Below are 61,452 nucleotides of genomic sequence, written 5' to 3'. Positions count from 1 at the left end.
CTTTTGATAATAAACCAAAGTCTCTCTTTTAAAGCATGGGTCACCCCAGGCATTCACCGGAGAGAGACACCTGGCTGCCTCGAGAACTCAGGCATATTCATCAACTCAGCCGGGCCCATAGTGTCAGGCTATGGATGACAGGATATGGCACACAGATCCCTGGACGATTGCAGCAAGACACAGGTTCTTGGTCAAATGGCTTTTTATTCAGAAATCAGATCATTTCCATATATATATATATGTCCATAGGTTTACTTAGAAGCAAGGAAGCCTCTAAGCAGTACAGCTTCCTTGAAAGGAATAGAGGCTTGAGGAAAGTACAGGTCTAAGTACTCAAACATTTCCCTCCTCCCTAACTCACCAGTTTTGAGCAGGAAGAAGTCTGGGAACTTTTGCTGGAGTTTATACATCAGCTAGACAAGACAGAAAGAGGCATAACATAAATGGTAACATTTCAGACATTACAAGGTCATTTCGGTGAGCTTCAAAGCAAGCTTCAAAGAAAGATTACACAGCTGTGTTCTCAGGCTGGGAGAGAGAGAAACGAAAATGATGCATGTAGCATTTGCAATCTGAAATCAAAACACAGTATTAGCAATTAGCATCCCCTAGAACAATGACATGGATGGATGGGTACAGACATACATGACACACAGACCCATCTCCCATTAGCATCTCCTGCAAAGGAAAGTTTGAACCCTCCAAAGGCAGTTCAGAGTCTGGCCTCTCTCCCAAGGAGGACTTGGATCCAAATATTTCACCCATTGTGGTGCTACCCCATATTCCCAATGAGAAGCCAGATCTTGAAATTTGGCCGAATAGCAGCACCGATCCTAATATTGCACATGTTTCAAGCAATGGCATGGCAATATTTTACCCACCTGCACCCATGAAAATCGAGGTGCATAGAAAGGGTTTCCGAAGCGCCCGGAAGATCGTGCGAAACTCACGCCATAAAAGCGTCTTCCTAGCGCAATTTCTCAGCACTATCCCATTTAATGGCCCTTTTTCTGATGTCATTGGGCCATTAAGGGGGATTGTGCTGGGAGATCATGCTAGGAAGACGCTTCATGCTGTGAGTTTGCACGATCTCCTGGGGTGCATGTGAAAACGGCCATTCAGTGAAAACATATACAATAGGGTATGGGAGCAAAAAAACTGAAAACAATCATAAAGCTCAGCACAGAGATGAAGTCTTTTGAACAAAGCATAATTAATTTATAGGGCATGTTTAGAAAGGTGGAACCTCACTAGTAGATGCATATCTACAGCAGCAGACAGTACCCAACAGCATAGTATATAGTCCCTGTCTCTACCAAGGCATCTCTCTGAGCTACTTCTTACAACACAGCCCTGCATCTGGGTAGAAAGCCCTCCTGAATAATTCAGTTTTGCATAGTTTGCGGAAAGCCAGGAGAGAGGGAGATTTCCTGACCTCCTCAGGCTGGTGAGGGCTACTACAGAGAAAGCACATGCTAGCAACAGTTTGGGGGCATTAGTTTAAAGTAACTACAACTGATCACTTAACGTGAATGGAATATTCATTCTTTATTTACAGTCATTTGACCAATCATATATCACGGTTACCAGGGCTTTTTTTCTGGGGAAAGAGGTGGTGGAACTCAGTGGGTTGCCCTCGGAGAAAATGGTCACATGGCTGGTGGCCCCGTCCCTGATCTCCAGACAGAGGGCAATCTCAACTCCTCTCTGTCTGGAGATCAGGGGGCGGGGCCAGCAGCCATGTGACCATTTTCAAGAGGTTCCAGAACTCCGTTCCACTGCATTCCCGGTGAAAAAAAGCCCTGACAGTTACACTAAAAACAAAAATTCAAGGCATATGATAGAACCAAAGTGAATGGTTTATGGTCTTCTGGAGTACAAACTGCTACTGTCTTGATTATTTGCACCGTTCCGTTTTACTGCCTTACATTGCTACCATTTTACTTTGCTTTGCTACTGTGTCTAATAAAGTAGTTTTTCTAGTTAAGCACCTTCCTCTTTTATCTTCCTTAGGAAGTTTATTTCCACTGAAGCCCAGAGAGTTGGATATACAACAGGCCCAAAAGATCCTCCAGGATCCGTGTTTAGTTCTACATACGCAGGGCGTGTTCATATGTGCATACTTCGAAACGTGGAGTGATTTGGGTAATATGTTTCTTATTAATTTCCCAGTAGATCAGACTTTGCTTTAAAACTGCTTATCCTGGCACATATTAACCTCCTGGGCCTATCCCTCCCCCTCCTTCCGATCCCTGGATGGTCTCCTTCATTCATCTCTCCAAAGTTCTGGATTACATGGTGCCCCCCAAGGTGGTACAGTGGCACTTGCCCATCCCCGATGGGCACGAGAATCACTGCTCTCGTTGCACGGCACTCTCACATGAAGGCAGAGGCAATCGATAACAGCCTGGCACTAGCCTTTGAATGAGAGTTATCAGGTGCCCTTTGTTTTTTGAGTCCATAGTCGAGACTCGAAGGAAAATAAATCTCTGTCTTCCTTGCAAGCACAAAGGATAGATTTATCTTGACAGACAGTGAAGAGCGACCCTGAGGTGCCAGGCCTGGAAAGAGCTATGGAGCCAGCCTTGCAAGCGGCCCTCCTTCTGGGACTCTTCCTTGTCCCCTGCTCCCATGCTCAAGGTACAGTGCGCCATGCCAGGGTGGGGGTGGGAATCAGGAAATGAACAGAAGTTCTTCTGGCAATCGTTTATTTTCCTCAGGGAAGTCGAATATGTCATGATGGAGACACTGTTGTCTATGCAGCTCATTCCTTTCCAGAAAACAGGTTTTTGTAATCCACCTGTTTGACCAAAGAAATCAGTGAGCACATTGCATATTTCCCCCAATGCTCCTGTTGTAAATGTGAGCAGTTTTATAGTGATTTGATATGCTTTATGTCAAATTTTTATCTGTCTAGTGCATTTTCCCTCAGCCATCCTCCAAGGGGATCAGGCCAGCATACCTCATTTTCCCTTCCCCATGTTACCCTCACTACAATTGAATTCATGGCAGAGAATTCAATTATTTGAACTTGGGACTCCCAGACATTATCTCATACTCTTAACTTCTGCACCACGCTGGCTCTTGCAGACTTCCTTGAGGATCTGCTGTGCTGAAAAGTGGGGGCATAAATATGGCTAATATATTAATAGATAAATAAATAAGACTCCCTTCGGCTCAACCCATCAGCTGTTGCAGTCTTTGGTGCTGAAGAGGGACTGTGATTCCACACATTGCAGAACTTGTATGTGCCAGAAATGTGTGCTTCTCTATATGTGCCTTTTTCTCATTACCAAACGTGTAGGGAGGGGCAATGGAGGCAAAACTATTATCTGTATGGACGTATCCATACTACAGACCCAGACTTTTAAATAGTTATTCACTTTTCCAAAGGAACCCTGGGAATTGCAGTTCTGTGAAAGAACATGGTGATGGATTGCTATCAGAGATGGAAAATCTATTTCTTTCAAACACCATGTTTGGACAATATCATTTAGTAGGGACTATACCCAGGGCTTTTTTTCTGGGAAAAGAGGTGGTGGAACTCAGTGGGTTGCCCTCGGAGAAAATGGTCACATGGCAGGTGGCCCCGCCCCCTGATCTCAAGACAGAGGGGAGTTTAGATGGCCCTCGGTGCGGAGGGCAATCGCAGCTCCCCTCTGTCTGGAGATCAGGGGGCGGGGCCACCTGCCATGTGACCATTTTCAAGAGGTGCTGGAACTCTGTTCCACCATGTTCCAGCTGAAAAAAAGCCCTGACTATACCAATGTGGCATTTGCACTTTTCTCAAAGGATCATTGGGGGGGGGGCACCTTGAAGGTTGCAATCTGCCTCAGAATATTGAAGCAAAGGATATGAGAAAAGAATAAGGGCAGAGAAGCAGGGACTTCTTAACCTGTTTCCTGCTGCTGTTTCTTTTTGCTGAACCCCTCCAGACTGTTTTTTCCCCTTGTACGGGATCAGATGAAGGAAACTCACAGCTGTGCAGCAATTCAACAACCTGCTCAGAGCTGGCTCCAGAATTTCTGGGGGGTTCTCCAGCCTCTCCCATTATGCATCTTCTTCCACTCCACTGACTTCCTCCTCGTAACATCCTTCTCTTCCTCTCTTTGTCACTCAACTATCTCTTCTCTCCATCTTGCATCTTGCACCACGGATACAGGGCTTGCCCTGCAATCCATGCCCATCCTTAGACTAGACAGGTAGCTAGGAATCTCTCTCTCCTATCAGGTTATGGAGTTCCTATAATAAAGAACTCTTATTTCATAGAATCATAGAATCGCAGAGTTGGAAGGGGCCATACAGACCATCTAGTCCAACCCCCTGCCCAGTGCAGGATCAGCCTAAAGCATCTCTGACAAGTATTCATCCAGCCTCTTCTTGAAAACTGCCAGTGAAGGGGGAGCTCACCACCTCCCTAGGCAGCTGATTCCACTTTTGAACTACTCTGACCGTGAAAACGTTTTTCCTAATATCCAGCTGGTACCTTTGTGCATGTAATTTAAGCCCATTGCTTTGGGTCCTACCCTCTGCTGCCAACTGGAACAGCTCCTTGCCCTCCTCCAAATGACAGCCTTTCAAATATTTAAAGAGAGCAATCATGTCCCCCCTCAATCTCCTCTTCTCCAAACTAAACATTCCCAAGGCCCTCAGCCTTTCCTCGTAGGGCTCAGTCTCCAGACCCCTGATCATTCTTGTCGCTCTCCTCTGCACCCTCTCGATTTTGTCCACATCCTTTTTGAAGTGAGGCCTCCAGAACTGCACACAATACTCCAGGTGTGGCCTGACCAAGGCAGTATAGAGAGGGGCTATGACCTCCTGCAATTTCGACGCTATGGCCCCTTTGATACAACCCAAGATTGAATTAGCCTTCTTTGCCACCGCATCACACTGACTGCTTATACTTAGTTTACAGTCCACTCTTACCCCAAGATCCCTTTCACATATACTACTACCCAGAAGTGTATCCCCCATCCAGTATTTGTGCTTCCCATTTCTGTGGCCCAGATGTAATACTGTGCAATTGTCTTTGTTGAATTGCATCCTATTCACAGCTGCCCACTTCTCCAGAGTATTCAGGTCTTATTGAATTTTAATTCTATCTTCTTGGGTGTTTGCTACTCCTCCCAATTTGGTATCATCAGCAAATTTAATGAGCAGCCCTTTCACTCCCTCATCCAGATAATTGATAAAAATGTTGAAAAGTACCGGGCCCAAAACCGAGCCCTGCGGCACCCCACTGGACACCTCCCTCCAATCTGATGAAATGCCGTTGACCACCACTCTTTGGGTGCAGTCCTCTAACCAGTTCCCTATCCACCGAACTATCCTATAGTCCAGTCCACAGCCTTCCAGTTTTTCCATCAGAATGTCATGGGGGACCTTATCAAAAGCTTTACTGAAATTCAGATAAATTTCTTTTCTAAATCTAAGTGTAAGTTTATTTCCTCTCTCAACATACCAGCCTGCAAGCTCCAAACACCTATCATGTTTTCTCAGCAGCAGAGCAACTGATGCTACTCTGCTAACCTACTACTTGTTTATGGAGGCCCAGTTCTTTTTTATGATTTAAAGGTCCTGGGCCCCACACTCTAAGAGCACCCCCCATGAGGATGGAGATGCCCTCCAGACATGCTCAGGGGTAGCCGATTATTACTGCATTTCCTGTGTCCCACTGCATTTTGGTTCAAATGAAGCTTTGAGGTGATGCAGGGGCCCCAGAGCTCACCCATAACCCCACTGTCTGATGCTGGCAGGGGCTGTGAGTGGAACTACAGCCGGCTCGAATACTCTGCAGCCATGGCTGGTGGGGCTGACGGCCGTCATGTGCTTCCTGTGTGTGATTTTCATGGCATCCCTCATCAATCGGTTCTTCTGCTCCAAAAAGAAGTAAGTCCTTTCCTTCCCAGTCCTCACTAAGGTGGTGTGAATCTGCTGCTTTCTACTTCTGCCTGTAAACCTTTCTGTGTCACCCATTTTTGTCGCTCCTATTTCTAATTTGTTTGCTTCTTTGAGGCACCTGTTGCAAAAACAGGTGACCATTTTCGAGGGAATACTGGGGTTAAATTTCATTAGAAATTTTGTAAGAAGATTTCATCCTAAGCAGGAAGGGCCCATGTCAGAAGCGGGAGTTTTCAAACCACAAGAGTATGGTGACGAAATTTGTTTGCATGCCCTCTCCCGGCACCATTTCCTTGATTTAAATTCTCATCAGTCTAGAATCTGGATATCAATCTGGATCAATCAAGATATATCAATCCAGATATATGCTTTAATTAAAGGGATGGAGAATGACAGAGCTCCAGCATTTAAAGAGAGTAGAGCGTTACATCTGTAGGCAAGGCTTGAAACGTGTTGTGATCCTGTAAGAGCAGATGTTCCAAATGTATCATTGTGGACTGAAGTGCTGGGAATTCTGGTTTTCATTTTAAAAACAGACCCAAGTTTCTAGTCCTTGAGGCTGTCAATCTTATTCATTTATATGAATATTTCTATCTCATCGCTTAACACGCCTAAAAGACGCTTAACCCGCCTAAAAGACGCAGTGTAGCAAACTAAATAACCTGCTGAAATCTCAGAAGCCAGGGAAAGCATTTCAATAATTTTATTAATTATTTGATTGATATCATATACAGACTTATGATTGAAGGGGAATAGAAATACTAATGTAAACAAATATAATTAAAATAGAAAGAAGAAGAAATAATGACATAGAATAAGAATAGAATAACATATAGAGTATAAGTTAAACTGATTGATTTATATGAATGTATGGTTTACATAGTTTATGATATATAGAAATATTTGAAAGTGAAATAATGAAAAATGGGATAAATTGTTTATCCATTATGGAAAAAGGGACTCATAGGCAGGGTACAGAGTATTAAAAATAGTTAAAGAAGTATTGCTTAGAATAAAGGGAGAATATATATTTGCTAGATAGAGGAATATATAAAGAGTAAGGGAAAAGGGATAAAGGGTTGGAAAACTGTTGGAAGTCAACAAAATGGGGGGGAAAGGGAGGGGGTTAGAAATTGGGAAATGGGAATATTGACTGTAATGTGTAAACATTTGATCCTAACCCAATAAAAAAATTTTCAAAAAAAAAAAATAATTTTATTAATTATTGGGAGATTGTGCCACATTCCTCAGAGACCCGGTTTGGTGTAGTGGTTAAGAGCGCAGGACTCTAATCCAGAGAGCCGGGTTTGATTCCCCACTCCTCCACTTGAAGCCAGCTGGGTGAACCTTGGGTCAGTCACAGCTCTCCAGAGCTCTCTCAGCTCTATCCACCTCACAGGGTGATTGTCATGAGGATAATAATAACACACTTTGTAAACCTCTCTGAGTGGGTGTTTTGTCCTGAAAGGCAGTATATAAATCGAATGTTGTTGTTGTTGTTGTTGTGAGTCCAGGAAGACATTTCAGCTCATGGCTCCAACTGTCTCAATTCATACTACTGATTTCCCCCTCCCTCAAAAAAGTGTGTTGATGATGTATGGGGAGCCAAGAGGAATTGTGGCGAAGAGCCATGCCTCTGTGGCAGAGCATCTGCTTTGCCTGCAGAAGGTCTCAGGTTCAATTCCTGGCGTCTCCAGTTAAGGAATCTGGCAGTAGGCCAGAGCTCTTGATGTCTGAGTAGACAATATTGACTATGCTGGCACGAGGGTCTGATTTAGTATAAGGCTGCTTCGTGTGTATTTGTGTGTGTTCATGTGTGAATGAGGCAAGTACATGTTTGCAAACACATGAATGTGAAGACTCATTGGAAAGCTAGGCTCAGCTGTAGCTCAACATATATCCACGTTTTTTTGCTATGTAATTTGTGAATCCAGATACATAGCAAGCCTGAGACTGCAAGAAATTTATCCAATGAAAAAGGGAGGTAGAACTGGTTATCCTGAAATCATAAGTGTTAGGGCCTGGAATTTAATAAATTTATTTTTTGCTTTTTTAAACAAAGAGTACACACAACCTTGGCTATACATTGTCTTGGAAGGCCTGGTTCTTTAAGGGAGGGATGTGGGCAAAGTAGGTGGAGCTAAAGGACAAAAGGGTGTTGGTATACACACACACACCAGGGCTAGCCTCTGAAGGCTTGGGATATCCAACTCCACTTTCTTCCCAAACAGTGAATAAACCCCTTTTCAAACCAAATATTTAGAGCTAAACTACAAGAGACAAATTACTTGAGGAGGAGCACGTGAAGGAAGTCGCAATGTTAGCTGGGAAGCTGAGTTTGAAAAGAATCGGAAGGTTTTGGCAATTTCCCCTTTCTAGACAGCCAGGCAGATCTCTGCTCAGAGGTTTTGTTTATTTCCTTTTGGCCTCCTAGAAGGGGAGGTGAACCTGACAGAGCCTTCTGGAGGCAAAGAGGAAATTAGTAAACCCTCTGAGCAGGGATCTCCCTGGCTCTGTAGAGAGGGGAAACTGACAAAGCCTCCCGATCTCTTTTAAAACTCAGCTTCCCAGCTAACACTGCAACTTCCTTCACATGCTCCTCCTCGTGCAATTCATCTCTTGTAGCTTGGCTCTCAGGCTTCCAGTCCTCAGGGAAGACCTTGAAACCCTGCAAGGAGGACTAAGGATCTCTTTACATGCTGCACAACCTGTGTGTCTGCCTCATCTTCTGTAACTGGCTGCTTTTGGGCCTGCCTCTGGCTTTCTCCTAAGAACTGATCAGACTTAAGCAATTCCTGTTTGTCTGCGATGAATGTTAATTGCAAAGGGGTAGCTGTGTCAGTCTGTCATAGCAAAATACAACAATAGCCCAGGACTAATAATGAAATAAGACCTTTTTTGCAGGGGCGATTTTTGCTTCATTTGGCTCCATACCTCTTTGGGTTTTCTTCCAAATTCCAAACTATTAACTCCCTCTTCAGATTTCAATGTGGTGTTTCAAGGTTCTTTTCCAAGTTTTCTCTCCATGCACAAAAAGCACAAACAGAAAATTCAGAAACGGCACATTGAAATCTGAAGGAGAAGTTAATCATTTGGAAGAAAACCCAAAGAGGTATGGGTTCAAATCAGGGCTTTTTTTCTGGGAACTCACTGGGTTGCCCTCGGAGAAAATGGTCACATGGCTGGTGGCCCCACCCCCTGATCTCCAGACAGAGGGGAGTTGAGATTGCGGAGGGCAACCTCAACTCCCCTCTGTCTGGAGATTCGGGGGCGGGGCCACCGGCCATGTGACCATTTTCAAGAGGTTCCGGAACTCCATTCCCCCGCGTTCCTGCTGAAAAAAAGCCCTAGTTCAAATGCAGCAAAAATTGCCCCTGCGAAAAGGCCTAAATGATGTTCGTCTTTACGGTGCCACTGAGATTTTGTTTTGCTTCACTTAATGTTAGCCAGTGGATGGTGCCATCATTTTAACTACTGTCTAATTACCAGTGGTTTATATGGTAACTAGAGATGTTGAGGGGAATTGTTTGCTATACCTGCCAGAAGTCTTAATTTTAGGACTCAAAACATTGTCTTCCATAAAAGGAACAGCACTTTAAAAAAGTTTAACTAACTGTATGTGATTTCTCTCTTGCTACATGTCTACATTAGATGCTAAAAATGTAAAACCAGAGTATTATTCTTTCGGCTCTGGTTTGCCAAGCAGTTTCCTTATCAATCAGCGGAAACAATAAAAATCTTTATGCAAGGAGAGGGTGATTTTTCTGTTCTTTCCATCTTAAGGCTAAAGTAGTAGTAGTAATTGTGCTCATATACCACTCTTCTGGATATATTAGTGCCCCACTCGGAGCGGTGAACAAAGTTAGTGTTATCCCCACAACACAGCTGAGGCTAAGAGGAGTGGCTTGCCCAGGGCCACCTGCTGAGCTGATAGCAGTCACGGGAGTCGAACCAGCAGAGTGCTGATTCCCAACCCAAGCACTTAACCACTATGCTACAGGAGCACTCTTATAATAATAAACTATGCTTATATACTGCTCTTCTAGACAGATTAGTGCCCTACTCAGAGCGGTGAAGAAAGTCAGTGTTATCATTATCCACACAATACAGCTGGGGAGCTGGGCTGAGAGGAATGGCTCGCCCAAGAACAGCTGCTGAGCTCATGCAGGAGTTGAACCAGCAGAGAGCTGATTCCCAATCCAACCCCTTAACCACTATGCTACAGCACGTGAGGCGTGCCACTACCATTTTAAGGTAAATTAAAAGTGCTGTAAGTGCCCACTCCTGATTGATCCAGCAGCTTGGCTCTCTTGCCTGCCCCCTGCACCTTTTCAAGTGCTGAAACAGCCATGGAGGGGGCAGCCTTTTCAGCATGATAAGACACTGTGGGGAAGGAGGAAAAGAACACCTCGGCCCACTATTCTGTGGTGATCGCGTCCTTGCTTTGCGGCATTTTTAAATCACCTTAAAATGGTGGCTCCATCTTCTGGCAGCCGTGAGGCTGTAGTCACATCTAGTTTTGCCCTTAGAGGGTGTCATGATCTGGCTGTGCCAGGAAGGCCTAGCAAGGCCTCAGAAGCTTGTTAGCAGTGGGAGTAGGTCTGCCTACAATTCCCAGGAGCATGTAAGCCATTTTGGCGCCCTTTTTGGCCAATCAGAACACAGGGGGCTAGTGCTATATAAGTCTGGGAGGGGTGAGAAGACAGGCCTGGCAGGCAGAGGGACAGGGAGTTCAGTTGCGCTAGGGCCTTCTGTTTATTTTGTTTTTACCCATCTATTGCTGCTAATGCACCTTGCTTCTTGTTTGCTTGTTTGTTTGATATTAACTGACCTTCTTGTAAATAAATCCTTTTGTTTGTTGTTACTCTGCTGGGTCCTCACGCCTGTTTATTGGCCAAGCTACGGTGGTCAGAAGGGGTGGGAGGGTACTCGGGCCTTCCCAAGGGACCCTGAATCCCAGAGTGGTGGCAGCGTAAGGTGGCTCACCTCACCTGAGGCATGATAGAGGGTCATAAAAGAGACACTTGTTGTCAGGAACCTTGTGGATTGTGTAAGGAGACCTGAAATGTTCAAAATGTGTGTGTGTCCAGCCTGGGTTGGATGCTAACCTGTTGGAGGTGGGTGGGCTTGCTCCCTCGTTTTTCTCTATGTCTCTCCTCTTTACTGATCTTATTCTGTTGGCAGGGATACTGAAGAGACACAAGAAAAAAATGTTGATCTGAGGTAAGTATTGTGATTAAAAACTCTCCCAACATTATTCTGCCAGCTACTGTGTGTGGCACCAGTGATTTCCTAATGTCCCTCACCCAACCTGTGGTCTTCTTCACTTGTGAGTGTAGAGACCCCTCTGCTCCCCAAAGGGCCTCAGGAATGACCAGTGTCCTGCAAGGATGGGTGAATTAGTTCCACTTTAATGGTTTTTTAAAAAAAATATTGATTAATTATTTTTGTTTGCTTTTTCGGTCCTCTGCTTTTTTGCTATTGGTTTCGTAGATTAATTTGCACACATTCGGGATGGATGTAACCCATCTATACTTCATTTTTACATAGCATATTGTGCCAACTTAACTGAGGACAAATAAGGTGGGGGAAAGTGTCATATTCTATGGTGGGGTGGAATCCAGGGTAGGGAAAACAGGAAAAGGCACAAGAAGTACATAATTGTGGGTTCCATTTCCTCAAAGAATTTGGTGTCAAAAGAGTAGGGAAGACAACTTCCAAATCACCCCTAGTCTGTCTTTCTTTTCCCAGGACGACTCCAAATATTTATGACAACATTGCCATGGAAGTGGAGGAAGGGACTTTCCAGTCTGCTGAACAGAGAGGAGATGATGATAAACAGACAAACCTGTGAAGGGCATTTTGGGATGGAGAATGAGGGATAGGTAGGCAGCACCTGCTCTGATGTCACTCCATTTGCATGGTGCCACCGTCTCCACTTTGGCCAACCCTGTTCAACCCATTTATGACCCTTGGCCCTTCAAAGAGGGCTCTTTCCCCCCAGCTAATTCCTGGGCCAGATGGGCATGGACACATGGAAGTCTTCCTGTCCTGCCACCAGGGGATAGAAGAGAGAATTTCAGAAGGTCCCTTTTCTCTTCTCTCTGCAGTCTCTTGAAGTGAAAAGTAGATCTGGAGAAATTTCTCCCTAAAAGTCCAGTAGGCATCTTGAGGGCATGTGGCAATCTAGTCCGGCTAATCCAACTCCATTGACTTGCCACTGTGGAAAGGACTACTTTTAAAAACTCAAGTGCCTTGATATCCTTGCTTTTCTTCTTTTCTTTGTCTTGATTGTGGAAAACATTTTTTAAAATCTAGTCTTCTGATTTTGGGAGGGAAGAGTAAAGTGGATTCCTGATGCTTGTCTGTTGGAAAGTTGGGGAACACACTGTTAAATAAAAGCCACATAATCAAATGCCGCTTGATTTTGCTCTGCTTTTCAGCTCTTTATTTCTGTGTGTTGGTAAAGCCATAACACTAGACCTTATACAAAAGAGTCTAATCTAGAATGAGGGGTTTCTAGGTTAAAACTTGAGCTCCTGCTATCTCCATATAAGCTACTCCAGAATTTCTTTCTGGTCCCAAGAACTAGAAATATGCTTGATATATTCAAGAAGTTATATGTTGTCAGTTCCAAATACCACATTCTGTGTGCTTGTTTTATAACATTGGAGAAGCAAGAAACACACAACAAACATAGCTGTGTGGGAAGAAGCAAGCCTATAGCTGTGACTCATATGGAGGCTTTCCTCTTGTACAAAGAAAAACCATACTTATATGAAGTGTCAGTTATTCATGCAGAGATCCTTTCATACATACATGCTCCTTATCTATGTATGAATGACAGTGACTCATACAGAGAAGAATCTTACTATATAAAAGGCAAGCCATATTGGCGATGACTCACTTTTTATCCTTGTGCAGGCGCATTGCCGACGACTCTGGCCTTGAGGCCATTGTGAAGCGCCCGCTCGCTGCTGGCAGGGGTGCGCCATATCAACGGCCTAAGCACTTCTCCACCCACCTCCCATCAGCACCCTCCTGCTCTGGCCGCCAGGCCACTGCGAAGCGCCTGCTTGCCCCTGGGAGAGGGCCTGCCAAATCAGTTTTCTAGAGTCCCTTGTATTTTTCACACAACGAGCCTTCTTGCTGCTTATACATAAATGAGCTCTGTACAGAGACAGAATAAGCCTTCTGTCATATAGAGAAGATTCATACTTACATGAGATAGTCTGTAGGAAGAGCAGTGAATTGTACAGAGACGCAAATGGCTTCTTAGAAGATACATACATACTAGAGTCTTGTACTCATACAGAGATGGAAAGATCTCCTTTGAGGGTTTGTAATCGGCTAAACCTCTACATCAAGAGTGTCTGAATGCTCCAGTCACACCTGATGTGGAGATGAGATAGAATCACTTGCACCCATTGCAGGCTGATTAGAAGGTGGCCAAATCAGAGCGCCGTGACTCGTGAAGAGATATAGCAGGTAGCCTCCATTATAGAGGTTTTTAATGTTTAATATTCTTCGGGAGGTGGCTCCAAAGAGCTACTTCCAGCCTGTTTCTGTGCAGGTTGACACATGAGTATTGCATGCTAGAAGAGTCATCCCAAGACAGATTACAGTAGCCCAGATCCAAGATCTCACCTGCCTCCCCCCATCTCTGAAGTGATGAATATCGGAGAGACGCCAATATCTGAACATCAACAGGAGCCCTAGAAATGGTCGGCTGAAATGTAAAGACAAGAATGGCTTGTAGAGGAAGGAGGGAAGCTGATGGGGACCCTGTCGGGGAACACAAGATGGGAGGAGGGCAGGGAAAATAGAAGGGGGTGTCATGAGCAGGGGCTCTGCCACGGGAGGTTCTATGGCCACAGAACTCTGGTGACACGTTTTTGAGGGGAAATGATTAGTTTTGTTCAGTTGCTGGAGACCAGGCTGGGTTGGGTTTCCTAAATTCTTCAAGGAAGGTGACAGAAATCTTAACAGAGAATAGCTAGGCACAGGGCTTTTTTTCTGGTAAAAGAGGTGGTGGAATTCAGTGGTGGAACTCAGGACGGCACAATGATGTCACTTTGGGTCAGCTGGAACGGAGTTTTTTAAAGTTTAAATCGCCCTCAGCGAAAATGGTCACATGGCCAGTAGCCCCACCCCCTGATCTCCAGACAGAGGGGAGTGAGGGAGACGGTCCTGTAGGTATGCATGACTCTTATTTCCCCTTTTCTCCATTGTAACTTTGCTGAGAAAAGCAGAATTCCCACCAACCCTGACAATTCAGTCAGTTCTGAGCACACGCTGACAATGGCTACCGGTTACCTGCCTACTTAACATGCTTGAAATACTGCTCATTTTCAACTGAGAACCCGCCGTCCGCACATCCATATGGAAGGGGGTCCTGGCTTGGGAGAAACAGCACCACACCATTTCCAAGCACCTTATTGGTGAGGATCGCTACTTAGAAGTATCAAAGGGGTCAGCTCGCCCCCCTGACTCTAGCAGTCCAAGTTTGCTCTGTATTTTGAAGCGCAAGGCTGTCCACGTTTTAAAACTTTGGAAACACACTGTTAGCATGCACAGACCCTTTCCAATGGCACTTATCCTGCTAGTAAGTGCCACAGAATGAGTTGTAAACTCTAGCTGTTTTTCCATGATAAGATCCCTCGTGCAAATAGACATGGAGTTAAACATTAAGTTTCAAGGAAACTGTTCTGGTCCAGTTGCTAAAGCTGGCTCAGACGCCTGCAGCACATGAGGTCCCAGTGGGGAGGAGCACATGAGGAGAGAGTGCGTGGGCATTGTTTAGAAAAAAACAGATGCTAAGAGTTTTCTTGATCGGAAGTTGCAGTCGGGTTCACCCTGTCAGAACTGGCCGTGCTGGGGCTTGCGTACAGCTTTGATCTTCTGGGACTTTGCACTTGGATTTGAATGAAAGGGAAGAACGGCTGGACAGCTTCCCACTTCAGAACCGTTTTTGCCTGGATTTCCCTATCTTTGGGTCTTTCTCTCACAGTGGTGATTTTAGGTTGCCTTCCTCTGTTTCATAAAATACTTACAAACTTAAGGTCATGGCATTTAGGAAAGGAATAGCCAGTGCAAACCGTGCTGATTAACAAAGGCCACAACCACCAACCATCTCCTCTTTATCAGTTTTCACTTCCGGATTGGTCTCTTGAAAACGGTTTTTTCTCACAGCTCCTGCCCAACAAGGCTTTCAAGGCACTTTCCAACAATTCACCACCACATCCAACAAACCAGATGAATCCTCGGTCATGTACAAAGTAAAAAATTATTCTAGAACAATAAATAATAAGCCTAAACTGATGAAAATTTTTTAAATCCGTAAGCGGAGTGAGGAATTAAAGCCTCACACCATAAAGAAAAATCCAAAGAAAGCCGAGCATCCCTTGGGGCCCAAAAGTGTGAGAAACCTCCACCAGCAACCTGGGAGAAAAGCTAAAACCTGAAAAAAATCAAGAGCCAGGTAAAGAGCAGCGCTCCCATAACTGAGGGACTGTGACAGAGAAAGCCTCATTTCTAGTCCCCTGCTCACTTGCTTGTGGGTTGAAACCACACGAGAGCCAGTTTGGTGTAGTGGTTAAGAGCGGCAGGACTCTAATCTGGAGAGCCGGGTTTGATTCCCCCCTCCTCCACTTGAAGCCAGCTGGGTGACCTTGGGTCAGTCACAGCTCTCTCAGAGCTCTCTCAACCCCACCCACCTCACAGGGGGATTGTTGTGAGGATAATAACACACTTCGTAAACCTCTCTGAGTGGGCATTAAATTGTTCTGAAGGAAGATATATAAATTGAATGTTATGAATGAATGTTATTAAAAGCCTTTGAAAAAGTTCAGTTTTTTAAAATCTGGGTTTCAAACTGTTTGGGGCTTCGGCGGTCCTCAGCAACATTCTGAACAATACTGAGCTGCAAAGAAGAGGCTGGTGGGATTTGAATCCAATGGCACCTGTGGTTGGGCTGCAAATCAGCACTCTGCTGGTCCAAATCTCTCTACTGCCATGAGCTCAGCAGATGGCCTTGGGTGAGCCACTCTTCTCAGCCCAGCTCCTCAGCTGTATTGTGGGGATAATAAAAACATGACTTTGTTCACCACTATGAGTGGAGCACTAATCTGTCCAGAAGGGTGTTATATAAGTGCAGTTATTATTATACAAGATTTTCAGGATATAAGCTTTCAAGAGTCAGATATCTGAAGAAGGGAGCTCTGACTCTCAAAAGCTGACGCTCTGACCATCCTGTTGGTCTCTAAGGTGCCACTGGACTCAAATCCTGCTGTTCTCCTGCAGGCCAACATGGCTATTCACCTAAAAGAAGAGGCTGACGCTGGCCAGGTACATTTGCGCTAACTACTACCTGCAATCTAGCTGCCACATTCAATACCCTAGTCCAATCTGCCCGAGGCCACTCAGCAAGCAGAGAAGTGATTCCAACCTGGCCCTCCCAGATCTTAGCCTGTGCTATACCACACTGGCTCTGCAAGATGAATGGCCATGCTCCCACCAAGACAAGAATACAAGCCCAGACTGGTTGAGCTGCAGCATTAGAATTGCGTTATCCGCCCTTCCCTGGGCTATGTGATGGTGAGTGAGATTAACAATGCCTGACTTCCCAGGACATGAAATGTCTATTCAAATGAGGCTTCTTCTTGGGCAACCCAAACAATGGCGATAGCCATACTCAGTATAAAATTATACATGATATGGAGAAAGCCAAGATGAAGAGAACTTTCTGTCCTTCTCCCAAAGCACTAGAATTGCCAACGAAGTTAATGGACGGCAGATTCAGGAACAGAAAAGCTTCGAATGATGCAATGCATCACAAACATGTGGGACTCCCTGTCCCAGGGTGTACCAGTCACTCAGATGGTTTGAAAAGTGGGTTCAGCAAATTCGTGGAGATGGCTAGCAGACAGAATAGCTAAACACAGAGCTTTTTTTCAGCTGGAACCTGGTGGGACGGAGTTCCAGCACTTCTTGAAAATGGTCACATGGCCGGTGGCCCCTTCCCCTGATCTCCAGACAGAGGGGAGTTGAGAGCAGCGCGGAGGGCAATCTCAACTCCCCTCTGTCTGGAGATCAGGGGAAGGGGCCACCGGCCATGTGACCATTTTCACTGAGGGCCAATTAAACCTTTAAAAACTCCTCCCTTGTTCCAGCTGACACAAAGTGACGTCATTGTGCGGTCCCGGAAGCATGTGCACACTTTGCGCGGGCACATGTGGTACCAGGGGCACCACCTCCCGCCAGGAGTTGCCCCCTGTGCTGGCAACCCACTGAGTTCCACCACCTCTTTTCCCAGAAGAAAAGCCCTGGCTAAACAGAACTTCCTTGTTCAGAGGTAGTATATCTCTGCTGATTGCCTGGAAGCAGCAATAGGGGGGGAGTCTCCTTGTGCCTGTGGCGGACCTTCCAGGACATCCGATTGACTACTGTGGGAAAGAGGGTGACTAGACTGACCTTTAGCCCAACCCAGGAGGCATATTCCTAAAATTGTCTGGGTGCCAGGTTCAGGGCAGGGAATGGTCTGCCTACTCAACTGTCTCACCAAGAGAGAAAATAAACGGCAAACAATTGCTCTTCATTTGCAAAGCTGCTAACGCTGGCCTGTCTGGAATTAAAGTTTGTTTGGGGGCAGCTGGGGGGGGGCGGGTTTGTTGGAAAGCGTGCACCAAAGTGCCCATTCAATGAACCCAGCACCAGATTAAGCTGGACCAAGACTCTCAACTATGTCCAGTTTAAGAGGCTCTATAGCCTTGCTCCCCCTGCCAAGGTAATTCAGTCATTGTTAGTAATTTTTTTGTATTTAGAGGCCCCTCCTAATCTGAGGCTGTAAGTTGTAGCTTATTTAGCTCGTGCACAAATCCGGCTTTGAACAAACAGCCTGTGTGCTGCATCCAAATGCTTGGGATACCCTGCATGCCAGAAAGAAATCTCAAAGTTCCCGAGATTATAAAGCATCTCAGCCAATTTGTGGATGTGTTTGGATGTTGCTCGAACAGATACTGTGGTGCAAATGGATTGCTTTGAGGACAGAGATGCATCTTGCATGCAACCTGGGCGTCAAAGATGTGGGCAACAGACAACATTCGATAAAGAATTTGAAGCGAAGAATTGGAGAGGGTGCTGAAGACACTTCTTGCCACTTGGGCAAGGGCTAGGCTGGCTAGAAGTGTAACCAAGGCCACTGTGGTGTGACGGTTAGTGTTAGATTAGGATCTTGGTGACCATGGTGCTATGATGCTCCCTGGGCAATTTGGAGCCAATCAGGGGCTTACAGCCCAATCTTGTTGTGGTTGTGAGGCTAAAAGAAGGAAGGGAAAGCCCAGCTCCCAGCACCTAGGAGACCAGCAACCTAAGAACTAGTCAGCTGGACCCAGACGGGAATGCAGAATGGCTGTCTGTGTTGGGGTGCTGAAGGTTACCAAGTTCTCAGCATTCCTTTGCTCCTGTGCCTTTCACTGCAGCTTGATTGGCAGGTGCTAAATTGCTCTCTGCACCCTGAAGTCACCAGCTGATCTCTGCAGGGCAAGCTGTTATTATAGGGGAAAGCACAGCTAGGTTTGTTTTGCCTCTTGGTCAACTGCCATCCCTACAGCTGGCTCAGGGTTGCCAACTCCGGGTTGGGAAATTCCAGGAGATTTGGGGGTTGAGCCTATGGAACGTGGGCTTTGGGAAGGGGAGGGACCCTAAAGAGGTATAATGCCATAGAGTCCACCCTTCAAAGCAGCCATCCCCACAGGGGAACTGATCCCTGCAGCCTGGGGATTCGTTGTTATTGTGGGAGATGTCCAGCCCCCACCTGGAGGTTGGCAACCTTAGCCGTTGCAAGCGGCACTACTCTCGCAACACATTGCACTCAGTGGGAGTTACTTCCGAGTAAGCCGCACGGCTTTGAACCCAGCTCGGAAACAGAACCTCCTGCCTTCGATTTGACCGCAACGCTTCGGGAACCGGGAAGGAGCGGAGGCCGAGCGGCGGGCTGCAGGAACTCCGCCCGCGCCGGTAGTTTCCCCCGCCCTCGAGGCCGCGCATTGGCTCCCGCCCGCCTTTGCCCGCTGGAGCAGGGAAAGGGGCGGCGGCGGCGGCGCGCAGGGGGCCGGGCGCCGCTCCTGGCCGGCTGGGGGCGCCGCTGAGCCGGCTTCCCTGCCCCGCCAGCGTGGGGGTTCCTGCGAGGCCATAAAAGCCGGTCTGCGGGGCATGGCTCGGCAGATGTTCCCGGTGGCGCCGGCTCTCCTCCGCCTCTCGGCGGGGCCCGCCCTCCGCGCTTGTCCGCCGCGCCCGAGCTGATGCGCCCCGCTGGTGCGTTTTTACGCCGGGCTGGTGCTCCCGGGCGCCGGGGCAGGCTGTGAACCGCGGGGACGGGACGGGACTGGAGCCCCCCTCTTCGGCTCCCGGCGAGCATGGACGAGCCGCTGGCCCTCCGGGTCCGCCTGAGCTACGCGGTGGGCCACTTCCTGAACGATTTGTGCGCCTCGATGTGGTTCACCTACTTGCTGGTCTATTTCCACTCCGTCTTGGGCTACAGCAGCCGCCACGCGGGGGCGCTCCTGCTGGCGGGGCAAGTGGCCGACGGCATCTGCACGCCCCTGGTGGGCTACGAGGCCGACCAGGCCGGCGGCTGCGGACGCTACGGCCGGAGGAAATCCTGGCACTTAGTCGGTAAGGAGAAATCGCGGCCAGCGGGGAGCAGGAAGGGCTGGCGGCGTCTATCCAGGGAGGATCCAGAGGAATTAGCCCTGTTAGTCTGTTGCAGCAAAATAGTAAAATAGCAAAAGAGTAGCATCCGACGAAGGGAGCTGTGGCTCTCGAAAGCTTATGCTACAATAAAGTTGGTTAGTCTGAAAGGTGCTACTGGATTCTGCTATCCGGGGGGAGGGGGGTGTTGGATCAGACTGGTGCAGTAGCATGTTGTTTGTTATGTGCCGTCAAGTCGACCTATGGCAACCCTGTGAATGAAAGACCTCCAAAACGTCCTGTCCTTAACGGAGCCGGGAGACCCAAGTTCAAATTCTCCATCCATGAAACTGGCCTGAGTGGCCCTGAGGCTGTTGCTTACTTTCAGCATCGCCTGCTAATAAAGGGTAGTTGTGAGAGTAAACCGGAGGACAAGAGAGCGGTGCAGGCCAGCTGGTGCTCTGGAGGGAGGCTGAGCAAGATCTGGGACCCTAAGATAAAAGCTATCTAGTCCTGTACTCTCTTTCCAGCTGGCTCTGGGGAGCTTATATGCAACCTCTTCTGTTCCTTGCCTCCCAGCTTTGCTAAGGTATACTACACCTGACTGCGGAGGTTCTTGTTAGTTGTCTGGGTGGCTTCTAACCCTGCCCCGCATGCCTAGTTTTCAGTTTTTCTCAAAGTCCTTTGCCATTGGTTGTGGTAGGCTGTTTCAGAAATTAGCGGAGAAGCAAGGTCTTTAACCTGTCCCAGATGATCCACTCGACCAATGAGTTAACCTGTATACCATTCATAACTTGGTACGCAATACCATATGTCTCCTGATTTTTGATCACTTTTTTTCTGAACTAAAAAGATCCTTTTAGCTTTTCCTTATACCGATTTTTTTATAATTGCTGGTCCAGTGTAGTGCAATGAAGCGGAGCTGAGTTATTGCCGTATGCTCCTGAAGCTTCCAGGAACTTGTTCTGGCCACAATTTCTCATGCTGGCATGCAGCCCAAATCAGAGGGGTGAGAGAGCATTCTTTATCGTGAGACACTCTGCACATGGTCAGGAGCACGTAAAAACAAAACCTTTCTCCACGGAACAATGAGTGAGAAGAAAATTGGCAGATGCCAGAGGTATTTTTTGGAAAGTAGAGTATAGCATCCTTGGTTGTTGGGAATTTGCCTCAAGGCTTGCTCTGCCTCTACAAGAATGCTGACCTGGAGCATTTGTGTGCGGTGTGCTGAGAAGGACTCCTTCCTGGAGCCCTCTTTTTCGGAAGTGAAAGTCAGCAGTTGGCTGACTCAAAAGCTGGTTTATGCCAGCAACCTGTCATTGCCATCAGATTAATTGTTCATTGGTGCCCCTGGCCAGAGAACGGCCTCTGGTTTGCGAGAGTGTCAGTAACAGCAAATGCCACACTTCAAGGATTGTGTTTAACATTCTTGGTAATCCCTGCAGCAGGCCAGAATTACTACTGCCAGTGAGATTGCGAGAGTGCAAGGTTTCCAAAGGCCCTGATTCCTTCAAGCCGAAAGCCTGGAGGATCTCTTAGGTGACTGAGAATATGTCTTGTGATCTCCTGCCTCACTGTGTGATCTTCTGTCCCAGGCAAATAAAATAAGCTGCATAAACAGGGTTGACGCAACTCTCCGTGCATCTGGCGAAGTAGGTGCCGGTTTGCCAAAATGGGTTCCACAATAAATTTGTTAATCTTTAAGATGACCCAAGGATCTTTTTGATTGTTTGGGGGGCTGCCGCAGTCTAACCCGGCAAGCCCTCTGGAATTTGCACCCAGTAGGAAGAGAATAGCCCTGTTGTTGAGCAGCTTGGTTAATTCCGCTGGTTTTAGTTTTAAGTAATCAGCCTCGCACCTAACAGTGAGAAACAGGTCGCATTTAGGGCTGCAAGGGCTGCTGCAGCTGCATGGAAACAGAAGGCGGCATGGGCTGCAGTTGGTTGCTGGAAACTGTTACTCAGAAATGCTTATGAAGCAGTATGTGTAGTGGTTAGAGTCAAACGGGGGCAGACCCTGGGTTAGAACCCTTCCTTGAGCATGAAGCTTGTTGGGTGACCTTGGTCCAGTCACTCTTGACCTTGCAGGATTGTCATGAAGTTAAAATCCGGAGCAGAGGGGGAGATGCCCATATACTGCTTCGAGCTCCTTAGAGGAAGAGCACGCTCAAATGTGGACGTTTTTAAGTTTCTAGGCAGGCCTTTGTCCAAGTTTGGATGCAACCTTATTTAGTTTGTGGTTTTGTTTTCCGGTAACAATGACTTGACCCCGTTAATTAATAACCTACCTTGATTAAGCCATGCAGTCCTGTGCATTTTTTCATAGGAAAATGCTTACCCTGTCGACTGAACTGGGCCTTGCTTCTGGGTCAAAGCTGCCCAGGGCTCAGTGGTTGCGTGGCTTTGCTGTGGTGGTTCCAGCTGTTTGCCTGCTGTGGTCCAGGGTGGTAAGCTTTAAATTTGTTTTGGTTTGTTTTGGAACCAAGGGGTGGCCATGCAGAAAGGCCGACTCGCCCTTCTGTTCCTGCGTTTAACACAGTTAAGGTTGCCAACCTCCAAGCGGGGTCTCCCAGAGTAACAACTGATCTCCGGATTAGCGATCGGTTCCCCTGGAGGAAATGGCAGCTTCGGAATGGCCTTGCACCTCTTCGGAGCTTCCTCTCCTCCACAGGCACCACTTCAATATCTCCAGGAATTTCCCAGGCTGGAGTCGGCAACCTTCTAGGTGGTTTTGCTCTTTCCAGAAGGCCTTTAGGGTAGGGCCAGTGTTGTCATCCTCTGCCGCAGGCGAATAGAGAAGTCTGAGGCTGAGAGAAGGGCACTTTGCCTATGTCTGCAGAGTAAGTTTATGGGAAAACTTGAATCCGGGGCCTTAAAAGGCTGAGAAGAAAAGAAACGCAGACATCGGCTTCTGGAGCTTATGGGCAGCAGACTCCTGTGTCAGGGGAAGGATTAACTTGCCGTAACAACTAATAGCATTGTTACTTCACTAGATAACCATCAGTAACCAGGCTCAGATCAGGGTACTGGCTATCAAAGCCCTTCATGGCCTTGGTCCCTCATATTGGCACGACCACCTCTCTCCCTATGCTCCCACCACGGCACCTTTACTCATCTGAACAGGGCCTTCTGCAGGTGTCCACCCTGCCAATGGGCAAAATCAGCAGTGCATTCTCTGTGGTGGCTCCCGGCTTATAGAGCGGTCCAGCTGAAGAGCTTCCACTCTCCTAGTTTTTTGCAAACTGTGCCAGACTGAATTATTTAGAAGTGCTTTCTTACACAGCCAACAGGCTGTAAGAAAATGGTTCAGAGAGATGCTGTGGTTCAGGGATAAGGACTATAGACTAGACTACTGGGTACTGTCTGTTGCTATAAGCAGGGTTTTTTTCTGGGGGAAAGAGGTGGCGGAACTCAGTGGGTTGCCCTCGGAGAAACAGTCACATGGCCGGTGGCCCCGCCCCCTGATCTCCAGACAGAGGGGAGTTTAGATTGCCCTCCGCGCCGCTTGGCGGCGCGGAGGGCAATCTCAACTCCCCTCTGTCTGGAGATCAGGGGGCGGGGCCACCGGCCATGTGACTGTTTTCAAGAGGTTCCGGAACTCCGTTCCCCCGCGTTCCAGCTGAAAAAAAGCCCAGGCTATAAGTATGCCCCTACTGGATAGTTTTGTGCTGTTTAACAACTTGTATCAATGTGTTTGTTTTGGGTCAGCATTGTTTTTCAGCTCTGTATCAGATTTTTGCTTGTTTTCAAATTTCTGCTGTCCTTATCCTATTGTATTCTTTATTCAGTGTCCCAGATGTGTTGATAGTATTGGCTTATACTATGTAATCGGTCTTGAGTCTCAGCGAGAAAGGTGGAATATAAATAATAAAAAAATAAGACTAATGCATTTTTAGGAGGAGGCTGCGGGAACAGAGTTTACACCAGGATCTCATTGCAGTCTCTGGCCCCTGATCACATGAAGCTGCCTTATACCGAGTCAGACCCCCTGGTCCAGCGAGACCAGACTGGCAGCAGCTCTCCAGGGTGTCTTTTGCATCATCTACTACCTGGTACTTTTAAGTGGAGATGCTGGGGATTGAACCTGGGACCTTCTACATGCCAAGCAGATACCTACTATGGTGCCACGGCCCGTCCTAGAGATACCCTGGGTTGGTATCTCTGTTGGATGAACTCTTGTTGCTGGCGGGCAGGAGCCAGTGAGCTGCAGTTCTTCTGCTGTTTTGAATCAATGGTCTGTTGCTACAGAAGGAGGCTAGAGGGGCCCTGCGAGACCTCAGTGGAGAATGGATCCAGTCCAGCAGGCCCGTCGGAGTGGGTGTGGAGGTCTCACTGCTGCGGGGGAAGCAGCAACGCAAGGGGAGGGTTATGTGGTCCGTCACTTTTCATTAGAGATGCTGCCCCTTGAAAGCCACAGCTCTGCCTAGGCACGCCAGCTCATGCCAGAGACTCCCTTCTGCTGAAATATCGCCACCTTTCAGTCTTACTGGATGTCTGGAGAAGATGACTAAGTGCCCTCACTGCTGATTTCTGTGCATATCTGTTTGTGAACTGTGGTTTCGTGATGTCTTAAAGACTCTGGTTTGGGCTGCAACAGACCAATATGGCGTCTCCCCTGGAATTCTTTCCAGTCTTAATGTCTGATCTGTGCCCGAAGACAGCCTAGAATGGTGAAAGGGCAAGGTTGGCACGTGATGGCCCAGATCACATTAGGGGCTGTGCCAGGCTCTTGCTGATATACGAGTCCTTGTGAGGGTTTGCACATTCTCACAAGACAGTTTGCACCAGAATTTAATGGCAGGGGTTGATCCCTGGGTTTGTATCGCTGCCGGATAGTCCCTCGTTGCGAGTTTGAATTCCTTTGCAGATTTGAGAGCAGTACAGAAGAGGGAGTGGCGGTTTCTATCACTTGTCCCACTTCACCCCCCTCTCTTGTGGGCTTCAGCTGGTGGGGGGAAGGGGTAAATCCTACTCCGCAAAGGCAGCAGATAGATTGTTGGATATATACAGGGCTTTTTTTCTGGGAAAGGAGGTGGTGGAACTCAGTGGGTTGCCAGCACAGGGGGCAACTCCTGGCACCGGGTGGTGTCCCTGGTACCACATGCATGCGCGCAAAGTGAGCGCACGCTCCCAGGACCGCACAATGATGCACTTTGGGTCAGCTGGAACAAGGGGGGAGTTTTTTAAAGTTTAAATCGCCCTCGGGGGAAATGGTCACATGGCCGGTGGCCCCGCCTCATGTGCTGGAACGCCTTTCCACCGCATTCCAGCTGAAAAAAAGCCCTGGATACACACCAATGAAGCCTGGGCTCATAGAGGCTAGGAGGAGCTGCTTCTGCTAGCTGCATCTGCTAGGAGTAGAAAGCAATGGGCCCTTTCTCCGTATCTCTCAGCAGCCAGGAATGGGCCACACCCTTTCTGACTGAAGAGTTTACTCTTGGTTTCTTGTCCTTCCAACAAGTTGGGGGGTGCTCACACCAAGAGTGTGTTTTCTAAACCCATAGTGCATAAATGCGACTCCTAGCTGAATTTTCTGGTCATCTGCTGGTATGGTTTCTGATCCCTGAAAGATCCTAGGTTAAATCCCAGTATCTCCATCGGAAAAGATCCATTTATAAGTCCACCAAAGCACCTCGTCATTGGGTCAGCTTCGAGACCCCCTGGTGGCTGCAGCTGCCACTAAACAACTTCTGAAATTCACCCGGGTTGTTCATACCGGAGAGAGCCAGTATGGCGCATGCTTGTTCCCTTGCAGCGAAGCATGGCAGGGCAGCGTTGCTTCCTTACACCATCAAACTCCTTTGCTTCAGAAGTATTTTTCTCTGAATCCGCTGTCTTGGTCCTTTGCCAGGTCAGGAAACTGTAGCAAATGGCATTTTTTGCCAATTTAGTTAATTTTTTAAATTCAGCTCTGCTATGAACTGTGGGTTTGAATTTGCACTGGTAAATTCCCAAGGGGAAAAGCGGCATGAATCGTTCCCTCCCAAACTTTTTAAGAGTCTGCTTTCTTGCTCTGGGAGCAACTTGAACCTTGAACCACGTTTTCTCGGTAGCGAGGGTAGTCAGTGGTTAAGCTGGGCTAGATTTTCCAACTCTCTGCATGCGTGTCCATGGGCTTCTCTTGTTCTGTAGCTCAGAGACTGATTCCAGCTTTAAAATAAGCATTTCGTTTTCATTTTAGGTCTTTTCTTTGGGTCTTTTCAAAAAGAAGTATTTGATCTCCTCCAAGCCAACAGGCAGAATTGGCTTGTTTGGGCTTTTGTGAATTTGTGGTACCCTGGGGAAAATGAGGCTTTGGACTTTGGGGGGGGGCTGAAGGCTTCCCTGTGGGCCAAAGTCCACCTTGAAGCAGGAGATCACGTTACGGCCTTGTGTCGACACAGGATTAGGAGAAAGGTCTCGAGGAGGGAGCTAGATTAGGCGGAATGAAGCTGTTATCTCTGGGAACCTTGTGGAGTTAGAACACGGGAACGGCAGTGCTGAATTCACCCTGGATAGTCCAGCTTTCTGTGCCCAGATACAGCTTCAAGTTCACAAAACAGTCGGTAAACACGCTTCATCTCTACATGGAGATTCCATTTAGCGCTCTCACCTGATCTTTCTGCTGGGTTTATAACAACATTATAATAATATTTGATTTATATACCGCCCTTCGGGACAACTTAACACTCACTCAGAGCGGTTTACAAAGTGTTATTATTATCCCCACAACAACAATCACCCTGTGAGGTGGGTGGGGCTGAGAGAGCTCCTAGAAGCTGTGACTGAACCAAGGTCATAGAATCATAGAGTTGGAAGGGGCCATACAGACCATCTAGTCCAACTAGGTCACCCAACTGGCTTCAAGTGAAGGAGTGGAGAATCAAACCCCGTTCTCCAGATTAGCGTCCTGTACTCTTAACCACTGCACCAAACTGGTTTTTATCCCATCCTTTACCACAGAGTTCAGAAAGACACACGTGGTTCTTCCCTCCTCTATTTTACCCTCACAAGAACCCTGCAAGGTAGTCAAAGTTGGCCAAAACACACACAGTGAGCTACATGGCTGAACTCGGGTGTCAGTCTGACACTCTAGCCGCGACACTGCGGTTCTGTGTATTTATTTCATTTCCTTTCTTAAAGGCCACATTAGCCCGTGTCCATTACTGACTTTCTTGGGGAACTGAATTCTACATGCCTTGTGCAAGCACGTATTGATTTTCCACCAATCTGGAACAGGGCTTTTTTTCTGGGAAAAGAGGTGGTGGAACTCAGTGGGTTGCCCTCGGAGAAAATGGTCACATGGCTGGTGGCCCCGCCCCCTGATCTCCAGACAGAGGGGAGTTGAGATGGCCCTCTGTGCTGCTCCGTGGTGCGGAGGGCCATCTCAACTCCCCTCTGTCTGGAGATCAGGGGGCGGGGCCACCAGCCATGTGACCATTTTCAAGAGGTTCCGGAACTCTGCTCCCCTGCGTTCCCGCTGAAAAAAAGCCCTGCTCTGGAAGCTGCTGCCAGTCTTCTCATTTGATTGGGTTGTCTCAAAATTTTAGTATGAGGAAAAGGTTTCCCGGAATCCACAGTATTGGTAGCAATATAATCCTTTAGTGCATTCTTTCTTTTCCCTTCCCAAAAGAAGAACAACTGGTGTGAGATTACACAATAATAGAGCATCTTGTTGATGCTGGCATTTCCAGCAATGGAGATAGTTTGATTTACACATTTCAACAGCAAACTGGTTATAGGAGCACCTGATTTCTGATTCTCCAGTAAATGAGTGATTCAGAGTGCAGTCCCAAGAAGAGTTACTCCAGTCTAATCCCGTTGAAATAATTGGGTTTAAAGTGGAGTAACTCTATTTAGGATTGCGCTGTCAGAGCACTCTAGTACTCCTATCCCAGCGGTTTGGAGCCAGATAATCTAGCTCAGCACTCTTTCTGGGGGGAAATACGGGGAGGGGGGGGAGGAGAAGCTAGATTGTGTCTGTGAGGCTTAACCAATGACAGTGAACTAGGCCCTGTATCACATGTGACCATGATGTCCCAGCTGTCTGGATTCAGCCTTCCAACCAAAGCGGGGAGGAATAAGAGAAATGCCAGCTTTGGATAAAGGGAGTAGGTCGTGGTGGAGGAGAGGGGGGTGTGCACAGAGAAATGGCCTTTTAAGGAGGAACTGGGAGGCCTCTGATTCTTTGCAAACGTTGGCGTTTCTCGGGGTTCCTCTTTTCCAGGAAAAAGAAAACGAGCTCTGCGTGTCGGGCTTCTGTTTCCAAGGGCTGGTGCGCTTCCTGTTTTTGCCGGTGGCTCACAAGCGGCTCAGTCATCAGAGAATTGGGACGGGGGTGGTCTGCACCACAGGGAGAACTTTTTGTGTCACATCTGTGAATCAATCAGTGCTCTTGCGGGAATGTGGGTTGGGCCAGTTTGGGAGCAAAGATGCTGTGACCACTGGTGAATGTTTGAGGCTGCTGTGATTGCCTATCCTCGCCACGTGGAATAAAAAAATCTGGATGTTGGCCGGGGAAGGGAGGTTGGAGTGCCAGAGTGTGGCCGTTTTCACACTGCTTACCAGCCACGGAACATCGCGCCGAGCTCCCAGAATGGCAGTGTCTTCCTGGTGCTATTTCGCGCGAGAACTACCGTTCTCGCGCGAAATAGCACCAGGAAGACGCTACCATTCTGGGAGCTTGGCGCGATGTTCCGTGGCTGGTAAGCAGTGTGAAAACGGCCATAGGACATGGTGCTGAGTGGTTAGGGATCCGCCCTACCACCACACACTCAGCTGCCTTTTGAAGCACTTGAGGAGCAGCTGGGGGGTGGGTGGGAAATCTCTTGCAGGCAGTGTGGATGAGGTTTGGGAGCCTCGTTTAGCCCTCCCCCCACATCCCAAACTATAGAGAAAAGGTCAGCTACTCTACAGCTCTGGAAGATCACCTGGAAAACTTTTAGGTTGGAATCTTGGGGTGCCTGAATCTGTGCCTCTGAGCATGTGGGGAGAGGGGAGCAGGCGCACTCTCGCACAACAGAGCTCAGAACCGCTGTTTAAATTCTAGAGGCCGTCCCCACCTCTCTCTCCTATCAGAGAATGCAGTCCTAACCCTCCGCAGAAAGCTTCCTTGGGATTTTTTCCTGGAAGTGCTTCAAATGCTCTGATCTCCAGCCAGTGGTAGCCTGTGTGTGCCTTAATAAATGTGTTTGTTTTTAAGGAGCCACAAGGCTTCTCTTAAGTGAAGACTCCGATGTTGACCCTCTGTGCAGCTAAAAGAAGCTACATAGGCATTCCAAAATCAATCATGAAAAATGTATACTTGAAAAAAAAATGCTTAGAAGGGGCTAATTTTTTTTTAGAAGTTCGTAAATACAGATCTGATGCTTGTTAAGTGTCTCATAATTTCCTGATGATAGTTTTAAAAAAATACTATCTTCCAATTTTCTAACAAGTTTCTGGTCACTATGCTTGTGAAGATACACAAAAATCTCTCATATGCGCGTGCGCGCGCGTGCGCGCACACACACACACACACACAGAAGCTGCCCTGTGCAGACCCAGATCAATGCTCCATGGAGCTCAGAACCATTTCCTCTGACGTGGCAGCTTTTTTGGAGGAGGGGAAGGTGTGGGAAGATGCCTGAGGTGCCGAGGATTACTGGACCTGGTTCCTTTGGTGTGCAAGGCACATGCTTGACTGCTGGCCCTCTGGCTAAAAGCAGAACAGAACTGTAGGCTTTGCTGTGTGGGGGGGTTTGGAAAACACTTGCAGCATAGAATGTGCATCTGTGAGAATATGGCCCATTTTTGGACTGGAGCTTCACCCAATAGCACCTGATTAGAAAGTTATCTTCTTTCTCTTGTCCCTTGCCTGGGAAGCTGTTGGCTAAGGGTTATCACTGTCCAAAATAACCTTCAGTCCAAGGCAAAGAGCCCTCTTTTGGGATGAGTGACTAGTAATGAAAACAACAACATTCAATGTATATACCGCCCTTCAAGACAACGTAACGCCCACTCAGAGCAGTTTACAAAGCGTGTTATTATTATCCTCACAGCAGTCACCCTGTGAGGTGGGTGGGGCTGAGAGCGTTCTGGAAGAGCTGTGATTGACCCAAGGTCACCCAGCTGGCTTCAAGTGGAGGAGTGGGGAATCAAACTTGGCTCTCCATATTAGAGTCCTGTCGCTCTTAACCACTACACCAAACTGGCTCTAGTTTGGAAGGAATGTTGAGATCTGGATGAAATCAGAAACAGGATTGTGGCTCCCCTTAAACAGTCTCCAAGTGGCAGCATTAGGAAATCATAAGCAAAAAAAATTCTACAAAGTACCAAATATCTGCTCAAGAGCGATGTCCATTTGGGGCAGGGAGAGAGTGAGAGGGGGTGTGGTGGCACAGCTACTGAGTCTGAAGTCCAGCGCCAATGCAGAGGGTCCAGTTGGGTGGGTAGCGAATCTTCCAGGAAGTGGATGCTCCATGCATTAGACGGGTGTTCCACAACTTGCCAAACTCAGATGGTTGTGGGATTGGGTAGAAAAATACACTTTTGCAGTGGATTGCTTGCCCAAGCTGCAGGGAGAGCAGCAAACACCCAAATTGAAAGGTTCTTATCTTTCCAAGCTTGGAAAGAGTCTCTTTCTAGAGTCTCTCTGTCCTTCACCCCATGTGGCTTCTTCATGATGGCTTTGAGGTAGGCTGCAAAATAGTAAAAAATCCAGTAGCACCATAAGCTTTCGAGAACCACAGCTCTCTTTGTCGGATGCGTATCTGACAAAGAGAGCTGTGGTTCTCGAAAGCTTATGCTACAGTCAAGTTGGTTAGTCTTAAAGGTGCTACTGGATTTTTTACTGTTTTGCAGCAACAGACTAACATGGCTAACTCCTCTGGACTTGAGGTAGGCTGAAGGTGATGGGAGACTGGAGAGGTTGTGGTCTGTTTGTTTATTTATACTATGTGTTTCTCCCCAGTGGGGACACAAAGTCACTTACCTTGCTCTCCTCTCCTCCATTTCATTCTCACAGCAACCCTGTGACGGAGGTGAAGCTGAGAGGGTGTGACTGGCCCAAAGGTTGCCTAGCAAGCTTTCATGGCAGACAAGGAATTCAAACCTCGTTCTCCCAGATCCTAGTCTGATACTGTAACCGCTACACCACACTGGCTCTTTCCAGTTGGGGTGGAAAGATTGGGGAGAGGGGAGAGCTTATCTAAGAGCCAAGCTACAAGTGACGCCTGACACAGGTTAGACACTTGTCAGCTTCTCTCAAGTTTTGATGGGAAATGTAGGCGTCCTGGTTTTACAGCTTGGCTCTCCATTACAGCTGGAAGAACAGGATGCCTACATTTCCCATCAAAACTTGAGGGAAGCTGACAAGTGTCCAACCTGTGTCAGGCGTCACTTGTAGCCAACCTCCCACGAAGCCTGGACTAAAACAGAGGAGAAGAGAATGACGTAAGCCGCTTTGGGGTGAAAAGCAGAGTATAAATGAAGTCATAGAAATAAAGAATGATTGGCTCACTTTGTCTTTGGAGTAAGGCGTTTGCTTGACCCTGCTGGGCTGAAACTCAAGCTCCACCCCCAGCCAAAAAGAGTCGCTGTTGGGGAGGAATTCTCACTGAAGAAGTGAAAGTAAATAGAGGCACAACAGAAAGAGCTAAAGGGAGTGGAAGATTCATGCTGGGGCTGGTGTCGGCATACTTAGAAGGGGGTCAGCTGCCAGGCCCAGGGCTTCCCGCATAACCCGCTGCCTCTGACACCTTGCCCATTTTACTGCCCTTGGCATCTGTCAGGGCACCCTTACCCTGTCTCCTTATGAGTACTCTGCCACCCACGCTGCTACCTTCATGTATTGCCCACTGTCTCTGGAGAAGGCAGTCCATGGTTGTGGTTCCTTTGGTGGCCACAGCGGCAGTACTCCTAGGCTCACACTGCCTGGCACAGTTGGGGATGGGCCATGGGGTGGCTGTGAATGTGTACTGTGGGAGGGGAGGGCCTGAGAGGGTGGGCAGATGAAGGACACACGGAGCATGTGTGTGGGGCACAGAAGTGGGTGGGAAGGGTGCTGTGAATGGGGGGCTGGTGGTGAGGAGAGGAAGGGGCTCAGGGACAAGGCCCCCAAAAGCCTGAAACCAGCCCTGATACACTCTCCTTCAGTGTCAGCCAGAAACTCTCCTCTGCACATTCTTCATCCCAAAGATCCTTGTGTATACATCAAATAAAATCTTTGTTCGCAGGCTTATGGGCTCTCAGTTTGGGGGGTTTCCTTGATGAAGTCTCTGAATCTGTGAAGACCTGAAGATGGTCACTGAGGTGGCAGCCATGGCAGCCATTTTGCAGCAAAACTGACTTCCCTTTCTCAGCATGCCAATAACTCTCAGGGTGGAAATACATGTTACGAAGTACCTAGGGATGCTCAAGTGAACCATTTCACGTGTCCCCCCCTCCACTTTCCATGCACTTGCTTGCACAGTCAATACTTCAATTTGCTCCATGTGAATACGTTCACACGTTTGATATTAATTCCTCCTCAGCTGCTAAACTATCCCAGTTTCCTCCACATCCGTTCATTGAAATGCAGATCTTGACACTTTCTCAGACCTTAAAGAAATGCCAATTGGCAAGTCAAAGTTGCCTACAGTACTTGTTCTTGCAACAAAGGACTCACTTGCCGGTGCACTCACACAAAGGGGGCTCCTGTGCACCGAGCAAGAACAGCCTGCAGGGGAATTGAGGGCCACACACAAAATCCTGCACTTGAGCATCCCCAGGTACTTCCGCGTATTTCCGCTCTTAAAGGGCAGGCTGACGAATTACTGGGGGGCCTGGATCAGAAGGCCCAGTTCTTGGTGAAGAGAGGATTTCCGTGTCGTGCTTCCGTGGCTGGCTTGGCTGCTTTTGGTTCTGTGCGAGTCAAAGCCTGACTTGGGTGCTTTATGGAAGAGAAAGGAACAAAACTGGGGGTCAGTGAGGTTCCAGAAGACAGCGGATCTGAGCCAGGGGCTTTTCCAGTTGGGGTTCTCTGCTCTTGGCCGCTGCCTTTCAAGCCGCTGAGGTCTGAACAAGCTGGGAAGTTAAGCTCTGCTCTTGTTGGCCTTCCGATGACTAATGCAGGGGAAATTCTTGGGGACTTTTTTTTTTCTTTTTGGCATGGATTTACGGGGAAGGTTGCTGTGAAAACATGGATTCCTCTCCTCTCAGCAGTGACCTCAGTAGGTAGGCTGGCAAGGAGGGGACGCTTCAATGCCTCCAAGCTGGGGGAGATTTCTGCTGCCATCTGTTTCTGGTTGAGCAGCTCCATCTTCTACCAGCCAGGCTTTGCTGTTGAGGAAGCTGAAACTAACAAGTGGGGCAGAAGAAAAGGAACTAGCTAACAAGTGGGGCAGAAGAAAAAGGAACTAGCTAACAAGTGGGACAGAAGAAAAGGAACTAGCCATCTGGAGGAAAAGGCTGGAGGGAGGGTAAGCGTGTCTGGCTGCTAGTCAGAATCACTGATTTCCACGTGGGCATTGCTCATTGCGAGCTGGAGGGGGCTTACAGATAGCTGTGGGTGACCCCCACCCCACCCCACCCTCACGTGCTTGACATGGAATTGTTTGTGGTTTGGTAAGCATCTCTTGAAGGCTGAATATGTTTGGGTGTTTTTCATTGTTTAATGTGATCCTTACAAGATATGTGCACGCTTGGGTTCCCGCAGCTGTGCCCATTCTGCTCCCAAGTTACAAATCTTATTCCCTAATTTGTTTTATTCATTTACTTCGTTTATACTCTGCTTATGGGCAGGAAAGAACAGCTCACAGCAGCGACTGCAAAATTTTGCTCAGCTGTTTGCAAAGCTTGACAGAGTACCCAAGATATAAAAGGGACTAGCGGCTGACTTATTTCAAGCCACGGTTGAGGGGGGAAACAACTACTAGGCACAATTTTAAATTTTAATTGAATAAGTTGATGCATCTGTCTGTTTTAATTCATTTATAGGTAATTTATTTTCTCTAGTCCAACCTGCTGGTAGTGGTTTTTAACAATTGATGGTAACCGAATTGTTTTATTCTAAATTATGCTGGTCAATGACCGTAATAAACACTGATTGATTAAATATACCCTGCTCTTTCTCTCCCACTTTGGAGGACCCACGTTCTCCATCTGTTTGGAGAACAGATCTACCACGACTAAAATGCAATTATGTCCTTTTGAAATAGGTAGATCAGTGATAAAGTCCATAGATATTATTTCCCAAGGTCTGTTGGGTGTTTCCAATGGTTGCAGGAGACCCGGAGGTTTTCCTTTTCTGGTTTTGGCGCTGAGGCAAACGGGGCAGGAGCTAACATATTGGGAAATGTCTTTGCGCATGCCCGGCCACCAGAACTGCCTTTGGATTAGATGCAATGTTTTCAGATACCCATAATGACCAGCAGTGGGAGCATCATGACAGCGCTGCAAAACCTCCAGCCGGAGGCTGTCTGGGACATAAAACTTGCTCCCAGCTAGCCAATCCCCCTGTGGGGATTGGACCAGTTTGTTTCGCGGAGCCTTATCCCCCTCCTTTTCCACCTCAGTTTTAAGTTTCGATTTCCACTCTTGGTTGGCCGGGAGGGGTTGTTTGGCTCGACTGCGAGTAGTCACCACGCCCCCAAGTTGCGTAGGCGAGAAAACCGTGTCGACAGTCTCCTCCCGTTTGCTCCTGTGTTGGGGCATGCGCGATAGGGCGTCCGCCAAAAAGTTAGTCTTGCCCGGTAGATAATTTAGGGTGAAGTTGAATTTGGAAAAAAATTCCGCCCATCGCAATTGCTTGGCATTCAGTCTGCGTGGGCTTCGGAGGGCCTCCAGATTTTTATGATCTGTCCAAACCTCGAAGGGGTATCGCGCCCCCTCCAGCCAATGTCTCCAATTAGTAAGGGCTGCTTTTACTGCAAAAGCCTCCTTCTCCCACACATTCCAATTCCTTTCCGCCTCCGAAAATTTTCTAGACAAGAACGCACAAGGCCGCAACTTTCCATCCTCCCCCTTCTGCAGTAAAACTCCCCCTATTGCCGTATCGCTGGCGTCGACTTGCACTACGAAAGGGGACTGTTCGTTGGGGTGGGAGAGGATGGGTTCCGTTACAAATTGCTTTTTCAGGCATTCGAAAGCAGTTTGGCAATCGGAGGTCCATTGTAGTTTGGAGGAGGGTTTTTTAGCTTGGTCCCCTTTATCTTTTGTTTTCAACAATTCTGTTAAGGGGAGCGTGATTTGGGCGAAATTTGCTATAAAGTCTCTATAGAAGTTGGCAAAACCCAGGAAGGATTGTAGTTCTTTACGGGTGGTGGGTGTTTGCCATTCTTGAATCGCTTGTATTTTGGTTGGATCCATTTTTAAACCCTCTTGGGAGATGCAATACCCAAGGTAAGTGAGTTCGGTTTTATGGAATTCACACTTGGACAACTTGATGGGCAGTTTATTATTCATCAAGGTGGCCAGGACCTTTTGTACCATTTGAACATGTTCTTCCTCTGTGTCTGAATAAATTAAGACATCATCAAGGTACACCACCACCCCTTTGTACAGAAATTCGTGTAGAACTTCGTTTATCATGGACATGAATACAGACGGGGCTCCCGTCAATCCAAAAGGCATAACTAGGTATTCATATTGTCCGAGGGGCGTATTGAATGCGGTTTTCCACTCATCCCCTGCCTTGATACGGACGTGGAAGTAAGCATCTTTTAAGTCTAATTTTGTAAAGATCTTACCTTGGGCCACGACGTTGAGAAGGTCTCGGATGAGTGGGATAGGATAGGCGTTGTTGGTGGACACTGCATTAAGTCCTCGAAAGTCCGTGCACAGTCGTAGTCCCCCATCCTTCTTTTTCACGAAGAGAACCGGAGCAGCGTGGGGGCTGTTGGCTGGGCGGATGAACCCTCGTTGGAGGTTGGTGTCGATGAATTTCCGGAGCTCTTCTCGTTCATGGAGACTCATGGGATAGAGTCGTCCTTTGGGCAGTGAGGCTCCGGGTAAAATTTCCACCGCACAGTCCGTTCGTCGGTGCAGGGGTAGAGTATCAGCTTCCTCCTCGGAAAAAGCGTTTAGAAAAGGCCAATACGGTTCGGGTATTTGGTTGATTTCTTCTTGAGTAAGAAGGGCCTTTTCAGTATGGGTTGGATCATTGCCCCAGTTTTGGTTCCAACGGTGATTTTTGCAGTTGGTATGACTGAAGGTGATACATCCTTGTGCCCAGTCTATGTAGGGATTGTGATCACATAGCCACTTGCTGCCTAGAATTAACGGGTATTTGGCAGTGGAGCTGATGACAAAAGACCTCTTTTCCCAATGTTGTCCCATGCCTGTGATCACTGGGATGGTCTCAGTGGTAACAGGGTTCATATTGGTGCCATCCATTTGTTCAAAGATTACTGGATTTTGTAATTCCCGAGTTGGCAAGACTAGTCCATTGACTAGAGCTGGGGCGATGATGTCTCTCGAACAGCCCGAGTCGATAAGGGCTTGCACTCGGATGTGCATTTTTCTCTCTGGGTTGATGAGAGTTACTGGCATGAATAAGATGGACCCAGGCGGCCGGTTCCGTGCAGGGACGGGCTTGGGGCGGATCTGTCGTTTGGGCCCTTTTACGACAGATCCATCTCGTTTCCCGACTGGGGGCTTTCTGGATTGACTTCTGCGTTTGGGGAAGCGGGGTCGTATTCCATAACTTCTTCCGCTTCCAGTCCTCTCTCTGAGGCGGGCCTTTGGGAAGCGCCGCGGCCTCTGTTCGCGCGTGGCGCGGGAATCGGGCGTTGGAGAGTAGGAAATGGAGCAAGGGTTGGGCGCCGTAATTGAAGCGGAGGTCTTTGCACAGGCCGGTAGGGGCATTGTGCTGCAAAGTGACCGGCTTGTCCGCATTGCAAACACAGCCCTTGTTGCCATCTAGCATCTCTCGCTCCACGGGTGGCGTACCCAGCTCCCCGTCCTCCCTTCTGTAAAGTCAAGGGTCTTCTTTGTCCCGTTTGTTGTTGTTGTTCAACCAAACGGACTTCCAAAATGCGATTCTCAACTTCGCATGCAAGTTGGATCCAACCTAACAACGTAGGGGGATTGTCCTGCATGAGGGCTCTGTCCAAAAGTCTCGGGTTTAGTCCTTGCTTGAACAGAATGATTTTGGTGGACTCCTCACACCTAGGGCATTTGGCGGCCAATTGTCTGAATTTCGTGATATAGTCTCTCGCCGACATGCTGCCCTGTTTAATGGCTTGCAATTCTGTTCGGGCCCTGGTTTCCTCTAAGGGGTCTTCATATTGCGCTCGAATAGCATCCACCAACCCCTGGAGAGTATTGAGTTCCGGGGCCCTGATATTGTATAGTCCTACATACCAGTCCGCTGCTTTGCCTTGTAAGCGGGAGCCGAGATGTTCAATTTGACTGGCCTCGCTGCCGAAGAGGTGTCCCCACCGGTTGAAGAATTGCACAACTTGCACTAGGAAAAATCCCAGTTTGGAGGGATCCCCATCAAAAGTAGCTTCCAGTTTCACCCAACCCATCGGGAGGTCTTGCCTCGGAGCAGGTGCTGGGTAGAAGTCCGTCGGAAGCATCAATGGCACTTGAGGTATGGGGGGACCCGGTTGTGGTAGCGGTGCTGGTTGCGCTGGCGGCGGCATCATCGGTTGAGCCGGGGGTGGCGGCCTCGGCTGGGCTGGCGGTGGTGCTCTCGGCTGGGCTGGCGGTGGTGCTCTCGGCTGGGCTGGCGGTAGTGCTCTCGGCTGGGCCGGTGGCTGCAGTCGTGGTCGGACAGGCGGCTGCAATCTCGGTCGGGCTGGTGGTGCTGGCAGTAGCGGTTGGGGTGGAGGTGGCCGGTGCGGCTGAGTAATGACTGGCCGCTGAGGGATGGGTTGTTGGGGTCGTAGTGGTGTAGGTCCCACCGGTTGGTTCGGAGGTGGTAACACGGGTTGATCAAGTGGCAAACGTATCGGTTGCTGCAACGGGGTTAATTGCGGTCGAAGCGGAAGGGGCCGCAGCGGCGAAGGTCTGATGGGTGGTGGGCCGTGCGGGCTTGCCCCTACCGGCGTCGTGATCCTGGGAAGCAGAGGCTGATCTTGAGGTGCCGGTAGGCCGTCCCTCGGGGTTAGTCGAATGGGGACCGCTTCTCGTGGTTGTTGTGGCAATTCCTCCCCATGAGGAGCCGGAGGCTCTTCCGTCTGAGTCGGCCGAACCGTCGTTGGAGAAGCAGGAGGGGGTATCACCGTCGTCTCGGTTGGACGGGTTGGTCCTTCTTCCCCCTCTCCAGGCAACTCAGCTGGAGTCTCCTCGGAAGGTGTATCCCCGTCTGATTTAGGGGTTTCCGTTGGAGTCTCTCCGGGTGCCTCAGCTGGAGTATCCCCGCTAGGCGGAATTTCGTCTAATCTAGGGGGTTCCTCGGGCGTTTCCCCCGGTTCTCCAACGTCCTCCACTGGATAGGACATAACGCTTTGGAGGGTGGCTATTTGTACAGCCATTTCTTCAGGTGAAAGCCTCTCTCCTGCCCCCATCGCTGAGATTAGGTGAATGGCATGAGCCAAACTTTCCTCCATATCAATCAGTCTAGCTTCCAACTGTTGCATTCGGCTTGGACCCGGTTGCCCCGTAGCGGAATCTCCCTCGGTTGTACTCACCGGGGAAAACGGCCCCCAAGGCGGAGGATCTCCTTGATCGACTCTCGATCTCGCTGCTAAAATTCCTTTGGCTAGACCCGTCACTGCCGAGATCCCGGAATCTACAGCATGGGTGCGACTTTGCATCTGCACCCAACTTTGTTCAGGAACTTCCGTTGGCTCTTTCCATGGAGCAAGTTCCGAATAATCCCAACTCAGGGCGCCGCGGTGGGATGTATTCCCGTCCGTACGTTCGGTCGTCCTGTTCCAAAACAGCCACGGTTGGCTGCTATCCAGCTCAGGGACAGTCCCTAGGCTTCGGCGCCCGTCCATCGAAACTCTAGGATGTAGTCCTCCGGCCCGGCGCTCTCGCGTTTCTCGGGGTCTGGCTCCCCACTCCGACGGGGTGGGTAACGAGATCAAGGGGAGAGCGGTAGCCGTCGGCCTGGTCCCCTCACTACCGAGGTCGATGAGAGGCGGTGTAGAGGTCGAAGCTCCGGCCCCGACCGACACCGGTTCTTGAGATTCTTGGGGTTGCGCTGTTTGACTGTCGGGGGACGCATACGGATCAAACAAGGGATCCTTGTCCGGGACTCCCTTGGATTCCGCTGGGCCCGACTCAGGCATGATTGGTAACAAAATGTCAGCTTGTGGCTAGATAAGGTGCTTCCTACAGGTTCCCTCTCAAAAGCAAACAAGAGTCCATTGATTGAATAAGGAAACTTTACTGCAGAAAAGGTCCATTATAGTCCACAGTCCTGAATAGGAGACTCAGGATGGTACACAGTCATTGTTACCAATGAAGGGCAAAGCATGAGGTACAAAGTAACAATACCCATCTGGATTTGCCTCCCCCCACAGTTCTCAAAACAACATCTCTCAGTCCTGGGAAGCTGCTCTCCTTCAAGGCCAATGCCTGGTGGAATGGTGTTAGACAAAACAGTCGCCTCCGGTGGGAATGCTGCCTGGGAACTGGTGCACCTGGGAAGAAAGCACTTAAACACTAGAAGCATTAGAAAATGGAGTCAGTACAGTTTAGATATACACTGGACCTGACACCACAGTGACTTACATTGTTCCTTTTTCCTCTGCACAACAACCCTGTGAGGTAGTGTGTGTGTGAGTGGCCCAAGATAATCCAGCAAATTTCCATGGCAGAATGGGAATTCAAACCTGGGTCTAGTCAGATACTCTAATTACTACACAACACTGTCTCTCCTAAGGAGAGAAGAACTATGAGAGCATTCTGAAGGAAGTAATTAATTATCAGTTTCATAGCTTTTTCTCTCCTTTTTTTCTCATTCTTTCTACCATTCCCTTCTTTTCACTGTTTAGCTGTAGGTATTTTATATGTACTAGAAAAAGTTGCAAAGTTGCAGAAGTGTGGAAGCTTCTGGGATACACAGTCCTCATTGTCTGCCCTTCCTTGGCGAGTAGAGCACCTTGGGGTTTTGCAGCACATGGTGAGACTGGCTGTTGTTGGGTGCATGGCTGAGACATATGATCAGCTTCACAGGCCAACTTCCTTTCGGTGCTGCCTCGCACCTGAGGCTACTGGAGTTACTAGACCACAACAAGGTTTCCTTGCGCACATAGACCAACATTCATAATTTGTGGCATCCTGCTGGCCAGGAAAGCTGTGGGGGTGTGAGAAACTTCACCCAGTTTGTGAAAACTTCCTAGCCTGCTTGTGGTGACTTCAACCTCTATTTCCAAGCGAGCATGTAAAATCCAGAGTGGCCCAGTTGTTTAAAGGCCTCTTGGATGACTGAATTGGCCCCCTTGTGTATAAGCTGCTTTTTAAAGATTAGGGCCATTTTCACATGTCTCGGCATAGCACTAAACTCACAAAATGAGGGCGTCTTCGTGGCATGATTTCTGATGTCATCGCGCCACGCGGCACGATGATGTCAGAAATTGCCCACGAAGACGCTCTGGTTCTGGTTCTGTGAGTGGAACTTTGCCAGTGGCACCTCCTGTTGAGCCTTTGTTGAGCTATGCTGCTCTGAACATGAAGGTTCCATGTGGCATGCTCCCATGGCAGTCTGAAGCCTTATGTGTTTCCAAGCCGCACAGGTGACAGGCCTCCCCAGGTACTGGGTGCTGTTCTCATGCTTTGCAGATGCTTCATGAGACCAGTCCCACATCTCTCTGTGTAACCAGACTGGCTCGGGAGCAGCATCCACGTAATCAAAGGTGGACAGAGAGACAGAGATGCTTGAAGAGGAGCTGTGGGAGTGGGTGGCTGTTTGATAGCGGGGACGGGGGTAGCAGAGAGAACCAGATACACAGCTTGCCTGGTTGGATCCTGCATGTGTTTTCATGCAGTTGGGATGGATTTATCGTTCCATCTGTCCTTGTAAAACCGGTTTCTCTTTCCCCATCATCAACCCACAGCATGTACCTTAGAGAATAAAGCGCAATCTGCAAGCACACTCCTGGCCTGCTCAGTGCTGGAGGGTTGCCCTCTGCGTATTTCTTGCACCCCCTTGGAACCTACCGCTGTGCTTAGGTGGTGTCTCCCTCTTGTAACGTAGAGTGATGTCTGGGAGGAGCGGGCCAAATTGTATTCTGAGCTAAACTACATGAGACGCCTGACACGTGTCGCGTTCCTGCAAGTTTACCTGGGAAGTGTAGTCAGGCAGCAGCAGCAGAGCCAGAAGGACGGGAGGGAAAGAGTCAGCGAGGGGAGCCTGAAGCTGACACGCAGCTAGCAGTGGCAGAAGGCGCTGCGGAAGCCACTGTTGCTACCACAGTGGCTAGACACAACCATCAAGGGATAGCTCCCCTCGCTGACTCTTTCCCTCTTGGCCTTCTGGCCCTGCTGCTGCTGCCTGACTACACTTCCCAGGTAAACTTGCAGGAACCCGGCACATGTTGAGCGTCTCGTGTAGTTTAGCTCTCAGACAGCTCTCTGTTCTGGGGAGTTACTGTGTTGCAAACCAGTAAGCAAAGAAGTGCCATTTGGGCATTTTGTTCTGAAGAAGCCAAAAGGTGTAAGCTTGGGATTTTTTTAGTATTCCTTCAGATTACGCTATTGATCTGATGGTATGTTTTTTCCCTTGGAAGAATCTTAAATACATCAGCAATTTTGCGTTAAAACTAATCATGTACATTAAAATAAAACTGTTGCAGGCGTAAAAACTTTCAACTTTGAAAGGGCAAAGAAGCCCACTTTAGTTAAAATCTGAAATTAGCCAGAAATAAAAATAGCTGGCATCTTACGGTTGTATTTGAGAAGGCCTGCAACATAAATCTAAATGAAACCCAGCATTAAAAATGTTATCATAGCAACCACACTGAGCAAATGGTTTCAAAAGAAATCTGGAATGAGCAATGCACAGAATATTTTATTTATTTTATTTATTTCAAATTTCTGTTCCACCCTCCCCACGAGCGGGCTCAGGGCGGATAACAACATATTAAAATACAATAAAAATCCAGCTACATTAAAACAACAGTGTATTAATACACATTTAAAACAGGATGGTGGACAGCCTTCACAGGGAGGGTTAAGATTTTATACACCCCTTTTTTCAGGCCGGTGGAGGCCCAGCCTCAGCCATATGCCTGGCAGAACAACTCTGTCTTGCAGGCCCAGCGAAAGGATAGTAGATCCTGCCAGGCCCTGATTTCAGCAGACAGAGCGTTCCACCAGGTGGGAGCCAGGACCGAAAAGGCCCTGGCTGTAGTTGAGGCTAGGTGGCCTCTTTGGGGCCAGGGACCACCAACAGCTGTTTGTCCCCTGATCGGAGTGTTCTCCGGGGAATATATGGGGAGAGACAGTCCCGTAGATACGCTGGTCCCAGTCTGCACAGGGCCTTATAGGTCAATACCAGAACCTTGAATCTGAACCTTGAAAATAGTTAGGACTGTACCTCTCAAAAGGTACAATAACAATATCTAGGACCAATAAAATGACTAATGTAACCTTTGTATCATCAATATATCAAAAAGTGGAGTCATTGCCCCCCATCTGTCAATCATGAAATCAGCAAAACCTAGACATCTGCTAACAAGATGGGGAGTCTCTACATTACTTGGGGGATTCTCTGGTGTGTACATATTAATGTTTGAATCCTTTTATACCCTTTGTCTTAAGCAGATAATTACCTTGCTTCTCCAGTTACCTTAACCAGTAGGGGAGAAGCCTTAAGAAATGATCCAGGAAGGTCCGTGTTCTAGGGGGGCACAGAATGTTGAGAGTGGGGGAGAGGGTGGGAGGGTGAGAGCTGATTTCCCACCCACTGGAAATTCCAAGAAGGGTGAGATTCATAGAGGAGAGAATGATTTCCAAATTGTATCCTGTCTCGCAGTTCCTTGCTGTCTGTCACCTTGTCTAGAAAACCCTCTCGATTTTAACGGGCTTTAGTTTTTCTTTACCTGTTTGAGAATTTAATAATAAACATTCACGTTTGAACATGCGAGTTTTGGCTTCTGGCATTTCTTCGGGTTATATTATTGGTCAGATAATGTACGTATTTGTAGCTTCTTCTAAGGCTGAGTTTTGAAAAGCACCCAGGGTGTTAAATCAAACTCTGAACTGTCTTTTTCGGCTTCTCCGATGGCGCTACACCAGCTGCTTCCTTCAGTTATTTCGGTTTGCAGAGCCGATAACAGAGACCTTAAAATGTAACTTTCATCCTGCGAATGATGTAAAATAGTATAGTTTCCTCTATACTATTTTACATCTATACTATTCTCTATATTAGGGCATTTCTCTAAAAGGAATAAGGCTATAGTGTGCTGGAACAATTCAGGAAGGTGCTTTTATAAACAGAACAGAAATGCCGTCTATGCCATTCTGTATGGCATGTATTGTCTGTTTATTGTATGTATTATCCTCTCTGACTGCTTTGTTTTCTACTTTTGCAGAAATTTTGTAATTCTGTTTTCTGTATTGCTTAACATGTCACGTCTGATCATTTTTACCATTTCTTATTTTTGCAATCCTAGTCCTGGGCCGTTTCCACACGTCTCACCTGCCTGCGGAACATCGTGCAAAAGACCCGGAAGACAGCGTCTTCTCACGTGAAATCGTGCCAAGAAGACGCTATTATCCGGGAGTTTTGTGCGATAACAGTGTCTTCCTGGCGCGATTTCGCATGAGAAGACGCTGTCTTCCGGATCTTTTGCACGATGTTCCGCAGGCAGGTAAGACGTGTGGAAACGGCCCTAATTACATTGCCTATTTGATACCTCATGCTATTGGATTACGTTGTTTTGCACCATGTAATCTGCCTTGAGTTTCAATGAGAAAGTTGGGCTATAAGTAAGATCTCTCTTGATGAGTGTTCTCAACGTGTGCTTTGTTTTTTTGGGGGGGGATTTCCCCACTTGCAGGAACCATCAGCGTCCTCCTGTCCTTCCCTTTCATCTTCAACCCCTGCCTGGGCTGCTCGGAGAAGACCCCCGAGTGGGCTGTCCTCATCTACTTCATCCCCTTTGTGGTTATTTTCCAGTTTGGCTGGGCGGCTACCCAGATCTCCCACCTCTCGCTCATCCCAGAACTGGTCACCAGCGATCATGAGAAGGTGGAACTCACGGCCTTCAGGTAAAGTCCAGAGGTGAGGCTGGCCAAAGCCTCATTGTGTGACTTCCTGTTGCTGACCCCAGCAGTCTACTCACGGCCTCCAGAGGCAGAGCATGAACTTTGCACGCAGAAGATCTGGGTTCTGCCTCTGGCACCTCCAGTTTAAAAGGTCTTTCTCAGCAGGACTGGGAAAACCCACTGGATTTAAACGTAAAGCAGTTTTATGGGTGAATATGGACAGTAGCCTGCAAGCTATACAAGGTCCCAGATTTGATCTTTGATTGTCCACAAAATGTCAGAATAAATAGGCACCACAACACGACAGTGTTGTTTCACAAGCCAACAGAAGTGCAGACCCTCTGTGCAGAAGTGCAGACCCTCTCTTTGTCTTTGCCCCCCTCCCAAGGATCGCAGGCATGCACTCTGTGTCTTGCTTGGGTGTGGAGATGTGAGAGGAAGGGGAAACATACACAAGATAATAGCAAATGCAGTCTCCCCCCCTCCCCCCAAACACCAGATAAGTTGGAGCAAAAACTGTGGCTACGATTGAGATGATTCTGCAGAAATACATGCGCTGCATTCAGTATGAATGGATTTTAAATGTTGCGCCTTCTGCAGAGTATTTCTTCCTCCTCAAAATGGCTTATAACCCTGTATGATAAGTTCACTGACCCCTAATTTTAGTTGCAGGTTTTGGAGTGGGGTGGTGGTAAATAATTTTGGCAATGCTGCCTTTTGGAACAAATCCACCTTCTGCCAGCAGAGGGCAGTCTTTCTCTGGACAAAATTCATTTGCTGCTCTTTCTCCCCACCCCTTCCCCAGCCTTTGATAGGGGTTTTCGTTCCAATACCAGAAACTAGAATCGAGGGCAGCTTTAGGGCTACTGCCTGAAGGATCGGGATCCAGAATCCCATCCAGAAAAGTCTGATGCAATTTGCACCTGCCCAAGAACAGGCAAGCGGTATATCCCCATCCTGTAAAGTTTTTGTATGCTTGGATCGTATTTATAGCGTTGTGCTTCATCTATAATGTGCAGGATGTATTAGGCTCTTCAAATAACTTTTTAAAAAATTGCTTGGCTCATTGGATAAGCAGCAGCTTGGCCATTTAATTTTTCCCAGGACTGTGCGCTGCGATTCCTGCAGAAGTTGGTTACTGGCTAGAGAACTGAAAATCTTGGGTTTCATTTTTAAAAACACACACCCATGCTTCTAGCCCTTCTGGTTTGTGAAGATGAGCTTTGGCAGTGCATAGGAAGCACCCAATGGAATTCATCTGCCCTTTTGGAATCTGAGATGAGCTTTTCAAGGTCTATCTATCTCCCTTGCCAGGACTGCGACTGGAAGATGAATATTCTTCTTTTCCATAACTGTGCTTAACTTGTACACTTTGTGCAGGCTGCAAAATTCTGTGTGTCTGAGAGCCAAGCTACAAGTGACAACCAACACAAGTTGGACACTTGTCAGCTTCCCTCAAGTTTTGATGGGAAATGTAGGCATCCTGGTCTTGCAGCTTGGCTCTTCGACTGCTGTCCAATGGGCTTTTCAACTGTCACTTGTCCAACATTCCGCCAAGCTGCCTACATTTCCCATCAAAACTTGAGGGAAGCAGACAAGTGTCCAACTAGTGTCAGGCGTCACTTATAGTTTGGCTCTCAGACTGGAATTGGGGCTACCTTGAGGCCAGATTCACCCATAATGAGCCCTTTTTAAAAATGGGGAAAATGTTTCACCCAAAACTTTCATATATTTTTTATTTTATATTTAAGAAAAGTCTACATGGAATAAAACTTTAACACTCTGATTCAATGATTTTTTTTCTCTATTTCTGAAAATACTTTTGAAAAACTGCTCCAACCCCAAAAGTGCATGTGAAGTTCTGGGAATATTTCTTGCTCTATTAGCAAAGCTTATGGCTCCTGGGTAATATCTGGCTGCTTTCTTGCCCCTCTTAGGTATGCCTTTACCGTTGTGGCGAACATCACGGTGTATGGCCTGGCCTGGCTCCTCTTGCACTTCGAGGTGGGCCGCAGGGGGACCATGAACCTCGGCCGCCAAGATATCCCTGTCTTTCGGGTGAGTGGAGGGTGTGTCAGGGGGATTTGGGGCAGGGCAGGTGGGGAGGAGGCATATGAATTCCCATATATTTTATACTCTGGTTTCTTTATTGTAAATTATGACTCCCTCTTACATCCTTTCTAACTTAAAAGCATCTTAAAACTTAAAACTTTCTAACTTAAAAGCAGTTAAAACTCGGCACGTTTCTTAGGGAAGGGATTTTTGGCTTCCCTCTGTCAAAATGTCCCGCTGGAGGGAGTTGGAAGCTGTTGCAAGGTGCTAAACCATCATCATTGCCCACCAACGAACCATAATTCGGGGGGGGGGGAATAATCAAATAGAGACCCTCCTGCTCCCCTTGTCCTTTATAGGCGGGGACTATCCTGAGATTCCTGGCACATTTATTTATTTTTTGATTTCCAGCAAGCCTTTTTCATTTTCCTCCTCCTCCCAGAACTTGTCGCTGATTGTTGTGGCTGTGGGTGCCATTTCCTCGTTGCTCTTTCATCTTGGCACCCCAGAGAAGACCCGCCCGCTCAGTTGGGTACCTGAACCCGAGGAGAGCACGCCGCTGCTGTCTGATAGCCAGAAGAGACCCGTTCGGCCCTACCTCCTCTGGAAACACTGGCTTCTAGAACCTGCCTTCTACCAGGTGAGTTTGGACTGCTCCCATACCCCTAACAGTTCCTTCCCTCGATCCCAGAACGAGCGAAAGATATAGTCCTGGAGTCTCTCAAAGCTAATTGAAGCCATTAACCTCCATGTCCATTCCTTGATTCCTTTATTTTTTGGGCTCATGAGTTCATGGAAGCTTGTTGGGTAACCTTCACACACTCTCAGCCTAACCTACCTCACAGGGTTGTTGTGAGGATAAAATGGATGAGGAGAACAATGTAAGCCACTTTGGATCCCCATTGGGAAGAAAGCTAAGGCATAAGTGAAGATAAAGGCATCTTTTTAAAAAAGAAACTTAACGCTGACTAGCCCGAGCTTCTCACACTCTCAGCCTAACCTACCTCACAGGGTTGTTGTGAGGATAAAATGGATGAGGAGAACAATGTAAGCCACTTTGGATCCCCATTGGGAAGAAAGCTAAGGCATAAGTGAAGATAAAGGCATCTTTTTAAAAAAGAAACTTAACGCTGACTAGCCCGAGCTTGTCAGAGCTTGGAAGCTAAGCAAGAACTCCAGTGTCCTGATCTGGCTAGCCCAGGTGAGCCTGATCTGGTCAGATCTCAGAAGCTAAGCAGGGTCAGCCTTTGGTTAGTAATTGGATGGGAGACCTCCAAAGAGGACCAGGGTTGCAGAGGCAGGCAATGGCAAACCACCTCTGTTGGTCTCTTGCCATGAACACCCCACCAGGGGTCACCATAAGTCAACTCTGACTTGAGGGCACTCTCCCCCACCAAGAACTCCAGCACGGAGAGGTATGGGGCTTGGTTGAGCAGGATGCGTGTTCTTTTTGTGCCTGTTTGCATATAGCATGCTGCATTTCGGAAAGACCAGAGAACACGCTGCTCAGTTCATTAAGTTCATAAGTTCTCAACAATGGCCTTGGTGCTCTAAAAATATGCCTGTGCCAGAGAGCAGGTGAAGAGGGCGATGGGTCAGTCCTGCAAACCTTTTGGCAGCTGTGGTCTGTTTGTTGTCCCTGATGTGCTGCCCGTGCCCTGCCCTGGCTGCCAGCTTGTAGCACCTGGTGGCTTAGAGTGTCTCTGATATGGCTGCTGTGAGCCCAGATCTGGAAACTTCCTCTTGTATCCTGCATGTTTAGAAAATGTAAAGGAGAGGAACCCCGGAAGACCCACTCACCTGCCCCTTTTCTCTTTTAGCAGCTGGTCGCCTGGGTGTGGGATGGTGGCAGCCCAGGTAGGAGGCCCCATCCTTGCTGTTGCTCAGTTGGCAACTCACTGGGGGTGCCATTCTGTGAAGCCTGCCCTGTCCTTGAAACACAGGCAGAGGCTGTGTGAGGGACTTCTTCCAAACTCTCCAATCCGGGCTAGGGTGCAGGAAGACAGACTCGTGCAGACTGCTCTGTATATTCGACACCCCCCTCCTTCTCTCTTCCTCCTCCCCGGACAGGTGGCGATGCTGTACATGGCCACGCGGCTCATTGTCAACCTCTCTCAGACCTACATCGCCATGTACCTCACCAACTCTTTGATGCTCCCAAAGGTGAGTTCTGCTCCGGAAGGTCCCTTTACCCATGTGAACTTGCCAAAAGAGTTCTGTGGGTCAAGGGAATGGAGTTCTTGGTGGTATCAGGGTCTGGGGCTGGGGGGCAGAAGATGGTAGACTTCTGAATGCTCCTACCTTGTTTTTAAACCAGTAAAGGATGAGCCAAATTTTCCCCTTTCAAAAAAAAAATAGCAAAAGTGCCATTTTGGGAAGATGCAAAGTTTTTGCAAAGGGTTTTCTCTCCTTCCAAATTGTCGTAGGATTGTGCTGTGGATCGCTCCTTTAATGTGATGCCTGCCTCTTTAAAATAAGCAAAAGATTTTCACCCTGTTTGTAGTATAAGAATATCCCTGCTGGGTGAGAAGAGTGGGCCAAGTAGTCCAGTATCCTGCCTCACACAGTCGCTAACCGATTGCTCTGGAGGGCTAACAACAGGGCATAGGTCGAATTTCTGGACTAGCAAAGTTTGCACAAAAAACATTGCCACATGTGTAGAATAAGAAAAATTAAAACAAGACATTTTCCCCCCCTGGGAGCCTGATTTTCATTTTCTAAACATTTTCTGGTCATGTCCGGAAACTGTGCTGCTCTTCTCTCCCCCGCCCCCCCCCCCACCAGCCAGTGGTGTGAACCTGATCCAGTCTCTTCTTACAGAAATACATCGCCACCATTCCTTTGGTCATGTACATCAGTGGTTTTCTCTCCTCCTTCCTGATGAAAACTGTGAACAAACGGATCGGCAGGAACGTGAGTGGCTCGGAAGGGGTTGGAATTGGGTGGGAGGCACCTAACTTAAGAAAATGTTGACACACTTTTTCAGGTGTGTTCCAGAAGGACTTATTTGCACGGTGTGTCAGAAATTTGGGGCCTGTGCTGGCTGGGCCGGTACACTGGCTCCTCCCTAGGCCTCTTCCATGTATCCACTCTCAGGGCCAAGCCACAAGTGTAGTGATCGAGTGGAGTGCAAGCGGAGCGCAAGTGAACAGGGAGGAATACCTGTGAGTCTGTTCACTTGCCGTTCAAGTGTCATTTGTCACTTCTAGCTTGGCCCTTATTGTGGGAGATGCCATGGGACAGTAGTAGACAATGCTTTGTGTGCAGGGAGATCCTGTTTTCTACCTCCAGTTGAAGGGTCTTGCATTGCAGGTAGCGGTAGAGACTTTTCTCGGCCTAAGATCAGTGCCCACTCTGAGAGCCAAGCTACAAGTGACAAAAGGCACAGGTTGGACACTTGCCAGCTTCCCTCAAGCTTTGATGGGAAATGTAGGCAGCTTGGTGGAATGTTGGACAAGTGACAGTTGAAAAGTCCATTGGACAGCAGTCGGAGAGCCAAGCTGCAAGATCAGGATGCCTACCTTTCCCATCAAAACTTGAGGGAAGCTGACAAGTGTCCAACCTGTGTCAGGCATCACTTGTAGCTTGGCCCTCAGTGAGAAAAGCAGACTATAAAATGATGCAAATAGTAAATAAAACTAATGTCTTCCTCTCTTCCTGGGCTAGCTCACCTACTTCTTTGGTTTGCTGATCATCCTGGTGTTTGCTTCCTGGGTGGCTCTAACTGGACAGATGGGTGCGCAGGTTTATGGGGCAGCCATATTACTTGGGGCCGGCTCAGCCACCATCCTCGTGACATCTCTCTCCATGACTGCCGACCTTATTGGCGCCAATACGGTAGGTGCTGTGTACAGGAGGGAGAGTGGAGCAGGGGGGTGACGTCATGCCACACAAAATGTTGTTATCCAGATGCAGTGGTCAGCGACCTGAAACTCCTGGTTTTTTTAAGACAAAACTTTTTAAAATCAAGTTTTCTAGCCTTTATGACTGCGAAGCTAGAATTGGGAATGGGCAGTGCCTGGTGACATTTAAGGAGATGGTGGGGGAGGAATGGAGAGTGAAGCGACGGGGCTGGGAGAAGTGTGCCGGGTTTGGATGGCGGATGGCCTGATCTGTCTCCCCTTGACTGTGATGGTGATTGAAAACAGTTGGCATGAAAACCTGTGATCTGGGCAGATGTGGCCAGGAAGCCTTGGCGTGTGCTTGGCGCTGCTCAGGACAGGAGCCCACTGACATCTCATGTCTCCTTTGACAGCACAGCGGTGCATTTGTTTACGGGGCCATGAGCTTCACGGACAAAGTCGCCAATGGCCTTGCAGTGATGCTTATCCAGAACCTCCATCCGTGCCCGTAAGTTCTAGGCTTGCTCATGAGAGTGTTCGGGGGCCCAGCCTTGCTTGCAAAAGAGCCCCCCAGAAAATCAGTAGCTCACCCGTCGGGTTGATTTTGCCTGCCTGGCAGCTTTAATTGGAGGTGTGTGTTGCGGGGAGGGACCCAACTTTTGAAACTTCGGGTCAGCTGAAAGTCTTTCTTATTCCGTTGTTTACGTTGGTTGCCTTTGGTATTTTCAAGTCTCTTTAGGCTTTCTTTGATGTTGGTGCCTGGCATGTAGTCTTGTGGGAGAAGATGGGGCAGTTTAAAAGAACTGGATAAAATCAGAACCAGATGGGACTCTTTTTTTTTTATATTTAATTTTTTTAAAAAATAATTGTTTTTTTAATTGTCATACAGTATTGAAATAATTTGAATAAAGAAGCGTAGCTGTTTCCTTTAAAAACAAACACACCTAGTTGCGGATATCCATGTACTAATTTGCAAAGCTGTTCTTTTTTTGTTTAAAGAACGCTGAGAATGTAAGGGAGAGTGAAGCTAAGAAATGGGTAAAGCAGTAGAGATATTTGGAAGTCTTTTTTCACTTTTTAATAAGATTTTATTTAGGAAAAAAAAGATAGCAATAACAATTGAAATCGCATAGAACCTTATACATAATATATTAGGCTACATTGGAAAGAATATATAAAATATAAAGAATAGTAAAAGCTATATGATAATATACTAACAAATTTAAGCTGCATGGAAGATAAGATCAGAATATATTACATAACTGAACGTAATAGTTTTCCTCCTCCCTCAAAGAAAACAAAGAACTATAATATTTCTAAATATATCTGATAACCCCTTTTTTAAGAGGTTTTATTTTTGAGGGGCAGTTCAGCATAGGTGGAACTGAGAACCAGATGGGATTCTTAACTTCTGAATGGAGCCTCCATGTTCAACAGCAGTCTTCCTCTGAAACCGGATGCTGGGGGAGGGTTTTTGTTTCCCTCCTATTAGTTCAACATCATGTTCCCAACAGGGGCTGACCAGATGACCCCGCAAGGCCTACAAGCAGGGAAACAGACGCCAAAGCCTTCCTTGAGCTACTTTCATTCAGAGGTACACTGCTTCTGATCATGGAGGCTCCATTTACGTATCCTGGCTAATAGCCAATGGTTAGGTCAGCTAGGTGTGTGTTCTGCTTATATTCTGCACCTCTGTTGGCACCGAGATTCTGAATATTTTTAATGATCTCACAGGATACAGTTTGCTTCTAGAAGCTCTAGTTTATGTTGCTCCGTTATCTTAGCCATTGATGGGGAAATAGTTACATTGTCATACTGTTGTTAATAAAGTATCACTTCCCAATGAAAATCACAAAGCAACTGCTATAAATGATTGGATTCTGCGAATTGAAATAGCACTTAGTCTAAATTAATGTATCAGTATAGAAGTCTTGTAGAGATTAATGTACAATCAGATACATTTATTGAGAAATGGTTAATTTGTAGTGGCCTGGAATGATAAAGATGGGTTTAGCCAGGGGTGGGCAAATTTTGGCCCGCGGGCCACATGCGGCCCGCTACAGTGTTTTTTGTGGCCCGTCAAGACAGTAGAAAAGTATGATAGGGTACATTTGTTTCATTAAACTGATTCTAAAATTAAATGTGCTTGCAGCTATAGATGATATGAAATTAGCACAATAAATAAATTGAATAAAACTACCACTATTTTATTTAATTTATATTTATTGATTTTTATGATACAATTTATACCTTTTCTGAAATGCAAAGTTAACTAATGAATGCAATCATTTTAAAAGGTGCGTCCCTCTGCTAACCTCCACTCCCACAAAGTGGCCCCCGAGCCAAAACAATTGCCCACCCCTTGTTTAGGCCATATTTTTAAAAAATATTCTATGAAAACCATGAAAAGTCACTTTCGTAGATTAAAAAACCCCGAAAATCAGTGTGGTCAAGCTGTGGATTCTATGGGAAAGATAGTAAAGTGGTTGTTAGGAGTTTTTTTCAGAGATTTGTCATCTTCTCCATGAGGTACAAGTAAAAATATTTTTTAAGGAAAACCATCATAAAAAAATTGACACCAATTACTGCAATAGAATTGCAAAGAGCTATTCAAAGTTTTCAAGCAAATCTCTGGGAATGGATAACCTTCCTAGCAGTATATTATTTTTAACGAAGTAAAGAGATCGTGAGGCAACCGTTGTTGAAATTGTTGAGAGAGGGTTTGCTGAAAATCATATAGTGAATTCATGGAGAGAGGCAAAGATCATTTTGTTAGTAAAAGGAGGGAGAGATCTATCACAGCCAGATTAATATGGACAGTAGTTTTAGTAAGTCTGATATTGGGTAACAAGCAACCAGTTGTATCAAAATATGCTCTTAGACAAGGCTTTTTTTCTGGGAAAAGAGGTGGTGGAACTCAGTGGGTTGCCCTCAGAGAAAATGGTCACGTGGCTGGTGGCCCCGCCCCCTGATCTCCAGACAGAGGGGAGTTTAGATTGCCCTCCACGGAAGGCAATATAAACTCCCCTCTGTCTGGAGATCAGGGGGCGGGGCCACCAGCCATGTGACCATTTTCAAGAGGTTCCAGAACTCCGTTCCCCTGCGTTCCCCCTGAAAAAAAGCCCTACTCTTAGATTAAATTAAAGGAGGTATGTGGGTTTGCCAGATACTAATATATCTACTTCTCAACATAGCCCCATCTGTGGATACCTATATCTGGAGAATGGCACCATGAATAGACAAGACAGATCTTTCTACAAAGGGGGAGGGGGGAATGGCTGAGAGATAATATTAATAAGAATGTGATTAATTTATTTGTGAAATGAAGTCGTTATAAGATTCATTTCCACTGGTATCTGTAGTTTAGATATCTATAGATTAGATACAGCAAAATGTTGGTGTTGTCAGGCTAAAAAGGAAGACATATATTTTGGCCCAATAATTTTCCCATTTGGGGAGCAGAACTTAATTGTAATTAAAGAGATGAGAGGTAATGAATTACCAATGGAGCTGGTGGTGGTGTTTTTTGTTATTTTTAAAAAATCAACTACCACCATCAAGTTTATTATGCGGTCAACAGACCTTTCAGAAACAAATGCAGTTTTAGGCCTCTGTGTTGGGTGCACCTTGTGTCCTTCAGTCCTTTTGGCATGTGTGAGGGATGAGCCGTGTGTGTTACAGATCTGCTTCTGGCTGGTGGAGCTGAGAAGATCTTGCTCTGCTCTTTCTTCCCTCCTTATGTCTCTTCACCCCGCAGAACGATGCTGTGCTGCCCCAGCTGTTTGGCCTTCTACCACTGGGTGATGGTAGCTGTCACTGGTGGCATTGCCGTGGTAGCCACCCTGTTCCTCGCCTGCATCATGATATGGCCCATACGTATCCGATTCCGTAAGTAGGACTGAGAGAGAGACTAGGGCAGTGGAGGGGGTGGGAGGTGGCTGGGGGCCAAGGGGACTGGCCTCAGATCTCACTACTTGTCTTTGACACTTACAAATTTGGTTCTGACCTACTAACAGGAAGTGATGCCTTGCAGCAGGGGTGTGGCTGGGTGAAGTATGGCTGGCAGTTGGATCAAGCCTACAAGTTCTCTCCCTTGGATTTCCCTCCCCCCAAACTATTGTATGTAGATGAGGGAGGGCAGAGAAGGGGGTCAGAGACTCACCCTAATAGTGTCCCAGGCAACACCATGACATCACTTCCAGCAACATAACAGGAAGTGACATCACTGTGCAGTGGGATGCTCTAATTCACCCAGAATTCTGATTTCTACCATAGTTTGGGGTGAATTCTAGAGCATCCCACGATACAGCAAAATCATTTCTGGTTGCGGAGCTGGAAGTGGTGTCTTAAAATCTCAGGACGCCATTTCAGCCCACCCATACCGCCCTCCCATTGAGCATTAGTGGGAGACTGAATTGGAGGTCAGGAGATTGCCTACCAAAGTGAGTAACCCTACTTCGCTAACTGTATGCAAGTTTCAAAACTTCTTGTAAGGGCTAGACACTTTTATAAAAAACCCAATAAAAAGAAGCAGAGGAATTTTGAAATGCTGCTCAGAAGACCTTTTTTAAAAAAAATAAAATTCCAGGCCCAGTGTGCGCAGACACAAAAAGCTGATGTAGCACTTCTGCCAATTACTTATTTCATTTTCTTTTCCCGGCAGATGATGTTTCCATTATGGGACTGGCAGGCTCGAGTCCAGGACAGCCTGGGCCTCCTGAGGAAGAAGAGGACGCCCGTGTAGTCAACTGAGGTGCCATTTCCTAGGATGGAGGCGGAGGGGGCGGGGGAGCTACCGAGGGGAGGGACTCATTGTGGAGGACAAGGAGCCCAGATGAGCCTTGAATTTTATCCTGAATTTTTTTCCTCCTTCCATGGACTATTTTTTTCCATCACCCCCACGCCTCCCGCACGTTTTGCACAGACATTTCTTGTCGCTCACAAGTGAGCCAGTTTTGCACACCTAACACTAGTTTACTTTGCCTTGTGCCAGAATAAATCTCCCAGCCCTCCTTCCTTCCTTTTCAACCTCATGATGGACAGGTCACTTTGTTTTGTGTTTCCCTAGTCTTTTGTTTTATTTTGTTTCTGTAAAAAAAACAAAAAACCGATATATAAAGTTTTTTTTAAAAAATAAAGCAATCTTAATCTCTTGATTTGTGATGGCTTTGGGGTGTTGGCGTAGACAGGGGGTTAGGAACCTTCAATAATTAAAGAGTGATCTATGTCAAAATTCAGAACGAGAGATCAAATGGAGAACTAATATAAGAGACTTTGTGGGAACAACTAAAAATATACAATTTAACATTACTGGTTAATGATACAATTAATAATCCAAGTTTCTGCAGTCCAAACACTGGTTGTTGTGAGTCTTTCATTAGAAAGTGGTACATGGGAGGTCTCACAATAAGTAATAAATATACACAGGAGCACCCTTTGAGGTTATCTTAATGTGTTTGTGTGTGTTATGTTTTGTCAAGTTGCTTCTGACTTATGCAATCCTATGAATTAACAGCTTCCACATCATCCTATCATTAACAGACTTACTCAGATCTTGCAGACTGGAAGCCATGGCTTCCTTTGTTGTGTCAAGCCATCTCGTTTGGAGTCTTCCTCTCTTCCTTCTGCCTTCCACTTTTCCTGGCATTATTGTCTTTTTCCAGTGAGTCTTGTCTTCTCTTGATGTTACAACGTCCGATAGCCTCAATTTCGGCATTTTAGCTTCCACGGAGAATTCAGGCTTGATTTGATCTAGAACCCACTTACTTGTCTTTTTGGCCATCCATGGTATATGTAAAACTCTCCTCCAGCATCATGTTTCAAATGAATTAAGTTTCTTCCTGTCAGCAGTCTTGGTTGTCCAGGTTGTCTTAATGTACTTGCACAAATCTGCATTTAGCTTGCATTTAGATCCCTGGCAGCTGTTCACCTCTCTCATTTCCCTTTCTGTGAACCAAGGGATCCAACATGATGCCTATGGGTGCCATTGCGCCTGCCCACACATTTCCTGACACCCACCAAGTGTGCTTGAAAGTGGGCGGGATCAGGTGGGAATTTTACCTAGCAAGGTATCTGTACAGATTTTTTTAAAGGTTGCTTTGGCAGCAGCTGCTACCACAGCACAAGGATCTTGCTTGGGCGACTGAAGGTAAGCTGTGTGTATGGACGAAAATATTTTCAGACATTATATTCATTTTAAAAGGCATCCTGTTAAAGAAAGCTTCTGCCTGAAATGTTGAAGGTTATTATTACAGTTATGACTTCACTCCCTGATATTTTGTGGTTGGCAGCCATTTTGTGACTGGCTCCACCTCCCCAGGCGGCCATTTTGTAGTTGAGCCCACCATCTTGTATCAGAATAACAAAGGTGCCCACAGGTTCAAAAAGGTTGGGGACAACTGTAAACGATTAAAATCTTTGCCTGCTCTTTCCTTCACATACTGGTTATTCAAACATCCTGTCAAATCCTCTGATATGTCAGGTTCAGAATGCTTCCCTATGTATTGTAACCAAAGAGACTCCATTTTAATTCTCTTAGTGTTCTGAGTGCTTTCTTCACAGGTGCCAAGATGTTCCCTAGCAGCTATCTCTCTCAAGAGGAATGTTTTGACTACAGCTTTTCCAGTCCTGGGAAACTTTCACTTTCTCAGCTTCAAAGGGATTGTTTTGAGAACTATGGGGGGAGGCTGGGCCTACTGAGTCTTAATACTTTGTACTGTATTCTTTGCCTTTCATTCGTAACAATACACGTGTACCAGCCCAGATATTGCATCTGGGCCAGTGGACTATAATGGTTGCTTCTTTCAGTAAATCTTTTGAAAACAACGGACTCTTGTCTGATTGCAGAAGGTAGTCTGGATACAACTATTATTTAGCCACAGTTCTGACATGATATACCTTAAGGTTTCTTTCTTTCTTTCTTTCTTTCTTTCTTTCTTTCTTTCTTTCTTTCTTTCTTTCTTTCTTTCTTTCTTTCTTTCTTTCTTTCTTTCTTTCTTTCTTTCTTTCTTTCTTTCTTTCTTTCTTTCTATAGTCACATCTGGCTTTAATCCTAGGTTGCAGAGCCTTGGTCTAAATGTTGGTTTCCGTGTGTTATGGCATAAGAGAATCTTGTATCTTAATAATTTTGCAGTTCACCAGTTTGGTTTTTTTCTTAAAGAAAATGGACAGCCACCTATTTTTCAGGTTTTACTATGAACTGAGGCCTCCTTCAGGGATGGTGAAGAATGCAACTTCATGGATCCATGGAGAAGTGCAAGCAGTATAATTTTCTGTCATAGAATGTGTGGGCTGGGTCCGGGTGGTGTGAAGGGGAGCCTGGAGGAAATCTTATTTGGGAATCCACAGCAGCTTTCAGCAGTCCTGGATTCGTCAGCTACATGTGTGTTGAATGCCTTGCTCTCTAAATGATGCGGAAGTACCGTTCTGGCCTGGGATTTTCCCTAGGCATGAATCAGCCCTTACTGGAAGCATAAAACACTGTAGCCGGGCGTCATTAAACAGGTGACAAAGAACCTTGCTCCTCCCTTGTTCAACCTCCTACAGTCCTTTGCTTTGTGATCTCATTTCTTTCACGCTGGCCTTACCTGTAGTTGCACACCTGCCAAGTAAACACCACTAGGTGACAATAACACATTTTTAGGCTTGGTGGTTTTCTAGAAATCTGGAGTCCTACTTGGGAAGCCTCAAACCAGTTCGGACCTGCCTGAACAGGATTAAATTTCCACTTCAGGAGCCAATGGATCAGAGACAACCATTTGTAAAAGGCTGGGGAGGAGGCATAGGTTGGGCCAAGACACCAGGCAGAAGAGAATCAGATTGACCTAGCAAAAAGTGAAGCAGGGAATAGGCCTTTCCTGGCTGCTTTCCCCAAGTAATTTGTGGTCAGAGGTACACTGCCTCTGCACATGGAGGTTCTACTTCACTCTGGTGGCTGATAGTGATTGATGTGTCCATTCTGCCCTGAAATGTCTTACAGCTGAGAAAAATGAGAATATGTTAACTCTGGTGTCAGTAGGGAGCCCAAATGGTGCTGATAGCACACAGAAGAATGTGAATTCTGCAGGATTAGACCAATGGTCCCCACAATGCAGTATTATGGGAGAGGGAGAAAAAGTTCTCTCCCTGCTTTCTCCACCCCATGTGTAATTTTTTCGACCTCTTTATCATGTTACTTCTCCTCTTGCCCCCATATCCATTGTTTCTCTATACTTTCCAGCCTGTCCTCCTAGGAAAGGTGCTCCAGCCCCTTAATTGTCTTGGTTTCCCTCTTCAGCACCTTTTCCATCTCTGCAATATCTTAAAAACAAAACAAGGAGAGGTCAACTAGAACGGTGCATGGCTTTCCAAATGAAGCCACCCTGTAGATCTGCATACTAAATTCTTCTGTATGGAAGACTTCGAAGCAATCCTCTGGGAGTCCAACTGAGAATATTTGTGAAGGGCAAGGAGGTGGAACCTTCTTCTGATTGTGGGGAGACGAGGCTGGCCCAGAAAGGGAGGGCCAGGAGACAGATAAGCAGCTGTCAGGCTGGGACTCTGAAACGGCTCATTCAGAAGCTGAGAGCGAAGCAGCTTTGTCGAGCTAGGACTAGATAATTGGAGGGAAAAGCCCAAGTACGGATTGAATGTTCAAGATCAAGAATCTGTGGAAGCTGCTCCCATAGAGAATTCTTGGATCAGTTCAGGGCTTTTTTCCTGGGAGAAGTGGTGGAACTCAGTGGGTTGCCCTAGGAGAAAATGGTCACATGGCTGGTGGCCCCACCCCCTGATCTCCAGACAGAGGGGAGTTTAGATTGCCGGGCAATCTAAACTCCTCTGTCTGGAGATCAGGGGGCGGGGCCACCAGCCATGTGACCATTTTCAAGAGGTTCTGGAACTGTTCCACCACATTCCAGCTGAAAAAAAGCCCTGGATCAGTTGCATCTGAACAAGAAAAGGACCCATCTTCTGTGCAGCTTTGCCTAAAGCTCAACAGCACAAGTTCTTTGGATGAACCCCTGAGGGCGATTCCTCTGCAAGGGATGGGGTGGAGGGACTTAGAGACAAGCTACAAGTGATGCCTGACACAGGTTGGACACTTGTCAGCTTCCCTCAAGTTTTGATGGGAAATGTAGGCATCCTTGGTTTTACAGCTTGGCTCTCCATTACAGCTGCAAGACCAGGATGCCTACGTTTCCCATCAAAACTTGAGGGAAGCTGACAAGTGTCCAACCTGTGTCAGGCGTCACTTGTAGCTAGGCTCTTATATGATCTCTTTATTCTGTGCAAGAATCAGTAGTTGTGAGTCTGGGGCAAATGGGGGGAGGGCCAGAGCTGTGCGCTGGCTGAGTTTGGAGCACCTTAGGGTGCTGTTGAGTATCTGATACCAGGTGGCAGATGTGCTGCCTTGCGCTAATGCTTCCGTCACAGCTCTGATTCATATTTATTAGCAAAGCAAATGTGGGTAAAAACGATGAATCTTCCTTGTAGTCTCATCCATTGAAAACCATGTGCTGCTGCTGGGGCTTCCTGCCACTCAGAAACTGGGAATGCATAATGCAAGTTAGTGCGTAATCAAAAGCAAGATCTGGCCCCAGGCTACTGTTGTGGCGGGGCGGGGCTGGGAGGCTAGATACAGAGATCGCGTCACTCCAGTGTTGAAAGACCTGCACTGGCTGCCCTGTTTTTTTCAAAGTGGTGGTTGATTCTTACCTTTCAAGCCCCAAGTGGCTTGGGGCCAGTGTACTAGTAGGTTACTTGTAGGCTTGCCTCCTCCCATATCCTCCACCCCACCAATTAAGGTCTTCCGCACCAGCCCTGTTCTCTGTGCCCCTGCCTTCAGAGGTGAGGTGGGTGGCAACCAGAGACAGGGCTTTTTCAGTAGCGGCACCATGTCTGTGGCATGTCCTTCCCCTTGAGGCTGGCGTGGCACTAACGTTGCTATCTTTTAGGCACCAGACCAACACGTTTCTGTTCACCTGGGCTTTTAATTTAAGCAGTTAATCTTTTAAAATCATTTTATAGTGTGCTTCTAATCTGAAAATGGTTGTGTTTTAGACAAGAGCGTTGGGAGCATTTTTATATTGGTTTCTAAATGTGTAGGTGTATTTGTTTAACTTAAATATTGTACAATTGACCACTGAGGAAGGCCTGAGGGCCGAAACACGTCTGGTCTGTCTTTGTGTCGGTCATTGGACTGTAGCATCATCTGTATATGGAGAATGTTTTAGTTATTTTTATCATATGTATGTAGCCTGTTATTTAGGCCCTATGTTTTTAATTTGTTTTTAACTATAACCTTGTGTACACTCATAATAAATACTTATTTGGAATATTTTAGTTTGTAACTTGACCTTGTATTTTCCCCAGCCATGTTTGGGTTGAGTCTGTGGGTGCTTCCCCTACCCCCTTTTCTTTTTCATTGTAAACTCATTTTAAGCCATCCAAAGTTTTTTTTAAAAAAAATCTATGGATTTTTTTTTTAAGCTGGGCTTTAATTTAACTTGTAATGTTTTCTTCTTTTTATGATGTTATTTTGTAAGCCACTTCAGACAGATTCTCCAGGAGAGGGGTCAGATAAATTCCCTAAATAAATGAGTAAATAATTTTGTGGCAGGAAGAGCTCTGCTGATCAAACCAAAGGGCCATTGAGTCCAGTGTCCTGCTTGCTGTAGCGACTAGCTAGATGCCCAGAAAGCTCACGAGGATGATGATGATGATGATGACATAATAATAATAATAATAATATTCAATTTATATACCATCCTTCAGGACGATGGTTGTTGTGGGTTTTCTGGGCTGTATTGCCGTGGTCTTGGCATTGTAGTTCCTGACGTTTCGCCAGCAGCTGTGGCTGGCATCTTCAGAGGATGCCAGCCACAGCTGCTGGCGAAACATCAGGAACTACAATGCCAAGACCACGGCAATACAGCCCAGAAAACACAACAACCATCGTTCTCCGGCCGTGAAAGCCTTCGACAATACATCCTTCAGGACAATGCCCACTCAGAGCGGTTTACAGAGTATGCTATTATTATCCCCACAACAAAACACCCTGTGAGGTGGGTGGGGCTGAGAGAGCTCCAGAGAACTGTGACTGGCCCAAGGTCACCCAGCTGGCTTCAAGCGGAGGAGTGGGGGATTAAACCTGGCTCTCTAGATTAGAGTCCCGCGCTCTTAACCATTACACCAAACTGGCTCCCTGTGGATGCTTCCTATGTGATTTACTTCACAGCCGTTGATACTCAAGGCTCCGCTGCCTTTGAACCATGAGGGTTTTTTGTTTGTTCATGAACTGTGACTATTTAGCAGAAGAGGATTGGCCTTCCCTGTGTTTTGTGGCGGTGAGTTCCATAAGCAAATGATGCATGGGGTGGGGTGGATTCTTTTGTCTGTCATGAATCTGCTGCCTGTCAATTTTGATGGGTGCTCCCCTGAGGCCGCGGGGCATGACCAAGAGAGTGCTTCTGGGGAGCAGGGTGCCTGTTTAGAAGGTTTTGATTATTACAATAATATTTCATTATATCAATATGCCTACTTGAAGCAGAATGATGCAAATAAACCAAATCATGGTATGGGCTATGGTTCCTTGTTCACGCCCCCTGCTTCTATGTACTGTAGATACATATCAGGGATGCCAACTCCACATAGGGACATTCCTGGAGGTTTGGGGGGTGGAGCCTGGAGATGGTTGGTGTTGGGGAAGGGAGAGACCTCCAAAAGATATAATGCCATAGAGTTTGCCCTCCAAAGCAGCCATTTTCTCCAGGGGAACTGATCACTATGGCCTAGAGATCAGTTGTAATTCCGGGAGATCTCCAGCTACCACCTGGAGGCTGGCAACCCTGTACATATTTGGCTAAACATTAGGAAGAACTTCCTGA

The 61,452-nt window shown here is 47.2% G+C and overlaps 2 protein-coding genes across 5 annotated transcripts; both read left to right on the top strand.

Moving 5' to 3' along the window:
- Positions 1-2,284: 2,284 nt before the first annotated feature.
- SMIM24 (small integral membrane protein 24) lies at positions 2,285-12,320 on the top strand. Its single transcript, XM_054980968.1, has 4 exons — positions 2,285-2,640; positions 5,757-5,889; positions 11,086-11,124; positions 11,653-12,320. The coding sequence occupies exons 1-4, from the start codon at positions 2,574-2,576 to the stop codon at positions 11,753-11,755; spliced, it is 342 nt and encodes a 113-aa protein (XP_054836943.1). The 5' UTR covers positions 2,285-2,573; the 3' UTR covers positions 11,756-12,320.
- A 6,753-nt stretch (positions 12,321-19,073) lies between these two features.
- Positions 19,074-54,744, top strand: MFSD12 (major facilitator superfamily domain containing 12). Of its 4 annotated transcripts, none has more exons than XR_008597117.1 (10): positions 19,074-19,575; positions 43,487-43,697; positions 45,632-45,752; positions 46,189-46,386; positions 47,817-47,909; positions 48,567-48,659; positions 49,413-49,583; positions 50,007-50,096; positions 51,103-51,182; positions 53,346-53,432. XR_008597117.1 is itself a non-coding variant. In XM_054981860.1 (10 exons), the coding sequence occupies exons 1-10, from the start codon at positions 19,317-19,319 to the stop codon at positions 54,253-54,255; spliced, it is 1,371 nt and encodes a 456-aa protein (XP_054837835.1). In that variant the 5' UTR covers positions 19,074-19,316; the 3' UTR covers positions 54,256-54,744. The 4 variants fall into 4 exon arrangements, 3 of the variants coding, with proteins under 3 accessions (XP_054837835.1, XP_054837834.1, XP_054837836.1); XM_054981860.1 differs by lacking the exon at positions 51,103-51,182 and adding an exon at positions 54,252-54,744 and having other exon boundaries at positions 53,346-53,476; XM_054981859.1 differs by lacking the exon at positions 51,103-51,182 and adding an exon at positions 54,252-54,744 and having other exon boundaries at positions 50,002-50,096; positions 53,346-53,476.
- The last annotated feature ends 6,708 nt before the right edge of the window (positions 54,745-61,452 follow it).

This window comes from Eublepharis macularius, chromosome 5, assembly GCF_028583425.1.
Source record: "Eublepharis macularius isolate TG4126 chromosome 5, MPM_Emac_v1.0, whole genome shotgun sequence".
Lineage (NCBI taxonomy): Eukaryota > Metazoa > Chordata > Lepidosauria > Squamata > Eublepharidae > Eublepharis > Eublepharis macularius.
The sequence above is the reverse complement of the archived record's forward strand: the minus strand, read 5'-3'. Positions and strand labels throughout refer to the sequence as shown.

Coding starts and splice junctions, on each gene's coding strand:
- SMIM24 (XM_054980968.1), top strand. CDS start 2,574: ATGGAGCCAGCCTTGCAAGCGGCCCTCCTTCTGGGACTCTTCCTTGTC. Junction 2,641..5,756: donor CCCCTGCTCCCATGCTCAAG/GTACAGTGCGCC, acceptor TGATGCTGGCAG/GGGCTGTGAGTGGAACTACA. Junction 11,125..11,652: donor GAAAAAAATGTTGATCTGAG/GTAAGTATTGTG, acceptor TTCTTTTCCCAG/GACGACTCCAAATATTTATG.
- MFSD12 (XM_054981859.1), top strand. CDS start 19,317: ATGGACGAGCCGCTGGCCCTCCGGGTCCGCCTGAGCTACGCGGTGGGC. Junction 45,753..46,188: donor AAGATATCCCTGTCTTTCGG/GTGAGTGGAGGG, acceptor TCCTCCTCCCAG/AACTTGTCGCTGATTGTTGT. Junction 48,660..49,412: donor ACAAACGGATCGGCAGGAAC/GTGAGTGGCTCG, acceptor TTCCTGGGCTAG/CTCACCTACTTCTTTGGTTT.